The 60,948-nt window shown below is 44.2% G+C and overlaps 1 protein-coding gene across 2 annotated transcripts; it reads right to left on the bottom strand.

Moving 5' to 3' along the window:
- Positions 1-614: 614 nt before the first annotated feature.
- On the bottom strand, positions 615-25,738 carry LOC108925756 (RNA-binding protein with multiple splicing-like). Of its 2 annotated transcripts, none has more exons than XM_018737980.2 (9): positions 25,272-25,738; positions 15,647-15,724; positions 14,940-14,978; positions 12,983-13,045; positions 8,673-8,823; positions 5,438-5,565; positions 4,000-4,069; positions 1,394-1,516; positions 615-1,083 (listed from the first exon to the last, which is right to left on the bottom strand). In XM_018737980.2, the coding sequence occupies exons 1-7, from the start codon at positions 25,332-25,334 to the stop codon at positions 4,007-4,009; spliced, it is 585 nt and encodes a 194-aa protein (XP_018593496.1). In that variant the 5' UTR covers positions 25,335-25,738; the 3' UTR covers positions 615-1,083; positions 1,394-1,516; positions 4,000-4,006. The 2 variants fall into 2 exon arrangements, with proteins under 2 accessions (XP_018593496.1, XP_018593497.1); XM_018737981.2 differs by having other exon boundaries at positions 5,438-5,534.
- Positions 25,739-60,948: the final 35,210 nt, after the last annotated feature.

Here is a 60,948-nt window from a genome sequence, read left to right as displayed (position 1 = left end):
TCTCTCTCTCGCACACACACGGCAATTTAGGAGTCACAGATTCCCCTGAAATATGCCTTTGAACTGAGGGAAGATGTTTGCATGAGTGCAGAACATGCAAATTCCACACTGAGTATGGACTGAACCCACATGGAATTGTGCAGCCTAGGCCCTGTTAGACACCTTAACTTGTTCTGGGAGAGTGAACTCGTTTGCATTAATTTTTGCTTTTTTTGCAATAAGTTAAATTACTAATGTCATGTACGAATAGATTAAAAGGTACAAAAGAGCTGAACAAATACAGGTAAATAGCCATATAGTACTACAGAATAAGAGAAATTATATTACAAACTTGTCAACTATTGAACTAATTGCCCATTTTCATGTAATTTGGCAACATTTTGGTGGCTCAAATAATTTATACCTTAAGTGTTATTATATCCAACTTATAACAATTTACTTTGAAAGGATTTAGAGGAATGCATTACCTTCATAAGGTAGGAGAAGACTACATGATGATATCTTGATAGCATGGAAAGCTTCTCTAGTGAACTGGACATTCTGGCAGCCTATGTATGAAAAGAGCCCCCCATTTCCCATGTATGCTGGTTGCAGAACTAACCAACACAGGTACAAAGAAACACACACTTCATTTAATGGGACAGTAACAGAAAAGGTTGATCCAATCAACACGAAAATGCAAACACACACTAATGCTGGATCCAGTAGCACCTGAGGCTGATACCCCCCATACCTAGGGGTCTCAGAGTGAGCGTCCCTTTTTCACTGATGTTGGCGTGACTCAACCCAACTGCAATACCGTAACAGAAGAACATAGTTGAAATACAGAATCTCATACTTAACGCACAAAAAAGTTCAAACAGCAGTTTGATATAAAAATACTTTTTCTTCTTCCTCTTCAAAATGTCAATGTACAGCACTGTTTTGGCAAGTCATGCTTTAACCTGTATTTTAATAATTCTAACAATAAGTCTTTAACATGTAACAGTAAAAAAAAAAAAGGCAAAAGGGAAGGAGGCATTCTAAGGGGGAGATGTGTGATAGAGGTCTTGAAGGTCCTGAGGTCCACAGAGAGGTCTTTGCCTGGAAAAACCACACAGAGATGTTACCATAGCAACACCACCTGGGCCCCATCGTCGCTAATCAACACACTGGGGCAGGAGGTGCAAGACTACTGACAGCCAGCCACATATTCCAAGTCCACCACTTGCTTTCACTGAACATGGAATAATCTATAGATCCAGCAAAGACAGAAGTATTTAAAGGAGAATACGTGTGCTTAAACTCACATGTATAAATGTGCATGATTTACGCTTTACTACTCACTTTAAATTACCTCCAAAAACAAATACAAATAACTTGTGTGAAAAACAGGTACTGTAACAGAGCTCACCAGATATGTCTGTAAAACTCGCCAAAGGTTTCGTCAGCTGGGTCAAACATTCTCCTGGTTTTCCTTCAGAATTTAGTTGAACACCATCAAGACCAACTGCTGCCACCATCACACATCAGAACCCTGAGGAAAGCCCACGAAAGAATTGCTCAGAACTTGGTACACACATGCAGATGTAACATCATACTTGCTATGGGGGGTTAAGATGAACAAGTGATGAAATTTGGGTCTTCAAAACACTGGTGCCATTAATGAAGGTGGCGGTGTGTTCGGCCGAGCGGAACGGGGCACGGCCTGCGTCTCGGGGAAGGACAGGCTGGGGCATGCTGGAGCACACTTCCTGTTCAATATTCAGCTCCCGGCGTGGGATGCCGAAAACCCACTGGCAGAGCAGTAGGGCAGAACAGTCCTTTAAACTTGCACAAAACAACTGCTTGGTTACAAACAACAAACACTTGGCTTTCATACCAAGGTCGCTTCCAGGAGCAGTTGCGTTAGTGTAAGTACATTTATGCACACGCTGGTCTCCCATCCAACTGGAAAACACTGTCCAGTTTAGGTTGTTTATTACATATCTGCAGACAGAATTTTCTTACTAGTTATAAGAAAAAAGTTTCAGGAAGTTTTGAAATTTTACAGTAAAATCTGTGCGGCTTGGGCATGAACACAACGATTTAGCATTCCCTCGTTTACCTGAATGTCAGAACTATTCATCTGAACATTACATGTCAGTTTAGTTCTACATCACAATTGCCTTTAATAATGAAGAACACATTAAGCTTTAGCACTCACTACGACAAAGAGTGGGCAAAATTAGCAGATCCATACAATATGTTCAAGAGTAATATGTTTTTCATCTACTGTAAACAGGACATTGAAGCCGCCGGCAGAGTCTCATGAGGTCAGTGCATCAAATAAGACATTTTGTATTTTCCATAGAAACTGCTGATCTAATTTCGGCTACTTGGCAGTATGTATTCCTGGGAAGCCAGCATGATGAGCTTTACTTTACAAAGGTGCCCATCAGGGTTTAGATCACTGGATCGTGTCCAGGCCATGTGGGGTTCTCGCTGGGATTTCCATGGCAGTGGAATAAAATGGGTTGTAGGGGTTAAGCTGGCCATAGTCTCTCGGTGGATATCTCAGAAACATGGATTTTTGAGTTGTCTGTGAGTTTCCAGTTGCCTGCAGCCTATGGTGGAGATACCCCATGCATAAGCATGGTGCCAGCTTTCCTGTCCATCCATTTCAGGATGGCCAGTGTGCGGGGTGAAGTCATGAACATTAGTCTTTGACAGGATTCAGAAAATTTACACTTGATAAAATATTGAATCAATCCTGTTTCAAACATGGATCCTTCACTGCCAGCTCAGTTTCCATTAAAATATTCTAATAGTGTGATGTTCAAAAAGATTACAGCAGAATAATAAGTTTTCATCTGTCAGGGGAGGTGCATGAAAAGCACTTTGATCAATAACATTCCATCTGAACCAAAATAAATTCTTCACTGCCCCCAAAGGATTTTTTTAATTATAATTTAAGGGACACAATAAGGCATCGGTGTTTTTCTATACTGTTCCCTAATGACAATATCTTATTCCAGGAGCTCTAAAAATAGATGCATCTACAAAAAATAATAATCATGAAAAACAGGTTAAAAAAAAATAATGTGCAACTGCTTAAGTAAAGTGTACAATATGTGTCTTTTTGGAAGCAGCAAGTACCCTAGTGGAAAAGGACATCAACTCAAACTGCCATACATGGGCACATCTTACCTAAAAGGTCTCGCTTCAGTCAAGATCCAGATGTATAAATAGCTGCATTGTCAACAACATAATTTACATTGGGTTACTTCGTTCACCATCATTCCCTAACCGTATAAAAGAGGATTGTGTTGTGTTGAGACCATTGAGTTCTAACTGCTGGACAGCCACATCTGGCAGGTATTTGTGCACCTTTACCAGTAGTTTCTCTGGGAAAAGTAGAGCCAAGGCTTCACGGTGGGATCAGAACTCTGTCTGAACCAGAGCTTTTCATTGCCCATATCAAAGAATGCATATGACATCAGGGCAAAAACCAGCTTTGTACCTGCAGACAATCTAGTCATAAGTGAGTATGAAGGTGCTAAAGATACAGGCATGCTTCAGCAGTTACATATCAGTATCATCACTGTTATTGTTTTTATGAGTACCAGCAGCATTTCTCATTGTTACTACCCATTATTTATCCATTTATACAGCTCAATAGCTGCTTTTTGGTTACAAGTCCAAGTCCTTAACCTTTGTACTACTTGGCTGCACATCATTATGGACCTTGGATTTCTTGTATCCAAGGCTGTAGTTGCAGGGCTGAGAAATGACAAATTAAAGAAAAATTTTTAAATTACTACTGTAGCCAGATTTTTGACAAGAACAAGAGGAGTCGCCTACAGAAATATGGGTCATATCAACAGATCGGGCACAGTGGGACTGAATCTAAAGTTCAATACATCAACTGCTTTTTTAAGTTACCCTGAAGCAAGGATGGAACATTCAGCAGGGGACAGGTTTCCAGTTTCCCTGTGCTAACAGTTCCTTGGGCTCTGAGGACCAGCGCCAAACACTCACCCCAATTTCAGCAGAACTGCCTCGACTTCCATCCCTGGGGGGTGGCATCGGCAGGAGGGATCCAGCGAATCTGTTCAAACACGCACACGCACACATACACACAAAAAAAAACATCCCCTCATTCACCTGGCTGAGGACCAGATCACCCCGTGAACCCACTCCCTTGCAGCAGAAAGGCCCAGCTGTGTATGTCGAGTGGGGTGGGAGGTTAGACTAAGCCCTGGCTCACTCAGCAAGGCCAGAGTTCAGCATGAGTCCATCCCCACCCCCAACTGTTCCCTGTCCCCAGTGTACATGCCACAGTCCCGCTGTCCAGCTAGCAGCCACCGCCCCCCCCTCTCCCTCAGTGGAATGGAACAATGGGACATTCACATCACGGTTGTCCGTGACATAGCCCTGCCACAGTCCTCTGCTGCTATTTACTCAAGTGCAGCAGACGAAGTTGGGACAGAACCAAGTGCATGCCAACTAATGTGGATTCAGAGACTGAAAACAGATTGCACTTTAAAAAGTTCATCGCGGTTGTCTAATCAAATTACCGAAGGCAAAGAGCATTTACACATTAATGCCCCATTTAGATATGTGAGACTATTCCAGCTGAGATTTTACCATCTTAGCCTTGCATTAGGTACCATGTGACATGCTCTGAAGGACAGCTGCTCCCGTACCCTGCATTCGTAGCGCTGAACTGAATGAGACGTGTTTGAGCAGGAATCTGTCCGAAGTCAAAGGAAAAACTAGGGAGATTAATGGAAAAAGTGCTCCGCTTGCCATCAGATAAAACAGGTCAAGACTGCATGCTGCACCGATCAATAGGCCACTCACTGAGCCCGTGATGCTCACCCTGGTTACAGTGCAGGGCCTGAATAAACCGGAGATCCAATAGGAGCGATGCTAATAGCACAGGTCATACTGGTGTTTCTGCTGCGAGAAAAACAGTAATTGCTGCTTGGTCTTCCATATGATCCAGCAATGGTTAACAAAAAGGGGGAAGGTTTTTTCATTTAAAAAAAAAAAAAAAAAAAAACTCCGTCAACCATTAGTGGGTGTGTTGGCATGGCACATGTTACACAAGGAGCTGTGTGGAGTGAACACACTCTTGGGACTTGGTGATCAGTAAATACTTTGCTTAAAAGTGCACAGGGGAGTGACAGTACCTTGTAAAAATTAAGAATTCTATACGATTTACGGTGAATCATGCTAAACGTCTGATAACAGTGATATCCGCCTAATGGGGAAGGGGAGTGGATTGTGTTAGACTCGCACATGATGGTTGCCACAGGTAGAGAGGCAGACAGAGGGACTATGATGACTATATGATGGGAAGCATGGAAAATGCAGACAGAGTGAAGGGAGTCCGTGTCTCTGTTGGTGCCGCAAGTCAAGTGTTCAGAGAAGGCTGGGTGGGTATTTGGGAGAAAGGGTGGGGAAAGATTACCTGAGCATGCAGAGAGGAGGGGTAGGTGAAAGCAGGAGGTATGGCAGGTGACAGCTCCGCAGGGTACAGGGGATACGGGGTCCAGACATCGGGGCTGCTGGGGTAAAGAGCAGGGACTGTGAGCTCATCTGCAAAACAAGAAGAACAGGGCAGGTAGGGACTAAGCTGGAAGTAACTGCCCTGGGCAGGGCACCAAAAGTTGTGGAGAACATGAACACTTTCTCACCCAGAGAAAAACACTACTACTTTGTATTAGTAGTCACATTCAGCCAACAGCCACACCCCCAAAAGAGAAACCCTTTATTTGACTGATCTACCTGTACCTGGGTATTTTACTAATTTATTCACATAAAGTATATTGTTCTTCGAGGGTTTTAAAAAAAGGACTTTGAAACACGCCACCATTTTTGGTTTCAGGTCCATGACACTATTATCCACTGTCGGCTGGCCCTTAACTCACTAAGAAAACAAAACCAGAATTTCATATTTGCATTCACTGGTTATTTATAAAAAGTCCAGCATTTTAACAGGTTGTGAGGCTCCAAGGCCTACGAGTTACTAGCAAAGATGTTATTAATTCCTGGGACAAATGTTACTGCCCCAACAGAATGCCAACAGACACTAAAATGCCCCGAGGTGATTTCATTCTATGAACAGGGGACACTCTTGTCCGTAAACACATAACTAATATCCCACCTTCATCTCTAATATATAACACAGCAGGGGCATTTAATTACAAATCCACACATTTCCCAATTATCAGCTCCCTTTATGACTCAACGGAAAACACATTCCGAGACCTAGGGAAGACTTGGAGTGGCCTTCGGGGGGCTTGCTAACGCTGAAGTGGAGTCAGACCTCAGCCTACACAATCCTGCCACTTCCCATCATCTTTTCGCTCCCATACACTCTTGCTGATGTTGTTTCTAAAAGCTTATACCCCACGGCTGTGGACGTGTTTAATAGATGGACACTCTTAGGAGACTTTTTTTAGAACAATGCTGCTGAGTACATTCTTATCAGCAGTTGCTTCTGCATTTGGGTTTGTGTGCGTCGCTCTGAAGTCGATCCTCGGACGGGCTTCATATTTGAGATTTTCTTTGTGTTGGAATCGTCTATTCAAATAGATCACCATACAGGAGACTAACGTGGTTCATTCACTACCAAGAAGAGACCAACGCACAGGATGCCCAGATGAAGCACAACATATGTGGCCGCATGGCTTTCATTACGCGCCAGTAGGTGCGTACGAACACTGTGAAAACATCGAGTGCATTGTCTGTTTACGGTATTGACAAACTCCTGTAAACCTGAGCTGAGCTTACAGTATTAAGTCTATCAATTTTACCAGAATAAGATCTTTATTGAAAAGACCATGCTATGGGGGGGGGGTGGTACTTTGCAACTCCCACCGCCACCACCTCCTACACAGGGTTCATAAGCATCTGTTAGTACCAGCATTACAGTGTTTACTCAATTCTTAACGTAATATTCATCTGTAAGGTAAACATGACAACTCTCAGGCCTCACAGATCCCGCACAATAACATGCAGCAGGACTGGTCTCCTATCCAGGCACCAAACCCGAAGTTTTATTTAGTCTGTAGTTCAAGAAACCAGACAGCATATTCCTATGTGCGTGTTTGTACACACACTTAAATCCTAATTCAGCTAATGTTATTAGTCCTTAATGTTTACAAACTATTTATTTGTGCACTCAGATGTCCATTAATTTTGGGGTTTTGCAAACGTAAAAAAAATGACACCTGCAGAAATGTTTAGAAAGTCGGACAGAAGACACATGGATGACGGAATTTCAGCCATGCTTTCATGCAAGCTGTGTCCTCAGCTGGGTGTTGAATTATGAAAGCTGCGTGAATTTTGCTCCTGTGCAGCGAAGCTGGGAGTCATACGAGCAAACCCAGACTCTAAGCTTGAAGCAGATTTGTTTGGAAAGGGCACATGTATATTTCAAACCCAAAAGTTGTTTCCCACACTCGGGAGTTGAGGACTCGGACTTAGACTCAGAAGTAGTATTTGATAGAAACGAATAAATGTGGCCTTTTTCAGAGACTATCTGTACACGTGGCTCTTCTGAGACACAAGCAGATCATATTTCATTCATTAATTCAGTCATTCTTTCTAAAGGCACATTAACTGATTTCATACCAATAAATCACTGTCAGCACACCTTACAAGGACCCAGGGAACCATTTATTCAGCAATCTGACACACTATAAAGCTACCCTTAGCCCATTTTATTCTTTTCAAACTTGAGAAACCAGTTAAAAGCCATTTTTGGTTGCAGAATACTTTTTTTTTTTTTTGGGTGCAGGTTTCAACTACAGTACACCATGTGTTAACACAAAACACAGTATCAGGCAAATGTGGATCGGGGGAGTTATTTGCCTTGTTTTATCAAATACCAAGGAATTTAAAGGTAGGTGTGACACTAAAGGAGAGATATACTGTGTATGACAGAAGACTGTTTCTGGTTCAGTAAAATGTAGAATAGATGAACATGGTTGTAAAAACATGTCATTGCTTTACTTTCCTTCTCTTTCCACCACCCTAGCCAAACTGATCTCTCGAATTCTTAAAAGTATTAATTTCATATTGTATTCAAAAACCTGGCATTAAATAATTACATTACTTTTGTCTACTGACATTTATATTCCAAAACAGCTCTGGTGCTTTTTCCATGAGCTCGATGTGGTCTAATTGCTTTTTCTGGTTCCATGTTCATTCGTCTTTAATATTGACTGCTTTGTTCTGTTCCTATCCCAACACCACATATTTTCCAGACACTATAATAAATGCAACATATTGTGTTGCTTAAATGAAATGTGAAGGAGAAACTATGTTTCTTCTAGATTAAAGAAGTGCTGGGAATAAACTGCTTGTAATTTTTGTTTGCCTAAAAGGATTAGCCCATTATTTTTAGTGATTTGGCATTATTTTCCAAATGATTTTATAAGAAAACAACATAAAAAAATCTAGGTAACAACCAACTCTTAAGAGTTGTTTGGCCTTTACTATTTCTGAACAGCACTGCATTCAATTATACATATATATGAGTTTTAGAAAGCAAAGTAACTCTATTATTATATTAATGTGTGAGTCTATTATGCATTTTTTCTCTGAAGAACACAGGTAAGCTTTCCTGCCGCGTTACCCGGGGAAAGGGGGTACCCAGGTGGGTGAGTGAGTTCCAATGCAGAGAACTGCATACTCACAAGGGTCCCTGCTGATGAACTGTGGTCCAGGGCTCTGCTGGGACAAGGGGGGGTTCGGAGTTCCCACCAACTTGTTCTTGGCCATCTTTGTGTTGGCCTTGGCAAACTCCAGCCGCAGGGTCTGAGGAATCTCTGGGTCGAAGCGGATGCCCTAAAGACAAGGCCGTGACACACAGAGACAATTAAAAACAGAGAGAGAATAAAGACAATCTGAACATCCATTCATCCATCCTTACCATTCATTTAAAATAAATGCTGACAAACAGAATCACAGCGACCAGAAGCCTGTCTCAGGACACTGATAACCTCCAGTTTCCAATTCGCCTGAACTGGATTTGAAGCCGTAACCCTGGATCTCCGAGACTGAGCTGACACATCTTAAACCCTTTCTGTTATACTGAATTTCCATTCCACTTAAGATTTGTTTCTGGGGCATCGTGAAACATCTGTTAAGCTTTATATCTGTAAATCTTAATTCCATATAAATTATTAAAAACAAGTTGTTCAGTCTGAAAACACACTGTACATGTGGTCGTGCTCGCAGCGGCGCTCTCCTGGAGCTTGCAAAACGTAGTGAAGCAGCTGCACATCTTCATTTGGTTTATAGTACTTGTCTGCAACTGACTCGAGCTGTTTTTGTAACTTCTCCAGAGGTTTTCTACCACTTCTTTAGGAGCACTTCAATGATTGAGCACTATAGGCAATTTGTTTTATTTCTGCATTCTTTCCCAGAGTGGAAGCTGTGTAACTTCTTGGTTGCAAACAAGCAAAGTGCAACAAAATACCTAAACACTGTGTGTTTACGCCGTGACTCTTTTTAGGTCGGACAGGAGATGTAGCTCCGCCATCGGCACCTAAAAGTGTCCTTCCTACTGTCCGAAAGTGTGCATTGCTACTTCGAATGCACAAATTCTTTTTTTCCAGAAGCCATTATACAAATCTGTGCCATTGTGTCACACACGCAATCCTACTGTAATTGCTTGTCTGCAACCGAGAAGTTACACTCTGACATCCACATCACACAGGACACATGAAAAGGTTGATGCAGCACAGCACAACGCAATATGATGCTTCCCCTAATTACAGCAAGCTCTTTTTTGGACTAGCAGATCGTGGGATTGGTTAAAAATACACTTGTAACCCACAAGTTAAAGGTTCAAGTCTCTGGAGGTTCCCTGCTGGGGTGCTCATGGGCAGGGTACCCTGACTTCAAGGTTTTCAACACAGCATTCGGCACCCACGTAGGTAATTCTCGTTAAAATTGCCAGTAAGTCGAGCTATAGGGGCAGCATGTGGAGTAGTGATGAGAGCTGCCACCTTAAACTTGGAAGGACCTAGTTTCGAATCCCACGTCCTGCTGTAGTAGTCTCGATCGAGGCATACTCTGAATTACTCCAGTAAGAATACCCTTCTGTATAAATGGGTCACTCATTTTAAGTAGCTTAACCCCTAAGTTGCTCTGGATAAAAGCATCAGATAATTCATTTAAAAATAAAACTACAAAAAAAAAAAAAAAAAAAAAAAACGGACTTCCACCTGACTGCAGTAACAGTATGTAAACACCGAATCCAACTTGCAATATTGCAGAATATGGTGATTACTGTTAACATGGAAAAAAAAGCTTAAGTATTTCCTGAATGCCTTCACGTTGATCTGCTGCTCACTGGTGAATGTAGAGATACTCCACGCTACTGTGTCTCTTGTTCCATTTCCCGTGGACTCGCTCATTGGGGGGACTGCATGCTTCTGGAGTGCACTGTCAACATGGAACATTTAACTCATGCAACAATACTACAGCAGAGATCCCTGAACTCATGTCAGGGCAAAGTGAGTTTTTCCGCACACGGCAGACACTTCCTGTAGCAGCTGGTCCGGATCAGGGGAGGGGGCGATTGAATGGAGGGGTGAGCAGGAGCAGCGGGGTGGTCGCATATTTGAGCGGGTGGGGGTACTTTACTTCCTGTGCCTTTTCACAAAATGTGATCTCATAGTATTCCCTCGTAATGTTTGGGTGTAATTTAACACCTGGACCCCTCGAACCCGCAAGGTCAGCCAGACAACCCCTAAGGCAGTGACAGATCATGTTATTTCAGAGAGAAAGTACGGGAAGAGGCCAGCAATCCTAGCCCAACACAGCCCTTTGGAGATGACTGTACAATCTACATAGCAGCAGACAGTATTTTAATCACGAACTGAGTCACACTCATTTATTTGCAAAGGCCTTGGAATAACGAAATGCCTTTGACCAGGAACGTGCACTTCATGCCTCTAAAATAATGCAGGAGCATAAACGTGGAGAAGGTTGGCACGTGCACCCTATCGCAGGCCTGGATTACACCACGCACATGCTGGAAGTCAACAAACTGTTTTATCGACTTGCACCGCAGTGCACGTTAGAACCAAAGAACCTGTTAAATATATGTCAAGTTTCTTCAATAACCAATCATTTTGACTGTGTCTGTAGTACTAAACCACAAGCATCTTCCTTTGTTAAAATTCAACAACTTAGATTACTAACTGAGGCAGATTTTGGTAAACATGTTCAATAGTCAGAATACTTTGGTTGGCCCTTTAGCAGTAGGACTGACACACAACCATGTTTTTATGGATCCAGAGACAGTAGAAATTCCCATCATAGGCAGCAACTAACATCTACCGCAAATTAAAACCTGCTGTAGAATTTCACAGAAATCTTTCTAATTGATTCAGCATTTGTCACTTTCCACTCTAGCCCAACGGTGATCAACTTGTTTGCACAGTGCAGTAGCCAGTGAACAACATGCACTTCTCAAGTCTCCCCAAAGGCAAAAAAGCAATGATAAAGGCCCATAAGAAGGCTGTCTACAAATACTGATTACCCTGTCATTGTGGTTCAGGTAAGTGCTTCACTTTTGCAATCTTTCCCATCCAAAATTGCATCTCAAGAAGAGGTAATAATCTTTCCAACCATATTCTGTCTCTGTCTCAACCCCTTGCAGAGATGTGGTTTCTGCCATTATGTGCTGCCTCTTCTCCACAGCACAACTAACATCTAAACCCTGTATTGTTCCAAAACAAAATGAATTTCAAATAGTTGGTGAAAAAGTAGAGGGGGTGCGGTGGCGCAGTGGGTTGGACCGCAGTCCTGCTCTCCGGTGGGTCTGGGGTTCAAGTCCCGCTTGGGGTGCCTTGCGATGGACTGGCGTCCCGTCCTGGGTGTGTCCCCTCCTCCTCTGGCCTTACGCCCTGTGTCACCGGGTAGGCTCCGGTTCCCCGTGACCCCGTATGGGACAAGCGGTTCTGAAAATGTGTGTGTGTGTGTGTGGTGAAAAAGTGCAACAATTAAGAATTCAACATTCACATGTTTATATCCAGAAAAAAAAGGATATTCAGCAATTGTTGCTTGAGGATATATGTCAGTTGAGAGGCCTATGATTATGCTGGCCAAATTAAATTTGGTCAACTACTTTGAAATAATTCAGTTTACATTTAGAACAGAGTTTGTGGATTCCAAACAGCCACTTCTCACAATGCACACTGGAGAAAAACAAAAATTATTAAAAATAGCATTTTACATGAGTCACCAAACTAATCCCTTACAGTTGTTTCTCGTAGAGTTTACCAGCTTAACGAAGGATTTACTTTTTGTTTGAATGTTTCTGCCTCAATGTAAGTGGGATTAAAAGACAATCCTAGACTAATATCCTTCCATTCCGGCACCAGAGCATGTCCATTCCCACCCGTTCCTGGAGGCTGACCTTGCAAGAGTTTCACAAGGTCTTTGCTCTATGAGAACGTCTGTTCTTTAAGCTTGTTCTACAAGCAGTGCTGCGTTGCAGTGAGATCGCAAGCTGAACGGCGCTATGCAGGTATTGTTCACGTCGGAAAGTCTCACCAACTTAGTCATACTGTTACTGGGTTAAGGCCTTGTTATGCTCATATTTTCAGTAAGAGGCATAAACATTTGTATGCATCCAATTTCAAACAATTTTTTTTTTTTTTTACCTCAAAAAAAAAAACCACTTTCCACATGACAGTATCACATAAACACAATAAAATAAAGCTGTTATTGAAGGAAAAGCCAAGGCCAGTCCTCTGCTTGCTGAAAGTGTTTAAACACTCCCCTCAGAGCAATGTTTAAAATAATATTTTCCATTTACCTGACCTGACACTTTTATTGATGCGAGTCAGCACTTGCAACGTTCCCCCTCCCCCAAACAAATCTGAGACACGCTTTGCTGCTGAACGACATATTCTCAGTTTCATCAGCAGACATGAAAACAGCCAGAAAGCAACGTTTGAACATCAGCGGCGGCGGCGGGTGGACTCACGTTCAGAGCATTCTTCGCAGCTTCTGCCTCTGATCGGCTGTCAAAACTGACAAATCCAACAGGCTAGAAGGAGAAGGTTTGGGGGGAGGGAGAGGGAATCAAAAACAAGTAACGTTAAATTGGGCCTTTGTGAGATCTGAATTGCCATTGTTCATAGGTACCTTAAAACTAGCTTGTTTTGCGCTTCTCCGCGGTGCTACGGTTCTGTTGTTTCGACGCCATTACGAAAACATGTAAACACGTGGAAATGCGTCAAATCACTGCAATGCTCACGACCATGCAGACCTTCACATTTACAAGATGCTTGTCCCCGTAGTAACATACAATTTAGAGCAAACGAAAGTGGATTTGACAAGAGACAGAGTTAGAGCGTTTTGTCCCATACCACCTTTTGCTAATGTGCAACTTCGTGCAGAATTGAACACGAAGGTGATCAACGCTGAAGATGTGACGCAAGTTTACGGAGCTGTTCGGGAGAGGTGTGGGTTTGAAAGAGATGCGTTTTGAGACCGTTCTTGAATGTTGAAAGGGATTCAGCAATTCTGACATTTGAGACAGATGTTTCAAGAAGGGGGTGGGGGGGCCTGACTATCAATGCTCTCATGACATTTCAAATTACAAATCTCTCTTTTTTTTTTTTTTTTAACTGTCCTGCTACAGAAAGCAACTGGTCTCCCGAGACTAACCACTGCTCTCGGGTCTGAACAGGAAAGGAGAGGCTTTGGGAGAACAGGACACTTTCTACTATCTAAAATTAAACAACACAGACCAAAGGCATACCTGGAGGCCCAAGACACACAGCTATATATGGAGTGGGATGCGCTTCTTGGCAGCGCACTGGGACTCAGTGCTATTTGTTATTGTCTCTGATTGCATTAGGGAGGATTCATATACAGTGTCAGCAAAGCATGTTGGAAATTTAAACAGGTTAACGTTGCAGTGAAAACATTCTTAGTAATTATTTCCTAAATTTTGCACAGCTGCGTACGCTCCAATATTTATTTATATCGCACTTTGTTCGGAGGTACAATGAACACATCCATTTCCACTGGCGAAACTTTAGGTTTGTCCTATGCATGTTACCATATCTACTTTAGAATGCTATCCTGTGGACCTTGTCCAAAGTTCTGGCGGAGGGACGCTGCGGAGCAACTGCCTCTGCCTGCGAACTAATCTCATTACCCCTGGACGACCCCACTCCACTTCTGGGGGAGGACCGTGCTGCTGAATTCCCTCAGATAGGCCACGTTAATTAGAAAACCCAGCAGCTGGACTGTTGTATGGTGATAGCAATCACAGTAAAAGCCTTCTCAAAATGTTTCAGCGCTGCAGAATTGCTCAGAAATGCATTTACTAGTAAATGCATCAGCTGCCTCTACAAATTATGTAAATTTATTATTATTCCTTAGATCTAACTGTAATAAATGGTTTATTTTCATAATTCACTCTGACCATAGGTCCTAAAGGAAGAAGCCAAATACCACAGAATTACTTTTTGCTCATGGAAACAAAATTAATTAAACTTTAAAAAAAATCTTCTAAAAAAATCTTACTGCTCATATCATTTGAATAATCCTCAAATTCTGCATACAGCCTATGGAAAACCGTACAGAAATTCTGCAGACAGACGAACGCAGGGTGACTTTGAGCAGCTCCTTCACCCTCATGCTCCCACCAATCTTCTCCCCGCAACCATCAACCCGGCTGACTGCCTTCTTAGCTCAATAAATTAATCAGAATGGCAGTGGCACATTACCAGAATTGATTATCTTTGTTCCTGTGGGGTTAATGATCATTTAAGCACCTTGGTTCGGAACAGCATGACCTGTTCGCAGGAGTATATGCAATGGGACAGTGACTATCACTTTCAGTTATCTGCATTTCCTGGTGCTTTTTTCTAAGCGTAGTACAAGAAAGCATTTACGACACGCCCCTTCGAAAATAGTTCTGTGCTTACCAGCTTGGAAGTGAGTTTGATTAGGGAGCCTTCATAGCCCTGAAACAAGAATTGCAACAGAAAACGGGTAACTGAGTAACAGCCAATTTTTGTCCAACTCAAATCACATCATTCTGTACTTCTTTAATCACAGTAAAAGGAGAAACACATAGTGTTATTTCTGAATGACTCTCGGTGCAGTTTTTAAAGTGAATACATCCAATTATCTGTACATACTCTTAATTATAAAGCTTAGTGTTTTAAAATGACATTTACATTAAAAATGTAAATGTAAAATCTCAATTCCTACAGCAACATTGAGAAGAAAGCCAGCTATATGAGGCTACTCATAAAATGAGCTCCCTACGTCATAGGTGTGTGTTTCAGGCAGGGTGTGTAGGGTCTGAGATGAATTAAAAAAGTATACAATGCTCACCCTTTAACTGATGATACACCAAGGAGACATTAAGTGGGTTCTAATAAACGATGGTGAGACTAACAATACAGAATTTACAGAAAACACAGTATTTGAAGCAAATATTGCACAAAGCGCTGTTATTCAACAGGAGTCAATATCCTTCAAAGAACACTTAACAATGTAGGCCTGTGATTCCTCAGGCAGCTGACAGCGAATCGATGAATTGCTTCGATAACAATGGAGCCAGGCCAACTATTGCAGCACAGTACAGCAGCACATGGATCCCTCACCACGCAAGTGTAGAGCTTACCTTAAATGGTCTGAACAGGAGGTATAGCTCTCGAGGTTTGATGTCGAGTGGCAATCCACTGACAAACAGGGTTCGCACCTACATGGAAAGACAGAAGCGAAGGTGAAGGACTGCCTAACATACTACTAGCTTAGCAGGTGGGAACACTCTCATGTCTACACAATACCAGACTACACTGTGCAATGCAAACACTACATATATAAACAGAAACTTGCACTGTCTTTACTATATGTCCTATGTGGCACAGGGGTCCAGAGAGAAACGAGATTTCATTCTCCTGTATGTGTAACGTACTTATAGGTGGAATGACAAAGTTGACTTTGATTTCAACCCTAACGATGTCCAAACCCAGTTGTCTTGACAACTTTCTTTTCATCCTTGTGCATTTTCATAGTTGTGAGTATTTTCTCAAATATTAAGCGCAAATGATGCCAAAATAATAACATTTCAAAACCCATCCCGTTTAAAAACTGTGCTTGAATAAGTCTGTTAGCTACCGTATGTGTTCAATCTTTGTGAAGGATGATAGAAGGACAGCAGATGGGAGAGTGGTTTAAAAAGAGGCTTTTAACTTGAGAACTCTAGGTTCAAGTTCCAGGAAGGGCCTCGCTGTTGTACTCTTGATCAATAACATTAACATGAATTCCTTGAGTCAAACATTCAGCTAGGTTGTATTATAAAGCTATTTTTCACTGAAGTACACAGCATGCAATAAATAAAATTTAAGCAAAGAAATTGCTTTTCACCTTGTCACAATGTCCTTTTTCCACAAAACCACACATCTCAACAAGCATCAACACTCAAGAATATTTTACTTAGCCTCTATATGTGTGGACTGAACTTTCTGAGCATTTCCTCATGTACCTATGTAAATTTTTTTTTGTGTGTCTGAAATGTAAAGAACTTGGGGAAAACGCGGTCATGGTTACTGCAGAACCCATCTTCTTCATTTCATTTTGGTGTTTATTTCCATGCTATTGAAACTGGGCCAACGGAGAAATGAAATCCAAAACTAAGACTTGCAGTGTATAGTGTTATAAAGATGTAATGCATGTATATATCTATGAGTGTGTGTGCGTGTTTGTAAAACTGTCCACAGCTGGAAATCTCTATCTATAAAACATTAGTGAACTTCAACAAGTTTCCTTCCATACTTTTTAACATCTGAATCAGAAGCAGTGGTTTTACATTATGTCCACAGTGCAAAGACCTACACCTTCATTACATGAACATTATCTCCTTAACTACTCTAACAGAATCAGGAAAACATTTCATCTTCAGGTGACTAGTAACCATGAAGAACGAATACTGGGCTCAGCTTCAGCAGGTTAGAAGGCACACATCCTACTGCTGAATCCTCCCTCCTCCTGTAGTACCCCTAAGCAAAGTAAATACCCTAAATTGCTGCATTAAGAAATATCCACCTAAAAATCACTAAGTATCTTAATATTGTAAGTCACTGTGGAAAATAGCAACAGCTAAAAAAATAAATATAAAAGAGTCCAGAGACTGAAAACCAGAAAAGATTAAAATTTTATTTCCTCTGCAGAATATTATATTGGTCTATTCTCAGCATGACCTTTCACATCAAACCAGGCCAACCTTCTGTGTTATAAAGTGATGAAAAAGTGTATCAAGTGCATCCTGCTTAGGTGATCTAAGATTTGAACACCTCTTCCAGCTTCATAAAACAAGCTATGAAAAATCTATAAAATTAAAGACCCAGGACTTTTTACACAGCAACACAGGTGGGCATTTGTCTTTTTAAAAGAATTAGAATGCTGTACAGCTCATAATACGTTTCCCTGCATGTGTTACTCTTTGGTGCCTAACAATCATTTACCTTTTATGGCTCTGTTAACCTTTGTTTCACACTAGCAGGGAACACTGGCCCAGCTTCGAGCGGGGTACTCACCAGGCAGCTGAACACTTTAAGACTCACAGCATCGTTACCTGGCAACAGTTTGCAAACTTTGTGACGCTTTCTCCGAGTTGGTGCTCCGAAATCCTATTAAGGAAACCTACCCGGCGCTCCCCTCTGGCCATATGCAGTTTCAATCAGCCATGTATGATGCCACGGCAGGCGAATTGGGGAATCACTTCGTCGATGCGCAGGGGCCACCGGGCAAAGGCAGTCTACACCGTAGGACCATTGGGTCATAGCATTGTGACGGCACTATGAGACATGCAAATCAGGTGCAGCCAGTCCTCATTTAATTTAGCCACTGTTTCCATTTACATTTATTTATTTAGGTCTACAATATTAAGCTACATACAATGATTTACCCATTTACATAGCTCAGTAATTTCTACAGGAGCAATTTACCATGGTCAAAGGTACCACAAGCAAGGGTAGTATTGAAAGCTGGATCCTTTGCAGCTCTAATCACTACACCACCTTTCATTAAAAAAGGTCTTTATCACATAATGATAATAATTCATGTTTTACTAAAAATCCCAGCGTAAAAATAAATGATAGCAGCTTTAAAGTACACAGACCGCTGCATTTCCTTGGTAACCTCAAAATGCATGAATCTTTTGTAATTAATTAAATTTACAATGAATAACAAGTCCCCATCTCACACAGTAATATTCATGTAGTGTGGAGCACTGGAGTATTAACCAAGGACTGGAGAATTTCAAACAACCTAGGATAAACATATTGCACAATTCATAAAGCAGAAAAACAAACCGGGGCAAAACAAGAAGACAATCCAGTCACCAACATAAGCGCTGCAGTGGTGCATTGTTTGTAAAGGACTGCTGTAACCCTGTGAAATGTATTGAAATAATTTTAGAGAATTTTACCAGTGGTGGGACATGGAACAGTCTCTGTAGGTCAGTCCACCACAATGTCCCCTTGGTCAAGAGAACATACAGTATTCTCTCACAGGCACACGTCTACTGTCTACAGAAGCCTGCAGAGACCCCCAGATGAACACTCGCACTTCCAAATACGGGGATCTACAACATATCATGTTATCCATCACAAATTCTAACTCATTTTTATGAAAACGTTCAAATCGGAACATTACAAGCTGATGCACTGGAAAAAAATGTCAATCGTCTGCAGAAGAGAGCAAATGTACTAGGATCCAAAGCCAGTCCTGGTCATAGGACAGATCATCGCTGTAGCTGGTGTTGTAAAGCAAATGATAATAAAATGTCAAAGGTCAGCACCAAGTCTGGGGTCAAGAATAGGGTTGAGGTCAAAGTAAGGTGAAGGGTTTGCAGTAATGTCAAGGGCCATGTGTCCAGAGGTCATCCTACCTAAGACTACCTCAAAGAGATTTAATTCCCAGACGTGCAGAAGAAATATAAGCAACATTTTGTTTCCCAGAGCTCTATGCCCATGTTTTTGTACGATTAGCCAAAGCCAAAAATTATCTTGAAAGATATTCTGACAACGTTGTAGTGGATAACCAACCTTTAGAACACACAGGAAAACAAATTACCTCAATCAGAACTAATAAGTATCAATTTCTGGTTAGTGTAGTGTTTCCCTGCCAAGCTAAACTTAACTTCAGCCATGTCCTGAGGGCCATTTCTCTTTCGTTTTCAGAAGATATGCTTCATATTACATTGATCAGCAGTCACAGGTCTGCAAAACATCAGGCTCCTGACGGTCCTGAAGAATTCAGGGGGAGGAAATTTTTCTCTGCTGTGCTGAAGGTCCACATTTGTGAGCTTCGGAATACTCGGCTGAACACGTGTGATGTGCAACGCACCACAGCGGCTGATAAAAGCACAAGAACAGGACTCTGCGGAAATGACAGACCACATTGCTGGACCCTTGCTGACACACGCTGGGGTTTCTCCTCTACTTCCTCACCGGCTCTCGTCAGTGATTACCGGCTGAAAGCAGACAGGGGTCCTGGGTCACCACGCAGGACCCTCGACCTGGCTTTCTCAGGTGTGGAAGACTCTTCACTACTGAGACAGAGCGGGGGATGGGGCTCGCTTCTTAAGGAGGTTAGCTCAAGTGTCTTGGCTGGACTGCCGGCAGCCTTCTCTGCACTCTACTCCGACGCATTTGCGTTTTCCTGCCCATAAATTGGCCATTTTATGTGTTTGGGGGGATCGAGCCTTGCCAAGGCACAATAAGGCCGTCTCCCGGAGACAGAAGACAAGGGACAACAAAGAATGAATTACGAAGAGGGTGACAGCTCACAAATGGTAGACGTCTCCTGTAAACGAACAACGCCAGCGTCACTGAAGTGGCCCACATGACAGGTATTGATCAACTGATTCCTGCCAGAGATACACTTGTTCCCCCTTGAAATTCAGGAATGCAAATTTAAGGTGCCAAGACACAGGGGAAAACACACAGCGAGCTACAGAGCTGTAAACTGGCAAAAAAAAAAAAAAACACCATGAAGAATATGCTGCTTGGATCGCGTCACGGATGCAAGCGTTCTGAACCCACTGCTATGGTTCCTTAGCGCAGTTCCACGTACCAAGCTAAGACAAGACATGAAAAACGTGACTGCAGGATGTGTGGCAACAACGAGTTGCTTTCTTATGAGAATTAAGGAGCAGATCCCTGGGGCAACATGCAGAAGTAAGCATGGGCAGCCCCTTGACACAGAGCCGTTCGTTTCACACAGTGCGAGATTCCTCCTGCCGCCCTTGGTTCTCAGCTCGCCGCTTCATGTTAAGCAAATAATTAATTTCCCCATGGTTACAAGGCTTGTGGTCACCCTTCCACGCAGAGGGTTTTTGTCTCTGAACGCCCCTTGTCCTGTAGCAAACAACTGGCTGAGATAAGATGACAATTCCCTTGATGGTTTTATAAATAATCCAAGCTCTGTGAGTGCGTGCGTGTGTGTGTGTGTGTGTGCGCGCGCCCGTTGTCCAGGGGCAGTTCTCTTGTATGTCCACATCATGGCTGCAGCTCTACTTCCTCCACTTCCTGCTCATACCACCACTCCAGGAAAACTCATGACAAGTGCCTTCACCAGCGCAGTGTGGTCTTTGTATCTAAGTCCGCCAGAGTTTGCTATGGTGCTTCATATGCGGCGACGTAACACGGGGCGTCACACTTACCCCCCGGAGTGCTGCATGACCATTTCATTCTTCAACCTTCTCTATTCATTGAAATAGTGCCATTATCCTTATTGTTTTTTTTTTTTTTCTTGAAACTTTCTAAATGGCTAAAATGCAACGTAAGATTTCAGCTGTTTCGCCCTGCTCTTAGGGAAATAGCTACTTCATCGCTGCATTGGTAAAAATAGTACCGATAATTAACTACTAATTGGACCAGTTAAGCCTGGAGAGTGGCTTAGAATAAAACCCTAAAAAAAACAAGGCTTGACTCTCAGGTCTCTGTTCTAATAAGTAAACCTTAAAGTGAATAAAATTAGCAAAACCTGGTTAGCAGGTTATGTTAGTAGTTAGGGCTGCCATCTTGCAGTCAGAAGGCCCAGGTTCAAATCCAATTTGCACTGTTGTACCCTACAGCAAGGCACAGATTAAAGAAGAAAAAAAAATGTTTTTAAATAAGTAGTAGCTTGGAATACCAACCAGACTTTGTAAGTCGCATTGGAAAAAACTGATAGCTAAATAAACAAACAATAATACGATGAAATGTAAGAACCGGCTCTAAACAAGTATAATATCACTACTCTCCCTGCTTTCCTTGCTTCTCACAAACAACATGCTGAACTTTTGTCAAAATGATAATGATCCCCGCTCAGACACTCCCCGTACTTAAAGAAAGTGATCATTAAGCTATTATCTGTCACCATTACTTACAATTTAAACTAAGAAGTCCAGCAGTGTCACAAGTCTGGTAAACATTAGACTTTACCGTGACTGTGTTCCAAGACCCAAAATGTCATGCTTAGGGCACTACATAGATTAATAATTTTTAAAGGTATATATCTGAAGTCCAAACTGCTAATGCTTTGAAATAATTTCAACTCCATTAGCTACATGTGGTACTTATTTTACATGTGCCATTAGGGACTACTCTTTGATGACATTAAGCAATAAATGACATCAGCTTTGTGGAGAAAAAAATTACGTCAGCCAGCACGTTAGGATACTCTCAGTGAATGAGAAAGGAGCAGGTCATGGTTGTCATTTTTAAGTGCTTTCACACAGAGTGGCCTGAATTACCAAGTCATGAGACTCCCTGGGCAAACTGAAGGACAATCGGCTCTTTCTGCACCCCATGTGTTCTCGTCCCAAATATTATACAGAAGAGTACAACCATGCATCAAGGAAAAGCAACATATTTTCCAAAACGAAAACTTTTATTAGGTAATTGCACACCAGCCAATACTTTTTCCTGAAGAATGAAAGCGTGGTGATTCTGCAAAAGCACATAAGCAAGTTTACGTTCATTAGTTTCAGTACACAGAGATTTAGAGCTGCTTTTAAAATCAAACCAATGACAAAGGCTGGATGAACAGTCGTAGAGGTTCTATGAGCTACAGGGGGCCATTTGTCCCACTAATTGTACCAGGTCAGTAACATAGTGTAACAAAAATGTAAGATGTTATCACGCTGATATGATAGACACCTAAAGTAAATATCCGGCCCTAAGAGCTTACTACCCACTTTATCCACTGCTAAAATACATTTTTTACTTTTCATTTAGTGAAAAAAAAAATAAGCAACAATATCACACTCTCCTTTAATCCTTCTACTTGGATTCCACTATCTTACGACCTCCAAGACTCTGGGTCCGGTCTGAAACACCAACTAATGACCTCAGAGTCACTAAGTCATGTTCCAGCATGAGCTGCAACTAGCTTTTTCAAGAAATCGTAACATTTCTGTTAATGTTACTGATGATACTAAGTACAGTTCTATTAAACAGTGATTTCATTTGTTGATCCATTTGCTGAAGGCAATTTGCAATATTGTTTACGATGTACACAGGTGAATATTTTACTGAAGTAATTAACCTATATTTGTTAATTTTACCCAATGCAAAATGCAATGTTTGACCCATTTTCTTAGTTGCATGTTTTTAGCAAAGCAATTCAACAGACTTTCTTTTTACAGGTACATGTCCTTAAATGCCGCTCTACATAATGCTTGATGTTAGTGCAGTAGAGCTGAAACCAACAGGTTAAACGTCTGTGCACTTGAACACCACGTGACCAGTTGCCCTTCACAGGGCAAGCTTTGCATTGCATCTGCTCATCATCTGTAACATACTTCTACACATCTAATGACTTTCTGTTCCTCCAAATCCAATTAAGACCACAATAATGCTGGGAGAGAAGCGTAGGGTTCTAGGCTTCACTCTTCATGCAACACTGGTCCATCGCAAGGCACTTACACCCACATAGTAAGAGCAATTCAGACTCGACCGGGCTTTTAAGACATATCTTTGTGTTTGCAATCCCATGAAAGAAAGTCTGAGTGAGAGATTTAGAACCAAGCAGGACACAAAGTCACAACTTGCTGACCTATTCTACCATGCCACCCATCACAAATAAAGTGCCCTGAATAAATCTTACAATTCTAAGAATTTAAACTGTCATAATACAAATTCTTTTCATGTCTGGAATAACTGAAAATGAATCTGTGTACTGTCTAATTCAAACACACACACACATGTGAGGAAAAAGTGGGAATTCAGCCTTTTGTATACTTAATTCAAACACTACAAGTCATAAAAAGGTCTACCACAGCTCTTATGCAGCAATAAGCAATGAAAACAAGAAAGCTCCTGTGATAAACAAAGGCATGTCTGTGCTTTTTTCCACCTTTGACTTCAGCAGGAAGGTTACTGACTTCACATCATCTTTGCACACTTTTAATCATCATCCCTGATCTAGCGTAAACACTTCATCTACATGACCCATTGGAAGGACTATACTTGTACATTTATATAAGTTCCTACATCAAAACAAGAAAGGACACCACTTTTAAGTACTATTTAACTCAAAATAAGGCAACTATGAATGATACACTAATATGCATGAGAATATCTACTGCAAAAAAGAAAAGTTTCTAAGAAGAAACACATTTTGTTCCACATGAAATGATCATAAAGCAAGGCCATAAACCGTTTAAACACTTGCATTTTTACAGGTAGAAAAATTATTATTATGTTGCAATTTGGCTGACACTCTGTCCAAGGTGACTTACAATACTAGATAATCAACTTTACAATGATGTACCCATTTATACAACAGGATATTCTTACATGAGCAATTCAGAGTAAGTTCCTGATCAAGGGTAAAACAGCAGGAGAGGGATTTGATCAGATTACAAGGTAGCATCCCTAAACACCAGAGTGCCCTTTTCGCTTAAATCTTGTAAGAATTAGAAGCGAAAGGCTATGAACGCACTCTGGAATCACGAGAAACAGCCTCACCTGTTATAATTACTAAATCACTATTTACTGCCTTTGTTTGTTTCATTAGATGTCCATAAGAACAGCACAAAACTGAGAAATTATTACAATGTGAAATACAGATGGCTTGATTTTTTTTAATGTATCTTTTCCTTGAATCCCTTTGCTTCCATGGATTACAGCAAGGACAAATCCCTCATCTATCTGATACAGTAAAGCCGAACCTGATTCCAGGGAAACTGCGTAACCCTAACCCTAATTATCTACAAGGGGAAGCGTAAACCTGGTTGCACAACTTTATGGTTTCAAAAGCAAAGCTAAGAAGTCCTGCTCCTACGGTACTGGGCGGAACATTTGTACTCAAATGATTTACTGTTGCCAGCCATACTTTGTAAATAGTGATTTGAGGAAAAACAGAGAAGCATCATTGCTGGGGAACTGTTTGGATTGTCTCCTCACTCTGATCTGGAGGCCAGTGGAAGCCCTGCTCCCCAGAGCTGTGAGAGGAAAAAGGAGCTGAAAAAGTACAAAAAAAGATGGAGAAAAACGAATTGTGACTAAAAAAAGATGAACCTAAAAAGCCCATTCATTTTATTTGTTTTGGAAGGAGGGGCGCTGTTGAAGACTTTACTTACTTACACTTACAGTACCAACGAGAAACATACAACCGACCGTCCATTGCACTGATTGAAAGAAAAACACCCAAAAGAAATAAGAATGGAATTAAGAACCCGCATTATCATGTGGGCGAACAAAACACGACACTTAGTTTGTTGTATTAAACTGTTGCAAAGCTTAGCCACTTAAGTTAATCTGATACCGTATCTTTGTTTGCAAAACAAAGTAACGCAATTACCACAAAATTACCATACAATTACCACGGTCTACCTAGGGAACACCAAAGAAAAAGGACGGCAAAATGTACAGTTGTTGGGGAAAAAAAACATTTTCCTTTCCACTTCAAAAAAGCGCTCGCTACGACGTAGCCTACGTTCTTGCAAAAGTTCGCGGAACAGCCTGGGTGGTGGTGCTGGTGGTGGAAAAAAACACCGTCCGCGCGCGCGCACCCTCTCTGGATGCAATAAAAAAAAATCTGATAGGAACGAGGTAAAACGCCGTATTTCATGTTTCCATTACGCCGTACAACCACCACGCACGAGGGCAACGAAGTGAACTGTCCGTCCGTGTGCGTGTCTTCATCACCGTATGGACGCATTTTATTACTGAAACGAACGCGCGCAAAGCAGAACGTATCTCCAGAAAAGACGCGTAAAAGTTTATTTCCGTGAAGAGTATGAGCAGAATTACCTCCTCCTCGCTGTTCGCAAATTCATTTGCGTCGTTGTCCTTGTCGTTCGCGCCGCTGTTCATGTTGGTCAGTGACAGGAGCCCTGGCTGCGAGTTGCGCTGGAGGCTCCGGCTGCGGGGGGTCCGCACTCTCTAACCCGGAAGACGAGAGCGGAGAGAAAAGTCGTCATAAACGGGTGGGCATCGAGCGATCGGTGCGGCGCTTCGGCAGCGCGGACGGAGCGCAGCGCGGCGCACGGGGCGCACGGGCCGAGCGAGCGCAGGAGGGAGGAGGAGGGGGGGCGTCAGGCAGGCAGGCACGCACGCTCGCGCGCGCGCGCGCTGTCGCGGTGGGTACGGTACGGTGGGCTGTTCCGCGCGACGGCGCTCCGCTCGCCCTGGTGGTCCGCCTCCCGACAGCCGCACTCGGTGCAAGTGAGCGGAGAAAATGTTCCCATCGTTCACATCATCCGCGGCCGCGGCGTCGCCACCCGCTGTCACGAAGTGAGAAGTGGGCAACCCCCCCCCCCTCCGCGCGCGCTCTCCGTGGGGGGCTGCGTGTTTGGAGGGGAATATGGGGCACATTCTTCTTCGTTCACTTTGCAGTGCTGTACATAAGCTACATAATAACGATAATAATAATAATAATAATAAAAGTAAATACATCACACAAAGAGACACCATATCATATTATCTATTCAATATTCTAGTAGATATCGCCACATCTGATCTGTGTGTGTCCACAACAGATAAATTACTCCAGTAAAATTACCCAGATCATGTCATGTATAAATCATGGGTAAATAACTGTAGGTAACTTCACACTGTAAGGCGCTTTGGAGAAAAAGTGTCAGCTAAATTAATAAAATGTAAACTATCTCCATGGAACTCCTCACAATCCTATATATTACCTTCTCAGCATGATTCCATGCTATTTAAAATGAGACAGATAAAGTACATACTTTCTTTAAAGAATTCTACTGCAGTGAATATTGCTCAGCTAGGGTATTAAAGTGCACACAATCACATGGGTTGTTTTTGAAACGGAAACTTTGAAGCCTTTGGGCAGGACAAGGAAGGTAAGAAGAGCTGGGAGAAGGAAGTAACTAGCTGAAATATAAGTAAAGAGGACTGGTCAAAAACTAACACCAGAACTGCATGGAAAAATGCTGCATAAATGGTGTATTGATTTATTTGTTCTGTGAAGGAGATGAGGATAGTGAAGACCACTCCCTTTCCCAGGCTTTGATCTCCGAATCCATGTGGGACCATCTGACGGCCCCACTGCTTATTCCTTAACTATGAGGGCTGGTCCTGGCTTTGGTGGAAATGCTTAGCAATGATTAAACTGATTTGGAAGGGGCTGGCAATGAAGAGGGGGTAACACTTTTTATTTTGGAACACCAAATTTTATTGACATCTTCCTTTTTTGGAGTAATGAAACAGAGATGCCATCCAGTCAAATGGTCAGTTTTAATAACTAGGTACAAAATTAATGGATCGAAGGTCAATCATAACCAGAAACTGGAAGAGGCCAACTCTGCACTAAAATTGTATTTCTGAATTATATTGCTTTAAATTAACCATTTTCTTTTCCATTGTCATGTCTGTCTTTTTCTGTCCTGAAACTACAATTAAAGTGTAAAGTAGCCTGTGTAGTTGTACCTGTACATTTTTCTTTGCATTTTTGAGGAATTAATCAGCCTCTATGTCATATTCTTCTTCTTCTTCTTCTTCTTCTTATTATTATTTTTATTTTTATTATTATTATTATTATTATTATTATTATTATTATTATTATTAATAATAAAATATTTATAATTAATTAAAAATTAATTTAAGGAACACATTATTATGCAAAAATATATAGAATAATCCAGTATGCTAGTGAAAGCCTCATAATAATCATATTAACATATGTATTTTCATACAGTGAATTGTAGGGTTTATTTCTTAACTGATCCATGCGCAGCCTTTTTCTCCTGTTTCCTGTCATTTTTGTCCTTTCTGGCTTTTATATCATAATTATCTGTCTTTTTTTAAAAAAATGTTTTATTTATTTCTGTATTTAGTAAGATCTGGCATCCCTGTAAATTGACCCAGAGGGCCTGTTAGGAGACCATATTGTAGGTCTGTGAAGGTTCATCGAGGGGGGCTGTTTATATCAGTGCAACATGCCATACAGTTAAAGGGATGATCTCTGTGTTGCCCATAAGCAACCACTTTGGTTTGCTGTAATCACAGGACCATTGACCGTACATCGCATTCCGGGGGGTTTCATATAGCTGAATTGGCCATGAATGTCAAAGCATCACATTCACTTTGTAAAAACATATGTTAACTCTCTAAACCCTGTTTATTTTGCCCGAGGTAGGGAAAAAAACAGCTCTTTTAAGAGGAAGGGGAAAAAGAAGAATAAAACAAAGGTCATTATAAATATACTGACAGTTGTTTCATGAACTGATGCCTCTGGCATGCTAGTCCTCCTTGGAAAAAGTCACTTGAATAGATTTGATATTTAAGAATGATGTGCATTGTTTCTCTAGTGAGAGTGGCTAATTAACTGACAAAAATAACCATGCCCAGGGCACCCATTTCTACTTATGTGTGTAGAATTACATCACAATTCAGCTGTTAGGTTGGTTATCCTGTTGCTTTTAAAATGCCATGGTGAGATCAAAGGTATTCAGAATAGCTAGTATTGCAGAAGGATGTAGTTAATTCTTAAAATGCTAAGTGTCGCCCAAGAATTAATTTAATGAAGTGTACTTTTAAAATAATGAGAGGATATATTAGTCGCTTTATTGTCTATAAACATGGCTGATATATCCTTTCAGGTAAAATTTTAGTCGGTTGCTAAGAATAATTCTTAACTGCTTATGACGTGCATGTCCTCAAGAGGAAAGGTAAAAGGAGGGAAGAACTTAAAAATTAGGATGTGAGTAATGAATTTAAAGCTATAGGGATGCCTTGTAGTGAGTGAAGTATAAATTCTTCAGATGTTTAAATTGCACACAAAATTGAAATTATAGTAAAACTTTATGAATGCTACCTAAGATATAAATCTGTGTAAGTAAATTTTAAAAAATTAACACTAAAATGAAAGATAACGGTTAAGTAGACGGAAGCTTTCCATTTTAAAGACACAATAAGACAAGTCCATCTTGATGGTGGACTCATGAAAATTTAGAGGGATTCTGTCAACCTCTGTGTCTGGGTGGTGAAGGACACATACAGTTGTGCTGCGTCAGTGAATCTTTTGGAGGTGTCGAGAGTCCTTGGAATTTTTGTTTTCAGATAAATTATTGGTTTTGTTATTATTGTCATTGATGTAGGGAGACACTGGGGCTAGGGTGTGTGTGTGTGTGTGTGTGTGTGTGTGTGTGTGCACGTGCGCGTGTGTGTGCATGTGTGTGTTCTCATTAATATTTTAAAGAAGTATTTGCTGAGGGGAAGGCCACCAGCCGACCCCCCCCAAAGTGCGCCTGCTCCAGATGGCTTTGTCCCAGCCAGCAGGGAGAGGAAGGCTCACAGTGAAGCCCTCTGCCCCCCTACAGAGGTACACACAGCAATGACCCCCAACACCTTTCTCTGATTAACCTACAGGACAGGCATATTTACAATATTTGAGCAATATACACATTGTAACTGACATAACTGCTAACCTGTACCCCAAAAAGGTACTACTATTAATTTTGGTTAAAGTAAATGATCAAAAAAGTGCCAACATTAATGACAATGATGTAAAACGCATAAAACCATACATTCTTCTTACAGTTGTTATGATTGTTTTATACTTTTTCAGATTCGTATTGGCTCGGTTCACCATATCAATGGCAGAAAAGGTTCATGGAAATGTTTATTATTGTTTTAAAATTTGTCTTGAGGAGTGGGTGCAGTGGCGCAGTGGGTTGGACCGGGTCCTGCTCTCCAGTGCGTCTGGGGTTTGAGTCCTGCTTGGGGTGCCTTGCGATGGACTGGCGTCCCATCCTGGGTGTGTCCCCTCCCCCTTCGGCCTTACGCCCTGTGTTGCTGGGTTAGGCTCTGGCTCCCCGCGACCCTGTATGGGCCCAGCGGTTTCAGATGATGTGGGTGGGTGAGATTAGTGTCTTGATACAGATCATGTACAGTGCAATATATACAGTAGTTTATTTTGTAGGACATTTACATTACGTTTATTCATTTAGCAGACGCTTTTCTCCAAAGCGACGTACATCTCAGCGAAAATACAATTTGTGCATTACATTAAGAGAAAGAGACATAGCTGCAGACATGTGACTCAAGTAAACCAAGTTTGTTACTTTCCACTTGATGCACCGATGTTTATCACTTGAGTAGGTGCATGAAGCGCAGGATAGATGAATCCTGATAACCTTCCAACATTTTTTTTTTTTTTTTATAAGGTACACAAACATTTACATACAATACAGGAGTAGTGGCTGTGTAAAGGGTTATCTGGGGATGATCATAAAGTCACGGTGCATGAACATTTACACCACGCATGAGCTGGCGAGATCTTGGGCGAAAAGGTGAGTTTTCAGACCCTTCTTGAATGTAGACAGAGTTTCTGCAGCTCTGACTGAGTTCTGTCCAGTATTGTTTATAACCTTAAACTGTCCTAATCCAGATTGGACTAGGCATGCCTAATTCTGAATTTTATTTCGCTTAAAACCCTAAATTACTCTAATATTATGTTTGCGTAAATAACAGTAATATGGATAATGCATTAGATCTAGACCAGGGTTGTTTAAACTTTTTTGCCAAGGGCCACGATTGTCATTGTGAACTGGTTCAAGGGCCACATGCATAAAAATCATAGTACTGTACTGAACCTTAAATATTTCAACTGAAAAGTTATTTTATTTAGGTGTGAGGTGTGTTCAAGTGTGCCTATAACTGTATTATCTTGTGACTGGGTACAATTTATAGCATTTGTCATAGGTGCAGTGTGCATTAATAATTTAACGGACGTTCGAGCGGGCCGCACACCAGACACCCCTGATCTAGACTATCTTGTGTTCCACTATCCTAAGAAAAACCAATTTTTCTAAACGGAAATGAGCACATTTGATCTGCCAAGACAAAACATACTGGAAGTCAGTGATATCACGAGGATGGAACTACAAAAATGTTACATCACTGATGTGATGTGTAAGGACAATAGAGGTATTCACTGACAGTAGAGATATTAATGCATAATGAATCCAAGTCCTTACGATGCCAGGAAAGACGAGTGCTATTCTTGGTTATACACTCAAGGGATGCTAACTCAGTGATTTATGTTATTTTGGTGGGTTATTTTTTGAGTTGCAACAAAACAAACTACAGTTGTTTTTCACTTTATTTTACTTATATATTTACGTATAGCTCATTTGAAGAGACATTTGTATCATCGTTTATGGCGATATATCTTTCCTAATATTTAAACATTTTTTTTCCCGTTGGAAAACATAAATCTGTTACTGACACAAATCCATCTGACTGTTGTTTTTTCGGGTAAGCTGTTTTGTGTGTGGACTGTGTAACCTAACGTTTGGTTACGCGTCAGAACAGAATATATTCTATATTTTTCTTCTCCAGCTGCCATGGTAGCCAAGATGTTTTGTTTTTCCAAACACTGGCACTGATTCCAGTATTTCATTACAACACTGACTGATGATACAGATCTCTGTTTCACCATCGTGCGCGCACTTGCGCGCGCACACACACACACACACACACACACACACACACACACACACACAGAGCTCTGGCACCTGGTCAACAGGCCATTAAAATCTACCTGGGGTGTCTTTCAACTCAACAGCACCTACAGAAAGGTCTGCATTGCTGAACCATAGATTCCACTGCTCCTCTTATTTTTTCTTTTATTATTAGATGAAAACTGAGATACGGGTTTCCACCTGAGTGCACTATGCTGTGATGAGAGACGCAGGTAGATATGGAAATCAGCAGCTTCTGTGCCATCTGGTAAATAGATTTACTGTGGGATCTCAACTAAGATGCTGCTTTAGATTATGGGAACTAGCTGAGATACTTCCCAAAAATGAAGTGTGTGTTGCACTGTAAACACACACTTTCAGCGCTGGAGATTCGGCGATAGATGAATCTGCCAGAACCGAGCAGGTATGAAACCGCTGTCGTCGTTTTCGTGAAACCTGAGTCACTCCAGGCGGCGCCTCGCTCAGCCCCCGCCTTCCTCAGCTTGTTTTCTCCATGCAGGGATGACCTCATCGCTACCCTCGCCAAACGTAACAAATGGAGAGGAAATTTACACACGGATCAACAGTACCTTCCCTGCCCCATACCCTCGACCTGCCTGTCCGTGTTCTCCAAGGTAGCGGTGGTGTCCATAGTGACGTGGTCGCCCACGCCCCGTGTGACACAGACACGGTCGGTCTGTGCCTGATGGTCTCCGTTGAGTTCCCCAGCCCCCGTCGGGACCACTTCTCTATGATCAATCACTGGGGGTTGGTAGGCAGGGGGGCTGTGCGGGGGGGGGGGGGGTGCGGTAAAGTGGGGGGAGATCTCGCAGCTGCTCCTGACAGCAACAGCAGTGGCAAACAAAAAGACCCCCCACTAGAAAGGCAGTTTGTCATACAGGCCGCCGTAGCTTGCAAAGTAACACACGACAGGATCGCATCTAAAAAAATGCGATGTCCGATCCCAAGCTTTCGTTAGATTCCTCTCATTTTGCACTTTTTTTCCGTTGTCCAGCACAATGCTGTATGAGAGCTACATAGGCTGTCTCAAAAAACACATCACCAGCCCTTCCGCTGTAACCCGAACCTCCAGCTTTTTGTTTTTAAGTGCCGCTTCTGAACCGTTCTGCTATCCGCTGCTGTGCCCTTTGCCACCGAACTTTCTCGCACCAGGTCCCTGAACGTAGGAGAGCGTGCGTTCTCCGTGTTTGCGGTCTGCCTTTATTTTATTTTCTGTCACGGTGACGGGTGGGTGTTGAGATTCAGCGCTCCGAGCGCTCAAGGTCACGTTTACAAGACGACACAATATCAATATTGTCACCCGTGTGTTGGGCTGTGGGGATGTATATGTGCTGATGCTCCGAGAAGCAACATGTTTGTGACTGAAACACCTCCGTTCCGAAAAACAGAAAGGCAGTCCAACACATTCCAAAAGACACTTAGCTACAGAGGAATGCGCAGAATTTCTTAGACATCGCAATAAAAATGTGCCATGTTTTAATTTCGTAAAGATAGGCTTCTGAGTGGAAAACATGATTTGCAGTGGTACAAAAAAGAAAAAAAAAAACCTGTTCTATTTTGTGTGTGTAATAAAAAGCTGACGTTTTGTTAAATGTGTCATCCTTTAAAGTTTCCGGGTTTGAATCAGTAATTTCCTACGATCTCCTTTACTCGCGAAGACACGGTCGAAGGAAAGCCTTCGAAAGTATAACCCGTTTTACAGAATTTACAGAATTTTCACATGAGCGCTTCCTACAGAACATAATTTCCTAGTCAACACACCAGGCCACCGAGGGACTGCGTGTGGGTGGAGCTATTATGGGCCAGTTCTGTCGTACTGCAGGAAAGTCATTGTGGTACAGTTCCCTTTGAGTGCTAATGAATACAGTGCTCCGACACGCCTTGGAGGTTGCAGATCAATACAATCAAGCACACAACTGGACATGTCTTCCAGAAAATGGAATGCAGAAGATACCAAAACCATTGCCTTCTTCCTCCTTGCACTTTCCTCTGCTTTGCAACAGGTCTCTCGATTAAAGCGGCGTCATCGATGGGCAGCGAGGTATGATGTGCACCCGCTGATCCGTGAGCGCTTTAAACCTGACATGAGCCTAAACTGAGCTGAAAACACAGTAATCCGGGGTCTGCTCAGGTCACCTGGAACGGTTTACCTGTCAGTTCGCAGCAGATGAAAATCGGGAGGACACGAACGCCGGGTACAGCGGTTACCGCTGAGCCTCAGCTCCCTCGGCTAGGTGGGAAGGCAGAGGGTTATGAGGAGGGACACCGCTGATGGTGTGAGGCTGTTGTCACTGAGGGATTCTGCTGTTGACATACTGTATGGTTGCAGTGGATCGCAGCTCCTGCTTGGAAAGCTTCTCACACTATAGGAACGGGGGGGGGGGGGCGTCCAATCCGTAACATTTTTACACTACCAGTCAAAAGTTTGGGCACACTTCCTGGAAGCTACTCTTCTAGGAGGCATTTGGTTGACAGGTTTGATCAGGAAATGAGCCAATGTGTCTGTGCAGCTCTTCTACAGCAGTTCCTACATTTGCAGAACCGTTACAGGTCGCTCCGCTTTCACCCTTCTGTCCAGTTTGTCCCACACAGGTATTTCAGATTACCCAGTGGGCTCAGGTCGCCCGCTCATACTTTTGACCGACACAAATAAATCCCTTTAAATGAATAAAGACCGATCCTGTACCTGCACCACCCTATCTTCGGCGACCTCAGCTCCGTCATCCATCACCGACGTAACGCTGTAGTTCTTCAGCTGATGGTCCTTTCAACACAATTGGTTCCGAACCTTATTATACCTTTTCAGACATGTTGGGGCAATTCTACACCATTTGCACATTTAGCTTGCCATTAGCTGATTTGTTAAGAGATATGGTGACATGAAGTAACTGATGTGCAGAAATAACTGCGCTGTGAATTAATGAGACATCAGCTGATGCTCACAGGCAACCAGTTTATAAATACAACAGAATAGTCCCAAACTGATCAATTTTTAACATTATTTTATCCACTTGCATTCTGAAACGACTGTGTACGGCAACGCATGTAACATTCTGCATTGGTCTGGTGTTTTTTTCCCTTTGAAAACCATGTCTGAAATTTCTAGTCAGAGACCCATACTCCCCAGGAACAGAAGAATCTGGAACTCTGCAAGGTTATTGCACTTCACCACATCTGCGGGTATGACCCATGCTACATCTTTCACGATCATCTCGATTATCTCTGCTGTGCTTTACCCTTTCAGGTAAATGGAGAAGTAGTTTTGCACAAGTCATTCGTCTGAGGTTGTTGGAGAAACAAATTGAAGGGGTCAAGTGGTGAACACGGTTTGAATAAGATTTCTTGCACACATTCATGTTTCTTCTTTTTTTTAGCCAAACTTTGCATTATAAAACACACACACACACACACACACACACACACACACACACACACACACACACACACACACACACAACAGGTGACACTGCATCTCATAGGTCACCTTTCACACTGTGACTGGGAAGTAAAGGCCACCTGTCAGAAACCCTTTAGCCCTTTGACGACCTGTGGCCTTTTGAATGTGACATGAGGGGCCAGTGCCCTGCTTGCTTTTACTAAAGTTACTGTGGTCAGCGGTTGTCCCCTCTCAGTACTGCTCCACACTTAGGGGGGCTGTCCTCATTTCTGTAGCCCATACCTCTAAGATGGGTAGGAAGTGTTCTCCATGATATACGGAAGGTCTGTTAAGCAAGCAAGATGAACTTCTGCCCTTGAGTCCTCCTGTCGAGTTCCTGGAAGCCTACTTTCAGGACTTTTTTATATCAGCAGGGCAGTGAGACATCTGATTCAACTTGCTGCCTTACCTGAATCCATCAAATTACCTTTGTGAGTTCTTAGTGATCTGTGGAAACCCTGCTGGACCAGGGCCTCCAGGACTGCGAGTCGAATAGACCTGATCTTCCACTCTATGCTAACAGTGACTGAAATGTGGAAACATTTAACCATATCTAATCCATGCACACAAAGAGTACATTCTACACTACCTATGGATTTACTATGATGGACTGGCATCCCATCCAGGGTGTACCCCTCTTAGCCTAATGCCCAGTGTCTCCCAGACAGGCTCTGAAGTGCCACAGCCCTGACAAGGACAAGCAGTGAATGTGCGAGAGAATGATCAACAGAGTCTAAGTGATCTGAAGGACAGGCTTCGCCTTTGAATCTAAAACTTTTAAAACCGTTTTCCGTCCAAACTCGGTTGCGACAGGCTCGTCTTTTCCCTTGGAGGTTCGCAGGACGGAAAATGCGCAAATTGTTCCCTGGCTTTGTTAGAAAGGAGCAGACTTAATTTGGCTGAAGGGATCTGTTATCTGCGGATGATTTCCCTCCGCAAAATCCGAAGGGCCGAGTTAGCGTTAGCATTAGCGTTAGCCTCCATTCCGCGGGCTCAGATGAAAACCAAGCAAACGGCAGCGGCCGCCCGCACCTCCGCCCGTGACGCGCCCATTTATACTGATGGCAACGTCTGTCACTTTTACTGATGGCCCGGTGTCACCACAATGGAGAGAGCGACAGAGAGAGAGTGAGGGAAGGAGAGAAAAAAGGAAAACGGTGAAAATGAAATGTCTGGCCCCTGCTGCTTCCTGCTGCGGTAATAAGAGCCCCACCCCATTGCACCCTTCTCCTGCCTGCTGGATTCCTGGAGGGACTGTGCAGTGACACCTCTAAATGGGTATCCAGTGCTGAGACAGCCGACAGCTGTGTTTCCCAGGCGCCGCGGTGGGACGGGGGGCTCTCGCCATTGTCCCGACCAGCGGCACAGAAGCTACGCTCCCTCCCCGGCGCTCTTCGTCTAGCCCTGCCCGTCCAGCGGGAACACGAAGACACGCGCAATTATGCGACTGTCTTAACTGGTGCCAACATTCGAAAGGCATGAAGGCTGACGTTCCCTCGAAGGGGTGGCTTTTCTTTGTAAATGGATTCTCCCCTACCTTGCCCAAGCAACCCCCAGACCCCCGTCCCCACTCCCGGGTTCGAACTCCTTCTTTCATAATCATTTCCTGCCTCGCCCATAATGTCCAGCTTCCCTCCTGAAAAGATCTTAATCTTGGCCCGGCTTCCTGGTACAGCAAATCTTGGGCGCTATCTGCCAGTTGCGTCGAGTGGCTCGCTAAGAGAGATCCCCTCCCCCGACCCCCTGGAGCAGCCGTTTCGGTGCTCGGGGCGAGTTTGCGCCACGATGGCGGGAGGGAGGTGGCTTTGGTGCAGGTGGGACCGCAGGGGCCTCCGTGTTTTAATTGGCCTGCAAGGGGCCCACAGCTGACTGTGATGTCAGGTGTGCTCCCTGGGTGTTTGTCGAAGTCCCGCCAGCAACAAAGGGCCACGCACGGCAGGCACGACCCGAGCGCTCCACAACCACCCCCCTCCACCCCACACACACACACACACACACACACACACACACACACACACACACGCAAACGCAGTGGTCTGGGAGAACGGATGTAGCTGCCCCCCCTCCTCCTGGGCAGAGATCCCCTTCCCTGTGGTGTGGGGGCAGCTGGGCTGGCAGAGTGTCTGGAAGATCTGGGGTCCGTACTCAGCACTCCCCACCGGTGCTCCACACTGGACACGGGGCCCCGCCGGGGCAGATGGAGCAGCACCAGGCTCGTTTTGCCGAGCCCTGCTGCGAGCCAGGAAGAGGGAGGGTGCTTGGGAGGGGACCTACCCCGCGGGGGGCCTGTCATGTGTGGCTGCCCAGCGGGGCCTGTCTGTAGAGCGCTGATGCGTGCTGGGTGGGGGGCCGTTGTGTTCACCTGATGCCTTTTTATCACACTGGCAAAGCGTGGCGAGACCAGGGACAGATGTGGGGACAGTAAACACACACAGGCGAGAGCTTGCCAACACTTCTTACCCGTCCTTAAACGAAACCTTAACACGTATGTTTGTTTCGCAAGAGGAAAAAAATGGAAAGGCAATGTTGGATTTGAGAGGGGAATTATGTTTTAGACCACGTAGTTTCTGTTGATACCATTTACTAAATTATTCCACCATTTAGTAAATTTAGTAATATTTATCATTTGCTCTCATTTAGGTAAGGCGGTGCGGCGGCGGCGGGTTGGACCGGGTCCTGCTCTCCGGTGGGTCTGGGGTTCAAGTCCTGCTTGGGGTGCCTTGCAAGGGACTGGTGTCCCGTCCTGGGTGTGTCTCCTCCCTCTCCAGCCTTACGCCCTGAGTTGCCAGGTTAGGCTGTGGCTCCCCGTGACCCTGCTTGGAATGAGCAGTTTCAGCAAGTGTGTGTGTGTGTGTGTGTGTCATTTAGGTTTAATTTAACAAGCTCTTTTCTCCAAAGCAAATTACAATGATTATTAAATACTATTCAGGTGACACCTTTATTCAAGGTGACTTAGAGTTTTAGATAAACTGCACTGAACTACCTACAGTCATTCTCACATTCATAGAGTGGAACACACACACACACACACACACACACACAACAGGCAATTTAGTCACCACTACACCTGAAGCCCATGCCTTTGGAGTGGGGGAGGAATGTCATGCTAACTTGATGCGGACCGAGTGGAGAATCAAACCCATGTCCGACCCCACAGTCCTGGTGCTGTGAGACACAGTGGTTTCCGCTGCACCGCTGTGCCGCTCATATTTCATCATGTCGTCATGTTACATTACACATTGTTTTGGGAATTTATTTCATCCGTTCCTTGTACTGGTCCCAAACCTAGGACCAAAAAAACGGCTGAAGCATGAAGCTCTGCAATCACATCTTCATCTTCATCTTCAACTTCATCTCCAGCATGCAACCACCCACCAGGCGTTTCCCAGGACAAAGGGGACCTTCCCAGTGCTGATGTGATTGTGCACGACTCTGTTGCGCCTCCTGGTGGACTTTACATGAACACACACACACACACACACATACACATTTTCTGAACCGCTTGTCCCATAGGGGGTCGCGGGGAACTGGAGCCTACCCGGCAACTCAGCAAAGCAAAAAATCCAAAGGGCTCTGGCTAGTGGTCAGTGTTGCATGATTTTCTACAGAGACGGAAAGTTTTTATGTATATTTTAGGAAAATGATCTCTCTTTAAAGGGGTGCGGTGGCGCAGTGGGTTGGACCACGGTCCTGCTCTCCGGTGGGTCTGGGGTTGGAGTCCCGCTTGGGGTGCCTTGCGATGGACTGGCATCCCGTCCTGGGTGTGTCCCCTCCCCCTCCAGCCTTACGCCCTGCGTTGCCGGGTAGGCTCCGGTTCCCCGTGACCCCGTAAGGGACAAGCGGTTCTGAAAATGTGTGTGTAAAATTCTTTTTTATGTGTTGTAAAAATTTAGCCTTTTTCAGTGTTTCTGACCTTTCAGATTTTACTAATTCAGATTCAATAAAGTTTTCCAGCAATAATGTTAGGTTGCATTATTATTATTATTATTATTATTATTATTATTTAGTTGTAGGGGATGCGGTGGTGCAGCGGGCTTGGCTGGGTCCTACTCTCTGGTGAGTCTGGGGTTCGAGTCTTGCTTGGGGTGCCTTGTGATGGACTGGCATCAGGGACGGACTGGGAGTAAAAAACGGCCCTGGATTTTCCCCCAAATAGGCCCCACCACAAGTACAAACAGCCGCTACTATCTCACAATATTACAGCAGTCAATGTATCGCATTTACGGCAAATAACATCACAAAACCCATGGTGACTGAAATAAATTTATTATTGTATGAACTAAAATACTTGAAATCTACATAAAAAGAGCAGAACGCAAAAATGTATAATATGACATATAATGATACAGATAAGTTGATTTCAGATAAGTCTCAGTATAACATCTGTCACTTAATATCAAACCAATCCTAAATTACTTTTAGATTACTTGTATATTCTTATATATTCTTATAACACTTTGAATGTTATGGAAAGCAAACACATTGTTTTAGGTTTATTTTCAAACAATATGGTTGTCTGCGTGATGCTATCTCAATCTTGGGGAGAATTATAGCATATGTTTTGCTATAATTTCAGCTGTAGATAACGTGAGAACACCTGATTGTGCAAACTGACACATAGCACCATTGGAACTGTTAAATTCTGTTTGTTTTGATGTGAGTTCGTGACCAGTTCGTGGGCAATTTAAAACGGGATGAATGGATGTGAATTTGGATATCGGATGGGTTAGCCTACATGCCACGATCAAAATAATATCGTTTTGGCGTCTACTGTTGCCACGCAACGACAAATGTCATGTTGCAGCCAAGCTGAGTGAGAGTGACCATGCGTGCACAAATTATTTGCAAACTCGCTCATTCTCATGTTACATCATGTTAATCGGAGCAATCACCTTAGGCTACTTCATTTACTCTGTTTTCTAACTCAGTAGCAATGTAACCCGATGGTTGTAGAATCTCTGCTGTCTCGTTATGAACGAATGGAATATTCACGTCAGACAATGCGGAGTGATAAATAGCAGTGAACGTTCGGACTAGGGATGTCCTGGGATTTTACTATAGTGCTGTCCATAGGCCACATGCTCTATAGTGAGAGAGGCGGGCAAAGGTAACCTGATATAACTGTCCTGATAGGCGACTCACCAGAACCGTTGGCTCAGGAGCAACTGCTGCTGTCTCTCCCTCATCAAGCTCAAGATTAGGGCTACTGCTGCCTGCAGTTGCACTGCTGCTGGCAACACTATTGCAAACATCTCTCTTATTTTTTTGCATTTTGTAGCGTCGGTCTCTAAGGACTTCGCTTTTTTTTCTTTTAGCTTCTCCCAACCGCCTTTATCTTTACGTTTTTTGCTTGCCGTCATGGGCCCGCTCTCCTTTGCGTCAGTTTCGGTTTATTATAAGCAAAAAAAAAAGATTGCGTTAGCGCCCCCTTTTGTCGGCTGTCAACGTCACTTAATGTGACACTTTTTCTTTGATCATGAACCAGCTAGGCCGATGGCCGTCGGACGGACATCAGACGAACGGCCATTCTGGACTTCTCCAGAAAGTCCAGATGGCCAGTCTGCCCTGACTGGCATCCCGTCCTGGGTGTATCCCCTCTCCCTCCAGCCTTGCGCCCTGCGTTGCCGGATTGGACTCCAGTTTGCCGCGACCCCACCTTGGATAAGCAGTTTCAGCCAGTGTGTGTGTGTGTGTGTGTGTATTTAGTTGACACATTATTCGAATATTTGGACTGTACAACATACTGCTTACAATGAGTTTCTCATTTATATTGCTCACTATATCAATCCAGGCTAAATACCTTGATCAAAGAATGGTATTACAGCAGGAGCAGAGAATCAAACCAGGGTCATTCTGATTATAAGGCAACAACCAGAACCATTATGCCATCTTCTGCTTCTGCAGTGTAGGTGCAGTAAAGCATGTCCTCATTCGAGTTTTTTTTTCTTCTTCGAACCTTAAGAAAGACTTAGCATGATGTAGGACAGATCTGTGCATCTGAGAGAGATAAAAATAGCATTAGTTTTAGATAAGTTTTAAGCAAAAGGAATATGTGTCCCTACATCCAGCTACCTGCTGCTTTTTTTTCCACACACAAGGAAATAAACTCTGTCCAAGTTTTTGTGCATAATCCCTCTAACTGCAGATGGAAATTTGACAGAGGTGGAGCTGGCTATCTCATCTGCCCTCCGGATGATGATGATGGTGATGATGATGATGACGCAGGAGAACCTTCACTAGGGTCTACGGCTCTATCTTCGGAAGGTGCACTGTATGCAGGACCAGAAGAGGAAGCTCCAAGACAAAATGCATAAATGAAATGTGATGTCAGCGTATATCAGTCCATGACTCGCTCCATTTGTCTCTCTGAAGTGATTCCTCACTGGGGTATTTTAGTACGTCATCGATGTGTGGAGACAGGAGTCAGTCACAGACGTCAATGTCGCCTGTCCCCCCGATTACAACATCCTAGACTTTTAAGTCACCTACTGATCACCAGGAGCAGAGGCCAAGTATGGACCCGCAAGAAGGGGCAGTTGTAGAGAGAAGGTCAGTGGTGAAAGACTGTCTATTACAGTTCATATCTGGAACACCCAGGGAACAGCCCCACTTGAGCTCAGCTGGGTTTCTCTTCAATGACCTCACACACACCTGGTAGGACTTGACCACGTGTGTAGGTCGGTGCAAACGCGAGGTGGGCTTGATGGGGTGTGGTGGACGGGTTGCGCCCCCTAGAGGCCGGGATTCTTTTCGAGCCCATCCACCACCCCTTCCGCAAGACTGAAGCTCACGTCGCAAAGTGGGGGCTTCTGCCAGAGAAAATCAAAACGCAGTCACCGTGGAAGGAAGTGGCGCCGCAGCACCCAACAACGCTGATGTAACACGCAGTAACATACAAGGAGGACGCTCAGCGGACCAGTCAGCTCCTTAAATATGAAGGAAAAGATGCCTTAACACTGCATATCCTCAAACCAAATTGCTCTGACTGATGAGAACTGACTCGTATAATCTAAAGCGCCAGAGTGATTTTTTTTTTTTCCAGCAGTTGCTCATATGTCATTTTAGCTGGAAGTGCCCCAAAGAGTGTGAAATACGTCATATTCCAGCCTTTGTACTCTCAATAAAGTTTTCTTCCAGATTTGAAAAAAATGCTGGAATTCTAGAGCGGATAATTAAAGAGCAACGTGTTTGAACACGGAGAACAATACGAAGACACCGCTTCTCTAATTATACAGGAAGTCGCTGCCAGAAGCAGGATTCAGGAAAGTAGCACCTAATTCGTATGGATACCGTTACAATGAATTGATGTTTTTGCATTGATTTTCCCTCTGAGTGTGGAGTTTTACTCCTCCCATGCCCTCTCGTGACCTCCCAAGAACCCTCAAAATCAGGCATACTGAACTTTATTTTTCCAGCTATTTAAAAAAAAAAAAATGTCTGGGTAAGTAGAAGGTAGGGATGCGACAGAGTAGCTTCAGTTTGCTGAGGTGTCTTTTAATTATCGTTGGTAACAATGAAAAAAACTTTAGCACTCGGCAGGATCCACAGGATATATTAGCTTTGTTAGTCTTTGTTAGTCAAAAGTGGCACAGTGACACAGCGGGCAGCGCTGGTGCCTCACGGCTCCTGGGCTCTTGCGTCAGATCTGGGTTTAAATTTGGATCAGTGTGTGTGTGTGGAGTTTAGGATGCGCTCTTTGTGTTCTTCTGGGATTTCTCCCACAGTCCAAAGACAAGTGGGGAAGCAGGCGATGGCGAACCACGACGTGAGTGGTTGCATGCGTTGCGTTCCGCTTGGTGCCGCTTATGTTACCCTTAAAGGTCAGACTTACTTTGTACTCTTATTTTACTTTGCTGGTCTGGCCTGTGGAAAGTGCATATCTGATTCTGATCTGATTCTAAACCCTTTTATGATGCACCCAGCCCAACAAGACAACCCACGGCCATTGTCAATATTGTCTTCGGGGGGGCACGGTGGCACAGTGAGTAGTGCTGCTGTGTCACAGTGCCTGGGTGGTGTGAGAGGACATGGGTTCAATCCCTGATTAGTCTCTGTGGAATTTCCACATTCTCCCCATGTTTGTGTGGGTTTCCTCTGGGTGCTCTGGTTTCCTCCCACAGTCCAAAGGCAAGCTGTTCAGGTTCCCCCATAGTGTGAGTGACACAGAGAGAGAGAGTGTGTGTGTGTGTTCCACTGATGTATGGATGAGCGACCCAGTGTAAGTAGTGCATCTAGCAGTGTAAGTCACCTTGGTGGATAAGGTGTGTAGGCTGATAACACTACATAGAGTTCATTGGAAGCTGCTTTGGAGAAAAGTGTCTGCTAAATAAATAAATGTAAAAGAGCATTCTGCTATGAGCAGTTTGCCTCTTCAGATGTGATACCATGAGATTACTAGTAAACTCCAAAAAAAGCAACTTAGGAAATGTGCCAAAAGAGGCAAAGGAAATTTCACATTTTCAAAAATAAAACATTTATTGATCGATTCAACCATATGTAAATATGAACATTTCCGCTATTCTCGTGTGTAAAAAACACCCAAGTGAATACTTTACACTACTACTTTTCAGCACAGGGCAATCGCAAGTCCTGACTCCAGCATGCTAAACGTATTATTAAAGATGAAGTACAGATCTGATAAACATTTAAAGAACTTTCTCCTAACTGGCCCATTTTACTGTATGCTTTTCTATGCATGTATTTACAACGAAACATTTTAAATCAAGACACAGCGGCTGTAAACTCGGCCGTTGAAAAATGTGAACGTAGAAGGTAAAATAAAGGTAAATACGCATCAGAATGTAGCTTTGCCTTTTGCCACACAGAATCGCTGAAGCGTTACAGCTTTCAGTGTTGCAAAAAGTAGGTGGACGAGCGCTACCGCCGCATGACTGCATCTCCCGAATTTGTCTACCTTTTCCGCATCAACACACATCATCAGTTAAATCATTAAACTTTGCATTTCCACCACACAGCCTGAGGAGAATTGCTCTTAAAAATGTTCTGCGACTGTTTGCTGCCACCTGCTGCATATTAATGATGGCAAAGCACAGGATGTGGCTAAACATGGACCTCTAAATATGCAAAAGGAAAAAAAAAAAAGATTTTAAAAACTGAATACAAAATAGAGGGCTGCGCAACGCTTACACGAAAGCAGTGGTTAGGAAGATCCATGGTTCACATCCCCGCTTTCGCTGCTGAACCCTTGCAGAAGGTTCTTGAAAGCTTCGAAGGCTCTTCGGACAAAGGTGTCAACTTAATAAATCAGAATAATAAAAGTCTGAGGAATCCTGCCACCTTATGTGTGCTCTTTATTCCAGAGTAAACAGTACATAATACCTCAGAAAGGCACCCTAGGATTAAAAACCTTGTGATACTACTATTAAACATATAGTGGAAACTATGCGATGGGGGCGCGGTGGTGCAGTGGGTTGGACCGGGTCCTGCTCTCCGGTAGGTCTGGGGTTCGAGTCCTGCTTGGGGTACCTTGCGGTGGACTGGCGTCCCGTCCTGGGTGTGTCCCCTCCCCCTCCGGCCTTACGCCCTGTGTTGCCGGGTAGGCTCTGGTTCCCTGCGACCCCGTATGGGACAAGCGGTTCTGAAAGTGTGTGTGTGTGGAAACTATGCAAAATGCCACGATGCCACAATAGCGATATTTTTTCATAACCCGAAAATACATTACAATTTGCCTAAAAGTTCCCTGTGGTCCTCAGTGCTGTCAGTGTGCATTAGCGCTCGGACACGGGCTGAACTTGTAAAAACACACACGGTTTTGATGCGATACCTCACGACCATCATAATGGGGGTGTGCAATACACAGAGGAGAAGGTTCAGAAGGACCAAATTGGGGGAAAAATGTTTTGTGGACACATGAAAAAACAGATTAATATCTTTTCTCCAGGGGAGACGTGCTTGAGGGATGGTGCGCACGGGAAAGTAATACCAGCCTCGTGCCATAACGGGAAACTCGGACTAAACAAATTAGCACTTTTATTGATGTGGAAAAGGAGCACTGGAAAAGCTTCGGCGGTGCCATCTTATTTTCCGCCGCTGCCCGTAGCCAGCTGGATCCCCGGCCATGGCCGCAGCCAAGCGCTAGGTTTGCCCAGCGTGCCACGGTCTCTTGGATACGACAAAACAAGACTTCAAGGTGGCCTCGCTACTCGCTGTACATCACATTAATTGGCTGTTTTGCCTAAATTTCAAATAGGCTGCAGAAATTTGGAGCCCAATTACCTGGATGCGGTGGCAACATCTGTTGGCGGATAATTTGCGTTGTTACGCTGACGCTATCTGCCAAATTACTTGAGCTGTGTGCGGGGGCCCAGCAAATTTATCACACTCATGTCACGCTGTGTTTTCCTTTGCATCTGCTGCCATGTTCTTGTGAATATCATCTTGCCCCAGACTCCACCAAGCCAGCTTGGAAGGGCCTTATTGCGCTCTTCAGATCCGGAGAGAGAGAAGACATCTGCGCGTCTGAGGCTGGCACCGGCCGACTGGCAATGCTCAGTTTTAACGCTTGCCTGGAGTGGAAGTGCACTGTTCACATCACTGTATTTGGGGTTTCATTAACTCTGGAGAGTGTTAGAAAACTCTGGACATTTCCCGTAGCGCTGTGATGACTGCACCGTGTACCCCTTATAGCCTTACCTCACATGTGTTATCCGCTTATTGCATATAATGCTCTTAATCAGGATCAGCAAAAAAAATCTATTCATTCATCCGTGCTCAATAACCACTTATCCAATTAGCATCGTGGTGATCCATACCCAGGCCCGGGGGGTAAAGTGTATTAGGCGGGAGATGGCATGTGCATTACACTGGTCCATAGCAGGGCATCACCAGGCATGAACAATAACTCAGGCTGTGACCCAATAAGGACAATCAAGATTAAGAGGTAACTGTGCACCGCAGCAGCATCTATTTGGGGTTTGGTGAGGAACCGCTCTGGTAGGACGAAGCTCATGCAAACAACGGAAGAACATGCAAGCGCCACTCAAACAGCTCATGAAATGGTAAGTCATAAGGCACACAGCTTTCTGATGGCCACTGTACTTATTGCCAGTAATGTGGCCGCTAACAAAGGAGATCTGGAAACCTCGGCCAGGGAAATTATTGCTCGGTTTCTCGTACAGCCACAACAGAACCTCGACATTGCGAATAAGCCATCCTGGAAGGCACCCTGATTGGCTGCCAGCCCTTTTTGCTGCATATTAATTTAATTTTGTGCACAAAGCATATGGAATAAGAGAAAAGTGTGCTGGAAAAGACCAAAAAAAATTGCCAGAGCCTCTTCATTCCGAAGCTGAATATCTCATGGGTCTTCGAAAGATTTTTTTTTTTATAATTTTCCACCCACTGTCCAAACAATTCCATCTGTTTCCTAGCATGACTCATTTGCTTATAGAGTCATTATGAGAGCTGACAAAAGCAAACGCATGACTCTCAAAACTTGCTTTCCTTGAATTCTGTTTACTTAAGACGTAGCCTTACAGCGAGCAATTATATTTGAAGCCATAGATGGAAAAGCCCAGCGTAAAGAGGGAGCACCAGTCGTTTGGTACAAATGTTTAAAAAAATCCAAACAAAAATATGTTTTTAACTTTGGAGATATTTGTAAATTTGCATTTTTTTACACTGTATATCAGTGTCTCATATTCATTTAAACTAACTCGTGCATATGGTAGAGTGCATTCGGAATAGGATCCATCAGTTCAGCTCAGTTAAATTCAGTTTATTTTTTATAAAGCATCTTTCCAAAAAGGTTGCCTTAGAGCACTTAAACTCAACTGCAAAAAAGTACTAAAAGATTCAAGTACAACTAGAAATCAGAATTATTAAAATATAATTTTGAAGAAAAGATTGGAAGCACAACTAGTCAGAATATTTCATTTCATTTCATTTTTCAGAACCGCTTGTCCCATAGGGGGTCACGGGGAACCGGAGCCTAACCCGGTAACTCAGGGCGTAAGGCTGGAGGGGGAGGGGACACAACCAGGACGGGACGCCAGTCCGTCGCAAGGCACCCCAAGCGGGACTCGAACCCCAGACCCACCGGAAAGCAGGACTGTGGTCCAACCCACTGCGCCACCGCACCCCCCAGTCAGAATATTATGGGAGGAAAATAAAATGTTTAGGGTGGTGCAAGGCTGCCATGTGGCCCAGCCCTCCTGAGCATGGAAAAACTGCACGAACACTGGAGATGTTAACGTATTTCACGTTGAATTCACTTGTTTAGGCGATGCTTTTCTTCAGAAGTGACTTACAGTCTTCAGCTACTTACAACAATTAACCCGTTTACACAAATGGGCAACTTTTTCAAGATCAATTTGAGGTCACTACCTTAACCAGCGCTACTATAGCAAAAGGTGGGCTCTGAACCTGAAACGTTCAAATCCGCAGGCGTTGGGTCTAACCAGTACCCTACCTGCTGGGCCCGCTGTCAAACACATCCTCACCGAGACTTAGAGGCACACATTTAGAGCCACAGGTTCACGTGAAGTACATGTCTTTCCAATGGGGAATGAAGCCCAGAGAAAACCCACCCAAAACTGGTGAGAATCTGCTAAGTCGACATTGTCAGAAACAGGGCCTGATTAGAACCCACAACCCCGGAGCAGTGCTGAGCCACCATTCCACCCTCCTTTGATCTACGAGAAAACTAATTGGTGAAAAATATATCTTTTTTTTTTCCTTCCCACGACTCAGGAAGACATTGATCCCCCAGAGGTACACAGAGCAAGGATTTAAAGAGCAAACACGAATGTCAGCGTCTAAGTGTGATTGCAATGTTAAGCAGTGCTGAGAGCTACAGCATGCTTCCAGGTGTCGTGCATCTCGTCTTTCCTTGGGGGGGGGGGGGCGGTGATAGACCATGTCTGAAATTAAACGCTCATCCCCATATTTTGACCTTTACCCAAATATGTGATTACACTGGTTGCTGGGGTGAAAGGGCACCCCAAGAACACTACCCTATCTGAGTATACGCCGTAAATTTTTAAAATGACAGCCTCTGCATTTCTGCTACGTTAAACCGGCGATACGATGGATTCCCGCAGCACGCTCGCTCAGGTCTAGTTAGCGGTTACGTCCTTGTTTTTCGGCTCCTTATTTATCCTGAGCACTTATGTTGCCGGGAGGTCCACGGAGGGGGCGGGGGTGCGAGGGGGGTGAAAGTTGAATCGACTCGTTTGCTATTTGTGATTTTTTTAGGTGTTGCAGTTAACTGAACCGCGTCAAACTGTGTGGCTGTGAGAGGCCGGGAACCGTGAAGAGCCTCGAGTCAGAGGAATAATCTTTCGGGGCTGTCAGGCCTCTGGATCAATATAGGCCTGTGGCTGTTTAGATTACCATCAAGATGGCATGATGCGCTTTCAAATGGTTTCCGTGCACCGTGGGGCCGGCCTTACATAACCTTTTTTTTTTTTTTGGAAATGCGGATCCCTCCAAAACACATCTCGCTCCTGTGAGCACGACCTGCCCGTCAGCGGTCCTTGGAGCGAACGATCTCAAACGCCCTCTCCCCCATTTTCGCAACGGGGCCTCTACCGCGTGGTTCCCGGGAAGTCCTCACTTCAGGGCTTGTGGTAAAAGACGGTAAGCGGATGCCCCTATTCATTTGCGCCCAACTGCAAAAACCTTCTGGACATCCTGTTACAATACGTTAAATTTTACAGAGACCTAGAGGCAGGCTACATCACTCGATCCCCAAGAAAGCAGGTGCCCAGCAGCTATCGCAGGTCTTTCTAAGTCAGCAATTGACGAGAAGCCAGACCACACCGATCGAACATCTAAGCAAATGAGAGTCATCAGCAGTATTGTGTGTTATTTTTCTTTTCACAAAATAAATGGCTGGCTACATCAAGTAAGCTGCCAGTTCATACTGCACACTAAAACGTGGTACATTGGGACAGAAGGTTTGGTGGTCTTCCAGTCCGAACATGAGTTCAGGTCCAAGATGTATCGAGTTGTTAATGCACAGAACTTTTTGTAATATGTGGGACAGTAGTGTGTGGAGATTAGAGCCACTCCCTTTTAGGGTTCAGCCCTCTCCTCCTGCTGTAACATTTACATTTGTTCATTTAACAGACACTTTTCTCCACAGTGACACGCACCTCAGAGAACAATAGAAAAGTGCATTATGCCAGGAGGACAGATCTGGATGGAGACACGATTCTTGAGTAAAGTCCATTTACCACATACCTACGTATAAACCAGCATACATTACATGAGCGGCTGAATAAAGAGTTTTTTTCTGAAAATGATTAAACAGATAATGTAGTACGTGTTTACCCTAAAGTGCTCCAGTGTGAAGTACTTTGCTGCTTAAATGGGTTCAAGAGCTATAAGTTGCTTATGGAATCGTGATACTGTGAAATGCCTTAGATGACAGCATCAGTTAAATAATGACTAATACTGCAGTGCTCCTGATTGTTTTCTGCAAACATTGAGATGATATGTAAATATATATTAGGGCAGCACGGTGGCTTTCTGCACCAAGGGTATACCTTGGCACGTGGATTCAGTTGAGCATCAGTCTTTAAGGGGTTTGCATTTTCTCCCTCAGTTTGTGTGGGTTATCTCCCACACGATGCAGGGGGCGCCGTGGCGCAGTGGGTTGGGCCGCAGTCCTACTCTCCGGTGGGTCTGGGGTTCGAGTCCCGCTTGGGGTGCCTTGCGATGGACTGGCGTCCCGTCCTGGGTGTGTCCCCTCCCCCTCCGGCCTTACGCCCTGTGTTGCCGGGTAGGCTCCGGTTCCCCGTGACCCCGTATGGGACAAGCGGTTCTGAAAATGTGTGTGTGTGTGTGTGTGTGTATCTCCCACACTGCAAGGACATGTGTATCAGCTTCATTGGTGACCCTGCTCTGTGTGTATGTGTGTGAGGTACATTCTTCTGCTGCATATGCAGATGTGGTCAAAGAGTGTAAAGAGTTTGATGGAGTGCATCTTGCACTCTAAGGCAAATACACACACACACACAGTCTGTGGGGTCACAGCAAGCCAGAGCCTAACCCAGCTACACAGGGTGCAAGGCTGGAGGGGACACACTTGGGACAGGATGCCAGTCTATCACAAGGCACCCCAAGCAGGACTCAAACCCCAGACCCACCGGAAAGCAGGCCCAGGCCAATCCCACTGTGCCACCACACCTCCTTCCAAGGCAAATACTCGTTAATAATCAATGTAGTTCATTTTTGGGGAAAGGTATCTGCTACATGAATAAATGCATCGCAAATGTATGAAATATTATGAAATATTTCTTAAATGTCTTGGATAAACAAAAACAAAGTAACAGCTGAAAATCTCAGAACTTCACTGAAATGCTTTTAGCTCCCAGCCTAAACTAAGTACTAAACTATTCTCCTTTGACTGGCATCTTTACTAACCGGTTTGTACTTTGAAAAAGTTTCAAACCGACTCTCATCCATCTGTACACCAGCTTCTCTTCAGATAACAATGATCTTTCTTTCTGGATCGCAGTGGTGACATTGCCCTTGATGTTTCGAGGCAGTTTTGTTTTCGCAGAGGGTTTATGGGAGACATTAAAGCTGTTTCTGGTGAAACACTGTCGAAATACTTCATCATGCTCATTTCAGCCTCTGTTTCATAGTGTGGTTGGTTTGATAACAAAGTGCAAAGTCACGACCAAGTCTGCAGAGAGGAGATTAATATGTCATGCACTAAAGTATCAAACTCCTTGATCCTGACTGAAATCGCATCACACAAGGACAGTGATGTGAGGAAAATCCATCTTCATCTTCAGAAATTTATATTGCCTAAACAGGTAAAAATGCCCCGGAGATTTCACCATCGCACTGTATGTTCAGGCTCATTGACTGGGATTAACATTTTGCTCTAGCTTCTCTCTTTCTCTCTCTCACACACACATACACACACCTGCTGTCCCTCCTTATCATTCTGAAACCTCATTGAAGAAGCCTTCCTCTGTTTAAATAGTCAGAAAAATTGTTAAGTGAGGCATTATCTAGAGGCTTACAGTCACTGCTCACACATTTAGAACCATAACTTTCCAGACTCTCCTCTTCCCTACAGCCTCTACTTGTGTTTTTAGAGTTAGCTCAGTAAGTCCACTCGATTGCTTCTATCTATCTATCTATCTATCAGCAAAACCTTTATGACTACAGTTTGGATGTATGTCATTAGGTTAATTTTGGAAGTGACTGAAGCACAATATATTTACTGCCAATATCCATGTTTCACTACATCAGGTAATGATAGCTGATCCTTCCTCTTCTTCCATATCCGGATGTCTGCTTAACCAGCTGTCAGAGCATGGCGATGCAGTTATGTATTGTCAGAGATCACCGTGCTGTCATCGATCCCGCTTCCCTGCACTGTGACAGCAGTTACCCTTCGCAACAGTTCCCCGCCAATCCTGTACCCCGCTGGCCCACGTTAACCCTTAAATACTGCACCATTAGCTTCCATTAGCTGCCAGTCTGTGTGCCGACATGGCCAGCATAGCAGTGGGCACGCCATGTGCCTAATGGTGCCTTTTGTTCTCAAACTCTTGGCGTGATCAGGGGCAGCAGCCACCGGCCACCTTCAGTTTCCACTCGGCCGCGCTATAAATCATCTGCGGTTGAGGGGAAGACTCCTAATATGAGAGGCGGCTCATTAGAAAGGTAAGCAGTGGATGTGAGGGGAGAGCTGAAGTCAGAGCTGTCCCGATAATTAATGTTCATCTTTCTTGGAGGCCCACTCCTGGGACATAATGATTTATCAAGCGCAACAGTCCAATATGTTTCACAGAAGTGCAATGCATCTCTTTCAAAGGGCAGAGAAAAATGCCTGTCATGTTCTGCACATGGATAAGTAAATGTGACATAGCAATGATGGGCCAGATTAGCAGTGGTCACAAGCAAGGGGAGTGTTAAGGATATAAGGCTTCTTAGTGATGGGGGGAACAAATAGGCAGGAGTGTAAATATGAGGCTGTCAAATGGATGTGGTAGAAGACAGAACGGACAGAGCTAGATATGGGCTGTTGGGGGAGGGTAAGTAATAAAGGTGCTAATAAAAGTATGTCCTAGTGATGCAATGGCTTCTGTTATTTTACTAAACCTGTGGCTCGCTGCTAGGAATCTAATTTTTAATTCCTGGACAGAACAGAGGTCCCCTTTGAACTGTCGGACTGCTCTGCCTCCTCGGTGGAATGCAGAAGTCATCTGACACCGCTCTGATTAACCGTGTGCCCTGTAGCAGAAAGCTTCATATGTCTTGAGGAGTTTTAAAAATCAAATCAGAATGTGAGATAAGCAACCAATCTTTAATTCCACCCCATTCACAGTATTTTTCGCCATTATGGCCTCTCGTCATGAGGTTTGGATTATTGCGGACACATCGCGGGACTCTAAACTGTGCTACGAAGCAAGTGACCGTTGCGTTTGTGTGATTTTACAAAAAAAAAAAAAAAAACACGTTTTTCACTTTCTTCACTGAAAACTCCAGCCTTAATTCAATCATGCCTCTAAACTGTGACCCTTCAGAGTGAGCTCCGAATAGAGAGCCAGAGAGCAAATTAACAAGTTTTTCACAATTAATTATTTACCAGGTAAGGAGCAGAGATGCCCATGTTTGCCATTAATGATTGAAAATGCACTAACCTAATTTACATCCAATAAATCATTAAGGAAGAGCGCACGGGCCATGCGTCTCCAACCCCAGTTAAAGGAGAAAAGTGTGACAGAAGAAAAACAGAGCGTGGTAAAAGGCAGTCAGCACTGAATTATTGACACGGCCAAGACAATGTGAGTTCCGACTGCTGCTGGACAGACTTGGTGGTAATCCATTTCATTATCGTCATTTCCACTTTGATGGATGAAGCCCAGACACTCAATAGACTCTTATCAAATCTCTTCACTGATGTTTTGATGCCCTGTGAAGAATAACGGTATAATGGCAGCGTATGAACATATTGTAGGTTACAATGCGATCATTGCTGTATCATATAGCGTTCACTTTGGCGTAAACCATTTGAATCATCCTCCGTAGTCACCATGCAAGATACATCGTTTCGACGAACACGTCTTGCGTAGAGGGTTACATCGCTTAATCCTTACCGGGGTCAATTAATCTTTAAATCATTTCAAGCATATTCTGTTTAGCACTTATCATGTTCGCGTTCATCAGATCTATGCTCAAAATCAATGCGACGATCTGAAAAGAAAAAGCTGTGAACTTGAACTGGCAGTTTGCCTTTTTTTTCAACAAAATACACTCCAAAGCACTCCAAACACATTTATTTTTTTTTTTCCCCCCAAGAAGAATTTCACCCTAGCGTAGAAATAGAAAAGCTTGGTGATTTTTTTTTTTCCCAAGGTTTTGGCAGTATTGACATGTTTCCAGTTGGAATCACAGAGAAATTTTCAACATGCACTACACCTACAGCATAATAACACCATGTTTAATAACCGAGCTCTGCATTTGCTCTGAATTCAGTAACTTGTTCCTCTACAGCGGGCAGTTGTGTTCTACATGGAAAATAAATGAATAAATAAATGAACAGATAAATAAATCCGTGAATAAATAAATAAGACCTCTGTATATCTCCAAGGATTTTTTTTTTTCCCTTTGACTTTGTGCGTGTAGGAGGTTGAAATGTAAAGTATCCGTCAGACCAAATTTTAACAGGTCGAAATGTGCCTTGACAGCTTATATAAAACTATGTTACTTTGTGCAGTGGTCCAGTTTGACGTTCACTGATTTCTATTTTCGCCACTGGGAGCACAGAGGTTCTTTTCAAAATACAGCTCCCAAATGACACATTTCCGAATATGTGACAGGACATACTTCCAGGTACAGCTGAGAAAAGTTGTGATTTAGAAATGGGTTGAGATCTCTTTTTCTTCCAGGTATGAGCAGAGTGGAATGGAAAGTGGGGGGGGGTTCCAGGCCCAGATAGCCGACCCCTTGTCTAATCTCTGAGGCCGCGTTTCCCACAGTAAGTGCTGATATATACCCCGCTCAGCAGAAGAGGGGAATATAAAGTCGAGTGAGCGGCCTGGGAATCGTGAGGCTCGTCGCTTGGCAAAATCCCACCAGCTTCAAATTTATGGAATCCAACTCGAAATTTCATCTTGTGAGTGGCCTTCGCTTTCCGCGCGAGGAGCGATCCTTCAAACAAACAGCTTCATTGTGAGAAAAAACGTTGCCCCCTTCGCATCCGATGAAGACGAACGCGCCTTTCTGAGGCGCGGTGATTTCAGGATGGCCCTCTCCAGAGGACCACACTTCTCTTGCTTTTGTAGGACATCCGTTACCATTATTTCCTCTTTAGCTCCCAAACACACTGCCATCACAGATGACAGAGCTGGACCCAGACATTCATTGTACCGAACGGCAGGGGTGACACCTCTGCTCGAAGTTTCCAGGCACGTATAGTTCTTTCACCGCTTGTCCCGAGCGGGGTCATGGCGAACCGGAGCCTAACTCGGCAACAGAGGGCGCAAGGCTGGAGGGGAGGGGACACACCCAGAATGGGACACCAGTCCATCACAAGGCACCCCAAGCAGGACTCAAACCCCAGACCCACCAGAGAGCAGGACGCAGCCAAACCCGCTGCACCACCACACCCACCTCAACGTACGGTTTTGCGACTTCCAAATAAACCTTTTCATGAGGAAACTCGATGAGTTTAACCTTAGTTCGCGATGCCGTTGTGCTATGATTAATTCTGCAGGCGAAATCAGGGTTGGAAACGGACCAGCCACTCCACTAACCCGCCTGCCAACATGGCAGAGAAGAGGTCCAGGGGCAGAACAATGAAGCTCCCTGACACAGGAATACATACAACCCCCGTCCTTGCTGACAATGAGTGTATCGAAGCACCATCAACAGCAGAAATGACAATTACACTTTGGCTTCCGTGTTAGTTTTTCTATGGTTTTGCATCCATTATACTTAGAAACCATAACATTTTCGAAGCGCGCATAACCCTTTGTGTTTGACGGATCGGCGTTTATGCGCTCGCCAGAGATCTGTTTTGCGTATTATCCGAGATTCCGCAGAATTTCACAGCCCTGCTTGTGTCCGTTTCTTTCATAGCTGGCAGTAGACAGCGTCTGGCTTTGTCATGCAGAGATTTTTTTTTCTTTAAAGCCGAGGTCACCGAACCCGGAACGTACAGGCGCGGAGCTCTGCTTCTGGGAGCGTGCCCGTGCGCTTTGCATTTGTGTGGGTTTGCTTTCTGTCACATATTGTGCTTCAGCTGCAAATTTAAAGCGAGGCGCACACAAGCACATGGAAATGACAGTCAGCAGTTATGCACGTTGCCATGGTGCATAAGGGCAGCGAATGCAAAGAATGTTTCCATATGGCACGTAACTGCAAGTTTATCGATATCGCCGCCTAGCTGGAGAGCCCTATTATTCTCTCAAATCACTGACTTGTCTTACAGTCTTACTAGATGAGCCATGCTGGTTTCTATGTGGGCCTTTTTCGAGAAATTAAAAAAAATAAATAACTTGGAAAACATTGGAAAAATTGTCAGCGGAACCAACATTGTAAAAATTGCTGTATTTCAGCTGATATTCAATCACATAGCTGTCCTTACATAACAAACATATTTCCTTGGAAATTCAATTCGAAGGGAAGATCACATTCACTGCACCAGCCTCCTACTTCTAGCGGTAGGACGGATCTCCGATCAGCCTCTGTGGAGTTTGCCGCGTGCTCTGGTTTCCTCCCACAGTTCAGTGCGGTAACATGCAGATCAGGTGATACTAAATTACCTTTAGTTTGTGAATTGCGGAGTGACTGTGTGTACAGCTACCCTGTGATGGACTGGTGTCCCGTTCAGGGTGTACCTCTGCCTTGCACTCAGCGCTTCTGCGATGGATGGAAAATATACGTATAACAAGATTGTAATAATAGCAAAACTGGTTTTGTTAAAATGATGTATATCATGTCACGTTGGAGGGATAGGTGAATTGCATAACCCCCCCAATCCTGTCACGTGAGAATACTCTGATGAAAGTGCTCTCTGTGATGCAGACACATTGCAAGGTTTAACCTTAAAGGATGTAATAAAACATGATATTAGCTGTCACCAGTGTTATTATAAATAACCAGACTGCTGTAGCTGATGGACTTGCTGTTCTTATCCAGTGTGATTTATGTATTTTATATTTCACCCATTTATACAGGTGGTTATTTTTCAGATGTGTCGGGTTAAGGACGCGTGTTAAGGTGACAAGTGCTGTGCCTCACCTAGATTTTAAAACTCTAGAGGTCCGACCTCGTGGCCATTAGTCCCCAGTGTTTCCCATAATGCACTTTGCAGAAGTTGGTGGAAATTCATGTGAAATGCAAGCCAGACACATTTATCGAAGTATTAAATCCTCCTCTGATTTACATTTTTATTATTATATACAATAGATGTCTTGGGGGTGTGATGGCGCAGTGGGTTTAACCAGGTTCTGCTTGCTAGTGGGTCTGGGGTTTGAGTCCCGCTTGGGGTGCTTTGTGGCAGACTGGTGTCCTGTCCTGGGTGTGTCCCCTTCCCCTCCAGCCTTGTGCCCTATGTTACCGGGTAAGGCTCCGGTTTGCCGCAAGCAGTTTCAGCCTGTATGCGTGTGTCTTGCACTTTGACCCTCCTGTGTGTGTGCACACACATCTGCTTATTTTAGGAAGTTCCTCCAAGTTCTCACCCTTCTGTCCCACCTGAACACCCCGTGGGGCCAAAATTCCCAGGAGCAGCGTATCTTGTCAGAGCGCTTTGTCTTCTTCTCCGGAGTCTGAACCGGAGCGGATGTTGGTCAGGCACAATCGATAGGCGTGGCACCACAGCGCCGCAGCGTTTCCCACTTTCTACGAGGAGGAGGAGGCCTTTGTAAACAGTGTGTTGGCCACAAATCACTCACAGAGGCCAGATGAAAGGGTCTAATCCATGACCTGCAAAAGCCCCAGTGTCCCCCTGCCAATTGGGAACCATCTGAAGGGCTTTTTCTGGGAAATGGAGGCCCATTTCGCGATGGGATTCTTCAGCTGCATGTGGCACAAAGGAGAACAGAAGGAAGCGAGAGGAGGCAGAGACTGTAAATCAGATTTCCGCTGCCAAGAGAAGGGAGGACAAAGTCTGGCCGCCGTACTGTTTCCAAGGAGAGCTCAGGGTGGGGTAACCCTTGTAGGGCCAGCTATGCCAAGGCCCAGGTGGAGAATGAATAAATGTGCAGAGAGAGGAGGGCTGCAGGCGCTGCAGGAAGGCCAGGTGTTCTCATGAGCGATGGCGCGTTGTGACCTCTCAGCTGTGCGGCGCAAGCACCGGTGACCGATGACTAGCGATCGGTGGGCGCTCCGCTGTGGGGTTAGTCCTCTCTCGGTGCGATCCCTTCGCCAGACAGCACCCGGTCCAGTTCTACAGGCTGTTCACCCTCACCTCACTAACTCCGCTGTTGGCCGTTCACTTTCCAACCGCAGGGCTCCGTTCCGATGACCCCGTTGTAAGCCGACTTCGCCGTAAACCACAAATCCCGCAATGCTTTATGACATAAACCGTAAGGATATATCAACAATTAAGACGCACGAGTGCTGCATCGTACAACACGGCTTCCTTGTTTTTGTTTAATCATTTGTGCACCACCACAATACTTTTGTTTTTTCATGCTAGCCATGGTAAAAATAACTTGAATAGACCAAATGATGAGTCTCGAAAATAATATAATATGGTCGATGAGATGGTCGTAAGATGAATATGCCGTAGGTCGAGGACTACCTGTATTCGTTGGTAGATTGACTCAGTGGCAATCGGCAGTGAGTTGGCCAAGGTCTAGGAAGGGCACACCTTCCAGAGCGAGGAGGCTTCAACAGCACAGGATATGGTAGGATGTCTGCGGTCAGACTTCCTGGTAATCGCCGTCCAAGATGATACTGAAGGCACCTTTTAAATTTCAGCAAGAGTTTGTGTCTTACTTGCGAGGGTGACCAATAGATGATCGAACAGAGACTAATGCCTTTCCTTCCTGAATTTGCTGTATCACCCCTGCAAGGCGAGTAAAGGTTCAGATGGTTCAGATCTATCAAAAGGCCTTTTTCCCCCTTCCAGAAGGCTTGTCTCCTTAGCAGCAGTGTGGGAGCGTGAGCGTGCAGACTGACAGTCCTCAATCCACCCCCCCCGCCCCGCCTGACAGATCCAGACAGGGAGCGGAGGCAGCGGCCCTGCTGTCGCCGCCTGGAGCACAGCGAGCGTGGCGGTGCGCTCATAGCTCGATGTGTCACCGGAGCCCGAATTAGGCCAGGCGACACGCTGCCTCGCTCGCTAATCACTTCGCCCGGGCTGCAGAGCGCCGAGCGAAGGTCGCCGAGGAAGTAGGTTTCGTTCACTCCTCCATCGGCGGCTCCCGGCCTCGGGAACAGGTTTTCGGCGACGGACGCGTTTGAGCACAGGCAAGTACGCCTGACATGAATCCATAAATGGCTTGGCCTCATGTCATCTCACAGCGGGACAGATGTTAGGGAAAGTGGAGACGCATCGACTGTTTCTCCCGTTTTAGGCGAGAGACATAGTCGTTGTTTTTGCGTTATACAGTTTGGCAAATACACACATATGTATGTTGTGTAAGATGCTTCAAGTGACTTCACTTCATCAAAAACAAGTCTTTGCTACTGGACAAATATGTGTGGGTGTTACTAAACCGTCCACCAGGGGGCAGTAAAACACAATGTTTTATTCACCAAGTGGCCTCACTGTCCTTTATGAAGCCCCTTATGAAGACACCAACACTTGAGACAAGCAGTCCTATATAGACCTTTTAAGATTCATATAGCAATCAAACTGCTGAAATATAAGCATTTTTGACTCTTAGTATTATATGTAGGGGACTCTCCGCTCAGATGCTTTAACACGAATGACGCTTTAACGCACCACGTTCTTCAAACCTGTTAGAAATCCTCTGTTAAAATCTGGGCATCCGACTGCACAGACTGGAGCCATGTAGACCAGGTGTCTGAGAATGATTCCCCAGAGAGCTGTGTGTGCGCTCGGTTTTATTCCAACCCTTTCCACCAGCTTGTTCCAATTAATTGTTAATTGTCTGCAATGTATATGCACTCCCCCGCCCCCTGAAAAAATAAAAAAATAAAACTTTTCTTCCCATTAAATTGGCAGGTTTTTTTAAACACAAGGCATCCCCATTACAGATTTCTGTTACAAATAACATCTTAATCTACCCTTGTATTTGGATATGTATTAAAGTACAAGGTCTTTCAAGAACTTAGGCTTGAGACCCCTGAAATAAACTAAAGTAGGTTTTGCATGGATTATGAATATAACATCTGAGACCACATTTGGACTGTGATTTGGGAGTGTGCTGTGTGTTACTCTGAGACAGCAATAGCTGAAATATCATGAATTCCTCAGTAACTGGAGCATGAGAAAAAGCATGGAGCAATAACCAGATCCTGTTATACTCCCTCGGGGGAATGTGGGCAGGACGCAGGGGGTTGGGGTGAGTTTGGAGGGGTCACTGGTGATAGAAACTACTCTATCCCCAGGTGTGGGGGAGGAGGCCACAAGTTATGAATGTGGTGCCCGTCTTGAAAAGCCTGGATGTTGCTCCTCCATCCTGCAGTCTTCTGGAGGTAGAGTGAATGAGGATGAACTGGCGAGGGGGCTGCCTAATGGCCTCACTCACGGTGACCCCCCCCCCACCATGTAAAAGTACATTTTTGAAGTTCATTTTAATCACTGGGAAAAATTATGTCCTGGGATTGCTGAAGTCGCACTGCAGAGGGAGTGGAAGCCATGGACATCCGAAGACGTTGCATAACAGCTCTCCCTAGCTTTGTGAGCGCTGTGCTTTACAGGGCAGCTCTATGGGTGCAGGGCGGCCGTAGTCTATTTGTCTCCCTCCGCCAAGCAAGGCTGACGTGCCACGTGTTCTTGAACAGAAGCACATTGGCGGCCCTACCAAAGGAAAGGAATTAAACAAGCTTGAAGCTTAATTACCGCACATAGCAAGACAACTCAAACAAGTGCCATTGACAGACACTGAAACCTTGCAGATAAAAAAAGAAAAAGAAAAAAAGTCCTTTAATGCATCCGCCAGAATCTGGCAAGCAGCTTTTCTGTAGTAAAGCACGTTTCCTCCCGATTATCAATGCCGGCGTACTGGAGGAAAAGAAAAAAAAAGACTTGCAGCAACCTGGCTCGGCAGCTGTCGCACGCGTCACGTTCAATGGCCTGCGCCGCCCACCCCCCCCGCCGCTCCACTTAAAGCTCCACGCACTCAGAGATGGGGCCGCCACATCCTGGCAAAAGCCATCTTGTAGATGAGGGAAAGCAGCGGGCGAGGGTCTTAATCCGGGAGGGAGCCGCAGAGCTCCCCGCCAGGGCCCTGCTCCGGGAAGCCGTTCCCAGATCCCGGGAGTCCTGGGCTTTTCAGATTCCGGCTGTCGCTACTTTGCCCTTTGGAAATGTCACCATCGGGAGGCCACCCGGGGTGAACTGCACTGTGTGACCTACAAGGCCCACTGGCCCCGAAACAAGCCCCGCAACAGCTCCTCCTCACATCCCCTGGCCCACGATGGTGGTCTCCCTTGTTGCAGCACACTGTTGCTATGCACTTGAAGGCATTTTCCACTCTTATTATTTTGTTTCGTAGGTGAAACTTTAGTCTTAAGCAACTTACATTTTCTTACCTGTTTGTACCACATGAGCGGACACCTAGTTCAAGGACAGACGCCTTGTTCATAAGGGCAGTTCATTTCCTTAACTTCGGTGTTATTATGCTTATTTCTAGGTGTCAACGTGCTGCTGTTGCAAGCTCCGATCGTTCTTGCTCTGAATCGGATTTTTTTGTCCTCTTGTTTCTTTGAATCATAATTCAGTGCCATCCATTTCTGTGACCTGGAAAAAAAAGAAAAATCCATGGCTACATCTCAGTCACCGTCAGAAACTTCAACAAAAGACAAAAGAGACGGTTTAAACCATCCCAGGCAGTGTCCTTGCAGTGCATCGAAACACACATTGTGTGTGAAATCAAAAGCGTGTTTTCTGAGAAGGGAACAGTTCGCCCCCGATGATGCTTCTGTGGTTTCTGCAAGTCTCAGCTGTTATTTATCTCCTACCGGTCAGACTGCAGTAAGCAGACCACACTTGCCCAGGACTCCTGCTTGTTCCCCAATTTGGCACAAACACATGAAAAATTGTGTATTCTTTCTGTACACAGACATGGTCAATAATGATAATTAAAGTGTGAGTGTCATAATTACATGGTCTCAGCAGGGTGCGGTTGAAAAATATCATGCATTCGGCAGGCTACGGTACGACAGATCGAGATGTGTGATGAGACGGCGCATCCGATATTCATCCAGCGGAACAGCTGTTCCTGCTTTGCGCCTCGACGGCGGCTTGCAGTCCGCCATACGCAGGCCAACGTGTCCCAGCCTTTTGCGATATCTTTTGGCAAGACTGTTCAATAATGCACAGGCGCCGGGGGTAATCGGAGAAGGGCCGGGATCGAGCCCGCGCCTTTGGTCATGGGCAGTCTGGCTCATCCCACAGCTATTGTGCTCA

Source organism: Scleropages formosus, chromosome 16 (assembly GCF_900964775.1).
Source record: "Scleropages formosus chromosome 16, fSclFor1.1, whole genome shotgun sequence".
NCBI lineage: Eukaryota > Metazoa > Chordata > Actinopteri > Osteoglossiformes > Osteoglossidae > Scleropages > Scleropages formosus.
This window is presented reverse-complemented; position numbering and strand designations above follow the sequence as displayed.

Excerpts from the sequence above, each read along its gene's own strand:
- LOC108925756 (XM_018737980.2), bottom strand. The coding sequence starts at position 25,334 with ATGAACAGCGGCGCGAACGACAAGGACAACGACGCAAATGAATTTGCG. Across the intron at positions 14,979-15,646 it reads TCCTGTTCAGACCATTTAAG|GGCTATGAAGGCTCCCTAAT; the intron begins GTAAGCTCTACA and ends TTCTTGTTTCAG. Across the intron at positions 5,566-8,672 it reads GTTCATCAGCAGGGACCCTT|ATGAGCTCACAGTCCCTGCT; the intron begins GTGAGTATGCAG and ends CTTGTTTTGCAG.